This window comes from Schistocerca piceifrons, chromosome 1 (genome assembly GCF_021461385.2).
Source record: "Schistocerca piceifrons isolate TAMUIC-IGC-003096 chromosome 1, iqSchPice1.1, whole genome shotgun sequence".
In the NCBI taxonomy this organism is placed as follows: Eukaryota; Metazoa; Arthropoda; class Insecta; order Orthoptera; family Acrididae; genus Schistocerca; species Schistocerca piceifrons.
The window spans coordinates 905,970,872-906,042,960 of record NC_060138.1 but is presented as its reverse complement, the minus strand read 5'-3'; the positions used below and the strand labels follow the sequence as shown (position 1 = coordinate 906,042,960).

General features: G+C 43.2%; 1 pseudogene; it reads right to left on the bottom strand.

Moving 5' to 3' along the window:
* Positions 1-13,972: 13,972 nt before the first annotated feature.
* LOC124776472 lies at positions 13,973-50,522 on the bottom strand (annotated as a pseudogene).
* Between the last annotated feature and the right edge of the window lie 21,567 nt (positions 50,523-72,089).

The following is a 72,089-nucleotide window of genomic DNA, read 5'->3' as shown; positions in this document are numbered from 1 at the left end:
AATGCAAAGCAGCCACAGACTGCACACAGCACAGCCAGTGATTTTCATATTGAGCGCTAGGTAACGTTGCCAATAAGAAAACATAAACAGCCTACTTACATAGAGAAAACATAAACAGCCTACTTACATAGCCCCCATGCTCCCCACAAAAAAATTTACAAATTGGGTTGGGCAGTGGCCAATACAGATTTGAAAAAATTTTTCATAATTGCAATAACAAAGATATCAAATGCACACACTTATTGATACAATGTTGGTCAAAAGCTCAAATTTTCTCACAGTCCATAAAGACAGTCCTCATCATTCGTCACAGTAAAATTGCAGTGTTTTTCCCAAAGTCTGAGCAGTAAAGGAAAATGCACACAGAAGTAGTGGATTTCCATGCAATCTTGAAGAAGTAGTGTTGTTCTTCCAACGGAACGACAGTGCTGACTCTTGACACGCTGACAGGTAATGGGCCACAATGGAGCAAACCCACAGCAGAGTCAGTCGACGTTTTGAAGAATATTGGTAGTTAGGTCATCACAGAGCAGACCCACTGTAGTCCCGGTAGAAATTACGGTACTGGTGGGCCACCAGAGGTGCAGACCCACTGCAGTCCTTGTAGCAATTGGTGGGTCATCAAAGATGCAGACCCACTGTAGTCCTGGTAGAGACAGCCAGCAGCCATCTGTTGCAAATGTGCAGGTGCACAATCACCATCGAAGAGTCTTGTGGACAATATAGCAAGTCCATAAACCACCACTTGTGCACTCACAAAGTTTCTGGAATAGTCCTTAGACCCAGCAATGCTGTTATCCAGTCCCTTGCTGAATCATTAACACACGTGCAAACACTATCAGTCCCTACTTCTCACATATTGTCCATGTACTATGACCAACAGAAACGTGTGCAGTGAAATGTTACTTAATTTGAAGAACTGGTAACAATTACAATTTGGTAACATAAAAATACAATAACAAAGGTACAAAATACATCATTAAAGAACATAATAATACAGATAACATTTGTAGTACAGGCTTTACAAAAGAATAGAAATAGACATATACATCAGTGTTACAGGAATTATGACATGAGTACAAAAATAAAAGATCAGAATCACTTTCGAAACATCAACTTCACACATGAGCATTAAAACAAAACAGAATAAATAATGTGTAAGCATATTTATAAGGTAAATAACATATTATTAATGCCAATTATATTCGAGGATAACAGTATTCCTCATCATAGTGAATGCAGCTTAATATTAAAAGAAAAAAAAATTCTCTTTAAACTACACAGAGACAGGAAGAAAACAAATACACAATGGTACACAAACATATAGTGGGATAATACAAAAGGAAAGGACAGGGTTTGTTGTACTGCAGTACTTTGCAAACAAAACTTTCTTTACTTCTTGGAGATCTCCCTTCATTCAACATTATTCCCAAAAAGTCCTATCTATACCTGCTTTCTGTATTCTATTCATATTTTTTTCAATATAATTATTTCTCAGTGCACAATACTCATTTTGGCCCAAGTCTGTTTCATATAACTTCGCAATGCATTCTTTACCTACTCTCCATAGTCAGTTTCTTATATAGTCTACCCCTCTTAAGCTAACTTAAATCTACTGAGCTCAGATGCTAAACTAAGGGACGAGGCAATGCAGCAGCACATAAAACAATTAATATAAACAGCAATGAAAAAAAAAGGAAAATCGCAAAGCAAGCTACAGTAAATCTAAATTACCAAGCAATTCAACATTACAACTAATATGAGCCAATGTGCAGCAACAAGAAAAGCTTAACAGAGTAATACAAAGTTAAATTTAGCAGCACTATGCCTGGCATACAGCAGTAACTTATACCTAAACATGACATAGCTCAAGCAGAAAAAATATTACAGTAAAGATAACAATGCAGGTAAGGGAAATGTATAATCACATCTTAATGTCTAAGTAACTAAAGTGGTGCACCACAACAACTTATTGTAAAAGAAAAGAATATTATGTATGCAGTTACTGTTACTAGTCCCTTCTTATTGTTCTCTCCTTTCCAAGTGCACCTTTTTTGAAGAATGTGGATCACAAAATTATTATTTAATAGATCTGTTGACAGAAAGTGTTCACATTAGCAAATGCATTTCATTTTATAAAAGCAATGCTGCAACACAGCTGGAAACCAGATATCAAATGAAATAAGCAACTATGAAAAGCAAAGCATAAAAATATCATTCAGTAGTCATGTGACATTTCATAAGTTAGTAGAAACTCTCTCAACTCTCGTAGAAAGACGCTTGTCGTAATCAGGTGTGCAGATGTAAAAATATTTCTCGTCATTTCATTAGGCATTTCAGTAAATATCGTAAATTAAGAGCTAGTGTAATCATATGTTTTCAAGTTCGACCGTGTCGTTTTTGCGATGCTTTCTACAAAGGAATGTCAGAAGCGAGGTTAATGGCGTCCCCTTTTTTTTTTTTTTTTTTTACCTGTGCCACTGAAAGGCTAATGGCTTTTTTTCGGGCGGCTGTCGCCCAGGTGGGTGCCCGCGACGCATTACGTGCAGGTGGTCACTTAACTTTCTTACAGAAATATTTACGACAGCAGTTTCCGCTACAGTGACAGTCTCACATAAAAATATTTCACAGGTCCAGAATTAGCGTTGCAAATCTGTAGAAAGAAAATCCTATAAACATAAGTGTCCAAAAAATTTTCGTCGGCATTGTGATACATTCACGCACATACACACATTTCAGAACTCTTAAAGTACGATTCTTGGTTTCAAACAACCTTTTTCACAAACCAGAGGCCCTAAACACTACTCATTATTCCTTACCTTATTCGTCGACACTTCTTCAATATTTCATAATAACAGCTACGTGGCTTAATCAAATAACTCATATAGCATCAGCCTTTTAATCATAAACATACCTCAGCAGCATAATACACATCGTTGTCGTAATAATAACATCATAACACCTCAGTCAAATCTCAAAATCGTCGTAGCTTCCTCCAATAATTTCAAAACCTAAAAAAATTCTCTGCTCATGTCAAAAGTGTCATCTGCCTCAAACGTACTTTAAAAATCATGATCCCATACCAGATACATCATTCAAAGCTCTCATAGTATCACAATGGTTCCGAAAAAATATGAACAGATCACACAGTACAGACAAAATACAATTTCGTAAGTGTGAAGTAATCCAACTCTGTAATTGCGTAAACATATGTCACTGATGTAGTAAAAAAATGTTTATCTCTCAGTTAAATGATCAGATAGCTGTGTAATTTGTGTGTTAGAGAAATATGGTACCGATGTGTAAAGTTGTATAAGCAAATACCACATTAGCTAGGGTTCCTTGTGGTTGCCACACACATGGTACACAAAGTAAGTGTGTACCCCCCTGAGGATTAATGTAATTATACCCTCAGGTGTTACAGATTACAGCAATGAAATGAAATGTATCACTGAAAACCTTTGTATCATTGTACTTCAAATATCTTTAAAAATAAATGTTTTAAGTACAAAATTAATCACTCAAATGCGTGTCCTGTAGCGCTAAATGTGGGTCTTGCTGTAAGATAATTCTGTGGAAGTGTCGTACTTATCGTCCTCCGAAAGCTAAGTTCTGCAGAAGTCAATGTACTTACCTCATGATAAACAAAAGTGAAATGCTTTATGTATAGATATCTTAGCTATTACGCTTATTGCCATGATGAAGAAAGTACTGTGCTGTAACGTATTGTTGTGCTACGGAAAAGGCAATCTCATTGTAGCTATACCACAAAAGTTACTACTAAAACATGTTTTACTTTGCAGAATAAAACAGAAAAATTGTGCAGAAATAAAACAGAAACACTACAAAAGCAACATTGTATATTGTCACTCATTAGTAGCATCGTGATAAAATCGTGTAGCTGTCACATAAACTAACCACTGTGTCATCTGGTATCTCTCATAAAGTACTTTAATTCAGAATGTATATTCAAGTAAACCAAAATGTTGCATTAAAATCTCATTAGCAGTACCAGATATAATGTTATTTTTCTCGGAGCCAGCCGGCGCACGTGTATGCCTGCCGTGCGAGTCATTGTCTGTTCCTTTGTTGGCGCGCGTCGTCATTGGGATTTGGAGACCTAACTTCTACAAATTCCCCGTGACGAGAGGGCCCAGCCCTGTTTAAATCCCGCCAGTTCTGATGCAATTCAGGTCTGTCGTTTTGTCGGTAGTTTACACAGTTTCTTTCGTGTCGGTCATGTGGTGGAGAATTTCTCCCTGAATCGTAACTGCGCGCTGAACTGTTGCGTCTGAAATTATTCTGTCTCCCTTGATAATAATAGTTCTGTTTACCATATTGTCTGTTTCTCTGATTGTCTCTGTGATAGTCACTACCGCGGAGAGGTGATCTTTCCCTGTAATTATTACTACTCTGCCAACGGTTGTCATACGGGTGTTGTCTATTTTGGTCACGATTTGCGTTGTAAGAATAGACCTGTCGTGTCCACTTATTGTTTCTGTCATCACGGAATTGTGACGGAAGTGACCTGTAGTGATTGTTTTCCTGTTTTCGCATCCCGCGACTGTCTGTGTCAATTTCCAGTTCTTGTAACAGTCCCTGAAAAGCCTCAATGTCTTCTTTACAACGTCCTGCTAAAATAATATGTCGTAAATGTTCAGGCAATTTGAGTAAGCAAATGCGGATGAGTTCTGAGGGGCTGTATGGGTTTGAAAGATACTGATTCTTATGCAACATGTCTTCAAAATATTTCACAAGACTGGAAAATTCAGATTGTTCGAAATGTTTCATCATTATGATGCCATGTTTTACTCGGTCTTGTGTGGCTTGAGACCAATATGCTGAGAGGAAGGCATGGTAAAACTCTCCTTCACTGTGGCAATCGTGAATTACCGATCGCATTCTTACAGCTGGTTCATTCTCCAAGTAGCCACACATAAATTCTAATCTGTGTTCTAAAGACCAGTTGGGAGGAAAACAATGAGAGAATTGATGGAGCCATGCTTGTGGATGAATGTCGTTGCCAGAATTCTTAAATGTTTTGAATTTACGTGTAGTAATGAACAGCTTATAGTCAAAATCGTCATGTCGGCGAGTCGCATGTCGGTCATTGTTACTTCGTTTCGGCGGTTCCATCTCAAAATCCAATGCGCCTTGCCAATTTCTTTCATAATTTCCGAAGTGTCCTGTGTTATTATATTGAGGTTGTTCCGTATTTCTATGTCCTTCTTCCCGTATTGGAGCGCGAGTGTCCTCTGAAATACGTAATTCTTGTATTACCTGCATCAACTGATCTTGTACTTCCCGGATTTCTCTTTTGTACTGTGTATTGATTTGATTTTGATTTTGTTTGAATTTCCTTATTTGTTCATACTCTTCTGTGTCAGTGAAGGCTACGGGTCTTGTGTCATTCAGATCATCATCTACCTTTGTAGATAAGTTAGTGACCTGATCCGAAAGTTCGGCTACTTTCTCCGATAGTGTACTTATTTCCTCCATGTGTCTTTCTGAACCAATTTTCAGGGTATCTACTGTGTCCTTTAAGTTTTCCTGAGTTCTTGCAAGTTGCGTAACCGAATCGGTAGATGTAACTGAGTCAATTTTAGCTTGCAAGGTCTCATGATTTTCATGAACAATAGTTTGCAGTTCTTTTATGGCTGCTTCATGATTCTGCAATACATTTTCATGACGCGAAAAAATAGGTTGGAAATGCTCACAAATTTGTGTTTTTACGTCATTACAGACCTTTTGACATTTCGATTCGATGTTATGTAACTCAGTGGTTAAATCTTCACGTGTTTGTTCAAGTGTAGTGTCTAACTTTTGAAGATTTTGTTCCATTGTGTCTAATTATTTGAGATTTTGTTCCACTGTGTCTAACTTTTTGAGATTTTGTTCCACTGTGTCTAACTTTTTGAGATTTTGTTCCACTGTGTCTAACTTTTTAAGATTTTGTCCCATTTGTCTCTGATTTTGTTCCATTTGTTGCATTAATTGCAATAATAATGTATTAGTGTCTGGAATCTGTTTCTCTACGCTTTTCGGCAGTGCATTTGCACCGGCAACATTCACATTTTGACAAGCAGAAAATGCGTCTTGACTTATTTGAGAAAACGGTGATAACCCAAAACCTGAATCTACAGTATTTGCGAAATTGTGTCCTGTCATTTCGGATTCCTGAGGCGAGCTGTTGCCGACCGATCGATCGATAATGCTTCCCTGTTCACTACCTGTTTCACTGTCTACACCATTGTTCGCAGCCCGCTCCATTTCCCTATGCACAGTTACCAAATTACTACTTTGAACATTAGTTAATTCATTACTCTGCGGCGCTAACACACTGCTTTCGTCTTCACTGTCATTTCTCAGTTTACTTTGGAGCCTAGTATTACGTTTTTCACACGCCATTATTGTCACAATATTTCACACGACAACACAGAAAAGCACGATTTGAAGAGCAAAAATAAGAGAACACATTAACATAACACTGAAAATAATATCTAGTTAATTGCAGCTGCGAAATACTTGGTGCAAATCTACATGCATGCCACAACTGTTTTACTGTACAACAATGAAAGACTGCAACTACAAAGGAGATTCTCTCTATAATTACGCGCTAGCAATAAACAAAATCTACACTAATTACACAAACTACACGAAAAAAATCAGAAGATTCCAGTGAGGTATCCTCGGCTAAGGGTCGACATATGAAACGTCCCCTTTTGAAGAATTATACATGACTGTGCTTAACCTGACACACAATATTTTTAGCGCAACGCAATCTCACTTTCAAGAATCCCTACAAAAGAATGGCCCTGACTAACATTATACTATACCTTTCACAAATCACTTACCTCACAAAAATCTTCGCTGCTCAAGCTACTGCAATACAGCGAGTGCCACTACTGCCAGCTAAATAAAAGATTCAAACTACTGATAGGGATAGTTAGCAAATGAAAGATATTAATAGAGAACAAACAATGTATTTACCTTGATATCATCATATATAAATATAGCAGTTCATGACAAATTTCAAAGCTCCGCCATCTCTCTCCCCACATCCACCACTGCTGGCGGCTCACCTCCAACTGCGCAACGCTACGCGCTGTTCACATCCAGCTGCCTAACACTACAATGGCGAGTATTACAACAATGCAAAGCAGCCACAGACTGCACACAGCACAGCCAGTGATTTTCATATTGAGTTCTACGTAACGTTGCCAATAAGAAAACATAAACAGCCTACTTACATAGAGAAAACATAAACAGCCTACTTACAACTGGACTCGCATTCGGGAGGACGACGGTTCAATCCCGCATCCGGCCATCCTGATTTAGGTTTTCCGTGATTTCCCTATATCGCTCCAGGCAAATGCTGGGATGGTTCCTTTGAAAGTGCACGGCCGACTTCCTTCCCCGTCCTTCCCCAATCCGATGAGACCGATGATCTCGCTGTTTGGTCTCTTCCCCCAAACAACCCAACCCAACCCCAGGCGTGCTCCGCGGTAGTGCGATAGGACCGTTATTAATTTTTATATACATAAATGTTCTGGTGTAGAGTGTTGCTAATGATGCTGTAGTGTACGGGAAGATGTTGAATATGAATGACTGTAGGATGATACAAGATGACTTAGGCGGAATTTCTAGTTGGTGCGATGAATGGTAGCTTGCTCTAAACGTAGAAAAATGTAAGTTAATTTAGATGAGTTGGAAAAACAAACTGGTGATGTTCATATACAGCTTTAGCAGTGTCCTGCTTGCAATAGTCACGTCATTTAAATATCTGGGCGTAACGTTCCAAAGTAACGTGAAATAGATGGAGCATGTGAGGATTGTGTTAGGGCAAATGAATGGTCGACTCGTGGTTATTGGGAGAGTTTTAGGGAAGTGTGGAGTATCTGTAAAAGAGACCGCATAAAGGATATAGTGCGACCTATTCTTGAGTACTGCTTGAGTGTTGGGATCTTCACCAGGTCAGATAAAGGAAGACATCGACGCAGTTCAAAGGCGTGCTGCTAGATTTGTTACCGGAAGGTTCGAACAACACTCAAGTGTTACGAAAATGCTTCGGAACTCAAATGGGAATCTCCTGAGGGAAGGCGACTTTCTTTTCGAGGAACGCTACTGAGAAAATTTAGAGAACCGGTATTTGAAGCTGACTGCCACATAACTACTGCCACCAGTATACATTGTGTATACACACCACGGAGATAAGATACGAGAAATTGGGCTCATTCGGAGGCATGAAGACAATCGTCACTCTGTCTGCGAGTGGAACAGGAAAGGAAACGCCTAGTACATGTACAGGGTACCCTCCGCCATGCACCGTACGGTGTCTGGCGGAGTACGTATGTAGTTGTAGATGAAGCGAAAGTAGTACATGAATGAAATGCACAGATTAGAAAAAAACATGGAACGGACTCGCACAGGAGTAAGAAGCAGCGTGCTGAAACCACAGGTGTGCGCTCTCGTCAGTAAACTACTAAAAAAAGCACCATAGCGGAACGACGTTGACTCAACCTGAAATTTTTTGACGATCAGTCTTGCTGGCTGCCGCGACGAGTATTACCGATGACACCTAGATTTGAGCAGAGGATGTCTTGAAAATTAAATGGAACAATACCCGTACATTGGAACACATGGATGGGAGACATCCGAAAGTGAAGATCTCTTCGCCATACGAAGATATTCAGTAATAATACAGAAATTGAATTTACACGTTCTGGCACATAATTTGTCTACTTTTCCTCATAATCGCCTTTGACATTAAGCGCTTGTCGTACGTCTGCACCTGTTTGTGTATACCGTCTTCATATCACGCGGTCGCGTAGCTGTTTAAACAAGTAACGATAACATCATTCAGGTCTTCATCATTTGGGAAGCGTTATCAGCAAGGTGCTCCTTCAGTTCTGGAAACAGCAAAAAGTCCGACGATGACAGGTCCGTAATGCTCCAAGATGTGCTACCGGAATTTCTCACACAAGGCTTGTGTCTGTCGGACAGTATGCGGACGTGCATTGTCGTCCAGAACAATAATTCCACTAGAGAGCTTACCTCGTCGACAGTTCTGGATAGCCTGACGAAGACGTTCAAGGGTCGCACAGTGAGCACCACTATTGACTAGTGTGTTTAAGGCATGAAATCGACTTTCCCAGTATACAGAAGCATTTGTTTAAGAGTTGATGCAGATTGAAGCAGCATGGCTTCTGCAGCGACTGCTTATCGTTCCACTCTATGGAATGTCGCTTCATTCTTTGGGATTTATGAGAAGCCCATGTTTTAACTCCTCCAACAACATGGTCAATGAACTTTTTCCCACCCATTTCGTAATGCTGTGAGGCTAAAGCAGAACCCATTCTCGCAGTTTTCTGGTCAACCATGAGCACGTGTGGCATCTACCTTGCGCAGATTCTGTGGTACCCTAAGTGATGAGCGACAATTTCGTGCAAAATTGAACGAGCCGCTTCTGTCGAATGATACAATCCACCTTCTGTATCAGCGCCTCTTTTATGACGGAAGAACGCTCTGATCTCTCTTTGTCACAGACATCTGTCATTGGTTTTTCGATGTAGAGATTGCACCGTAGCGGCGAAAGATTACAATTCTGTCATACACTTTTTTTAACCCGAGCACTTCCCTCTTGGTCTTCCAGTCTTACTGTTCCCTCTGGGTTCTTGAACATAATGTACATTACCCGTCTTCCCCTATGGCTTACCTATTTTTTTCTCAGAAGTTCGAACATCTTGCACCATTTGACACTGACGAATGCTTTTTCCAGGTCGACAAACGCTATGAACATGTCTTGATTTCCCTTCAGCCACTCTTCCATTACATACCGCAACGTCAGAACTGCATCTCTGGTGCCTTTACTTTCCTAAGGCCAAATTAATCGTCGTCTTACAGATCCTCAGTTTTCTTTTCCCTCCTTCTGTACATTATTCTTGGATGCATGAGCTACTAAGCTGATTGTGCGATAATTCTCGCAACCTTCGCCTCTTGCTATCTTCGGAATTGTGTGGATGATGTTTACCCGAAAGTCAGATGGTATATCGCCACTCTCATACGTTGTATACAACAGCGTGAATAGTCGTTTTGTTGTCACTTACCCCTTGAATTTAGAAGGGCCTAAGCAGAATTGAGAGGACGGAGTATACAGCAAGGGAATGCGCTCATCTCTTATGGAGAAGCTGTTCACATGATTATGCGGCTCTCCACAAACTTACAGCTGCGGCATCGGTCGATGTGAGCTGAGAGCGATAGTCTTACTTATCTCTCAACAACGAGACGCTAGAGGCTTTGTAGCTTCCCCATTCAGATTTGTCTACTGAGCTCCTGGCTCAAGATCTCAAGTGAGGATGACCTGAAAGAACAACCTCAGAGTGTCGAGTTGAGCGGTTGGCAAAACGAGGCCACATCCAGCCGACAGAAGCGGGCGACGCTTGTGTATCGTACTTCAGCTGGCGGTCTGTTGGGAAACCTCGTATCCTTAAGCGTAATTGCACGACATGCGACATTTTTCTCGCAATTGGAATTTTGCAGGAGCTTCTCTGCACATTTTTACAACGTAACTTTTGATTTAAAACAAATGTGCCATCTATGTCTCAGTACGGCGAAAGTAAAAATGAAGAAGAGTTTGGTTAGGTGGCCACCTGTTCTGTAAATTTACAGTTTTTCCGCTTAATTGGACAACTGAAGTCTGGTACTCGGAGGATCACATTTTAATTAACTATTTCACATGAATGGATTAGTTATATACCACAAATTATTACTCCAATTGACAGTATCGCACTGATTTTCGTATTTACTTGTTGTTGTTGTGATCTTCAGTCTGAAGACTGGGTTGAAGCAGCTCTCCATGCTGCTCCAATCTGTACAAGGCTCTTCATCTCCGAATGATGTGCAAGGCTCTTCATCTCCGAATAATTACTGCAACTTACATCCTTCTGAATATCCTTACTGTTTCATCTCTTGGTTTCTCTCTGCAATTTTTACTCCATACACTTGCCTGCTGATGCCTTGATTTCTCTTATGGTGTCCTGTCGACCGTCAGTCAGGTAGTGCCACGTATTTCTTTTGTCCCCACTTCTAATCAGTGCTACATCACCAATTACGTGATCTACCCATCTAATCTTCAGCATTCTTCTGTAGCACCACATTTCAAAACCTTCTACTTTCTTCTTGTCAAAATTGTCTATCGTCTATGAATTACTTCTACACCTGGCTACACTTCATAAAAATACTTTCGGAAAAGACTTCCTAACACTTGAATCTATATTCGATGTCTACCAATTTTTCTTCTTCAGAAACACTTTTCTTATCATTGCCAGTATATTTTATATCGTCTTTCCATCAGGCATCATCAGTTATTTTGCTGCCCAAATAATAAAATTCGTCTACTACTTTAAGTCTCTCTTTTCCTTTTCTAATTCCCTCAGCATCAAATGATTTTTCGAGTAGTTCCTTTATCTTTGTTTTGATTTTGTTGATGTTCATCTTATATCCCCCTTTCAAGGCACTGTCCAATCCGTTCAACTGCCTTTCCAGGTCTTTTTCTGTCTCAGGCAAAATTACAATGTCATTAGCGAACCTCAAAGTTTTTATTTCTTCTCCATGAACTTTAATTCCTACTCCAAATTTGTCTTTGGTCATGACCCTAGACTCTGATAACTGCCGTCTGGTTTCTGCACACGTTGTAAATAGATTTTCGCTGCCTGTGTTTTACCTGTGCTACCTTCAGAATTTCGAAAGGAGTATTCCAGTCACCTTGGTATAAAGTTTTCTCTAAGTCTACAAAAACTATAAATCTAAGTTTATCTTTCCTTAACCTGTCATCTATAAGCTGTAGGATTAGTATTGCCTCGCGTGTTCCTATATTTCTCCGGAATCCAAGCTGGTCTTTCCCGAGGTCAGCTTCTACCAGTATTTCCATTCTTCTGCAAAGAATTGGTGTTAATATTCTGCAATCACGATTTATTATACTGATAGTTTGGTAATTTCACACCTATTACACGTGTTTTCTTTGGAACTGGAATGAGGCTATTATAATGATTTCAAAGTCTTAGGGTATTTCGCCTTCTTATACATCTTGCACACCAGATGGAAGAGTTTTGTTACGGGTGGCTCTCCCAAGACGGTCAGTAGTTCAGATGGACTGTCGTCTACTCCCAGGGCCTTGTTCCGATTCAGAGCTTTTAGCGATCAGTCAAGTTCTTCTTGCAGTATTATATCTCCCGCCTCACATTCATCACCTCTTTCGTTTCTACTATTGCCCTCAAATTCATCTTCCTTCTATAGACCCTCTATGTACTCTTTCCACCTTCCAGCCTTCCGTTCCTTGTTTAGGACCGTTTCCCATCTGAGATCTTGAAATTCATACAGCTACTTCTCTTTTCTCCAAAGGCCTCTAATTTTCCTGAAGGCGGTGTGTATCTTTCTCCTAGTGATACATGCTTCTAAAACCATACCTGCTTAGCCGTTTTCCACTCATTTTTTATTCCCTTTCGCCAGCTTCATATGCGGAATTTTTAGGTTTTTTTTTCCTTTTATCAATCAAATTCACTATCTCCTGTGTCATCCAATATTATTTGCCCTACTTCCTTTCAAAGAGAAGGCAGTTGCAGCCTGACACGTTTTCAGACTGTCAATTCCTGTCAGTTATTGCTTGTGATGTGTGTCGTCTGAACGCCACCGATGTATTTAATGTTTGTATACTTTTGTGTGTAATTTATGCCCGTGACGCAGGTGTTAGGCTGTCGCTGCAGCCGCTGTTCTATCGGGTATGTAGTGTCGGGCAGGGCCCCGGCAGCCGATGACAGGTTGCGCGTGCCCGCTATCTGCCAATTTGGAGCGACATCCTCCCGCGACGCGGGTCCGCATTTCTCCTGTCATCTGGCGCGCCAGCTGCGTCCCATATAGCCGCCTGTCGATACATCGACAGCTGCATGTTCGAGCTTCGACCGCAGATCCGCTGCCGCTTGCCATTCTATAGCGCTGTCCTGCTTATCGAATGTACGGACATTTCAATCCCTGCACACGGCGCCGGCCTGAGTGGCCGAGCGGTTCTAGGCGCTACAGTCTGGAACCGCGCGACCGCTACAGTCGCAGGTTAGAATTCTGCCTCGGGAATGGATGTGTGTGATGTCCTTAGGTTAGTTAGGTTTAAGTAGTTCTAAGTTCTAGGGGACTGATGACCTCAGCTGTTAAGGCCCATAGTGCTCAGAGCCATTTGAATCAACCTGCAGACGGCAAACTTACACACTGTATTCCCTTACGTACGTGTGGGGCACTGGCACTTAATTTGCTTAACTTCGAGTACTGTCTCGGCCGTCTTATCCGAAGAGACACGCAGAGTTAAAATCCGTCAGTGAACACTGAGCCCACCCAAGTTAATGAAAGGAGCACTGATACTAGGAAGACAGATAGGCGTGTAATTTTAAGACTTTAAACATATTTCTCAAATACTGTTTCGTATAACTTCCCTATTTTTTTCTTAAAACATAATAGCCACAATGTTAGATCACGGTCTTTACAGTGTGAGGTCAAAATTCCAAGTAGACCTTTTATGAGATCAGCAGTGGTGTCACTTACTTTTTGCTTCGAAAATGTAATTTTCACTCTGTACTGGAGTGTAAGCTGATACAAAACTTCCTGGCTGATTAAAATTGTGTGCTAGGCAGGGACTCGAACGTGGGACTTGTGCATTTTACGGGCAGTGCTCTACGAACTTTTTTTTTTCCAAATGTCAGAACCCAGTACACTAAAGTTTTCTATCTTCAGCTTTTCTTTTTTACAAAATTCTCTCTACAGCTCATTATCAACAATGCAAGTCATGGGAGGTTCCATTTTGTCAAGATAATACCTGGTGATTTAAAAAAATACCACAACACTTACGTAATGTACCTATTTTATTTTCATTAATAAATTGATCACAATGAGCAAAAGTCATGGTCTTCTGACAAGTAATGACATTGGCTACAAGCTTAAGGATATTAACTATACTTGAGTAGATCTTCTGAAATAAATTAGCTACCTATTTACAGGTCCATTCTCACTCTTTCCATCTGCACTGTACCTCTACAATGTGCAATTACACACGCAGCCAGTACATTGATGACCTGATTCTGTTGTAGTCTGGGAGATTTTCAATTGGTCCAACAGCAGCCAGTGGTGGGCAGTGATCAAATATATACTTCATTCCAACATCTCTTACATGTTTTGCTGTTACAGATTCATTTCTAGCAATCAATTGATGAGTTGGGAACCTCCTGTTATAGAAAAGCATCTGTCTTCCTATGTCTTCACAAACAGGCGTTGACCCGCCAAGCTGTAAAAGCATATTTGTCTTCAACATGTTACGAGCACGTTCCACCTCAGACTCTGTTACTTCTGTACATACAGGGTGGTCCCGAATTCATGGTACAAACTTTAATGGTAGGTGCAGGACATTGTAACAAGGATATATTGTATAGGAATGTATAGTCCCAGGTGACGCGGTGAGGCGTAAACAGGGGAAATAACGGCCGAAAGGAAAACGAAAGATTTTATTGAAATCGTTGTTGACAAGTGTCATGTTTACAGTAAGTGTTCAAAATTGCGTCCACCATGAGCGATACATGCTTGACAGCGTCGGTGCAGCGATTGGCGTACACGTTCAAAGATGCCTGGTATTTCACGCACACCTGCAGCAGCTACAGATATGCGAGCAACGAGATCCTCATCTGAGTCAACTGGAGTCTCATAAACAAGACTCTTAAGATGTCCCCATAAAAAGTAATCGAGGCAAGAGAAATCAGGAGATCGGGGTGGCCAAGGGACTGGTCCACCACGCCCAATCCATCTAGCACCAAACGTGGCATTCAGGTAATTCCGTACAGCAGTGCTGAAGTGTGCTGGCGCTCCATCGTGCTGAAACCACATGCGGTTACGAATGGCGAGCGGAACATCTTGCAGCAGTTCTGGTAACACTTCTTGCAGAAAAATAAGATAGCTTTCGCCACAGAGTCGCGTGGGTAGTAAGTATGGCCCAATCAAAAAGTCGTTCACAATACCAGCCCACACATTAATACCGAAACGTTGTTGATACGCATGTGGACGCGTTGCATGTGGATTATCTGTTGCCCACACATGGGAATTGTGCGCATTAAAGACACCCTCGCGTGAAAATGTCGCTTCATCTGTAAATAGCACATGACCTACGAAATCCGGCTGCAACGCACATTGCTGCAACAACCACTGGCAGAAGTTCACGCGAAGAGGATAATCTGCCGGATTCAATGCTTGTACTTTTTGAAAATGGAAGGGGTGTAAGCGATTTTCATTTAACACTCTGCATACAGTCTGATGACTCACATGTACGTCACGCGCAACAGTTCTTGTGCTTGACTCGGGTCTATCAGCCACTATGTTCAAGATGCGTTCTTCCAGTCTTGGAGTGCGTACAGCTCTTAATCGACCAGCGTCATGTCTGTTGACGTCGAACGTACCTGTTTCACAAAGTTGAGGATGTAACCGTTGAAAAATTCTATGATCCGGCATTCGTCGATTAGGATACTCCGCGCGATACATTCGTAACGCAGCTCTGGCGTTACCATTTGCACGGCCGTACATGTAATGCATGTCTGCTTTTTCTGCATACGTAAAGTCACCCATCGTCTACGGCAGCACAATTGTGAATGGCGCTTGTCCCTACTGCGATACATCATGTTCATCTACTGCCCTCTACCGGCAGTGACACCAACCGATCACTCCATTTCTCTTTCCCCTGTTTACGCCTCACCGCGTCACCTGCGACTATACATTCCTATACAATAAATCCTTGTTACAATGTCCTGTACCTACCATTAAAGTTTGTACCATGAATTCGGGACCACCCTGTATACGCATTCATTCAGTTTCAATATTGTACATCATATCTTCACATTTCAGTGGGTCACACACAAAATATATGCCCCAAAGACCTGTGTCTTTGTAGCAAGTGTTAAATGACTGGAAACTATGTGCTAGGTTATCTTGTGCTGCAGCTGCTGCTAAGCGTGATGAATTGTTGACTCCAGCTCCCTGTGTTCTTGTCCATGCACCAGTTAAGGCATTAGCAACCATCAATGGAATGTTGTCTGCATCTGCCCATCCACAAGCCTCTACAGCAATTGCAACATGTGCATGTGGGATTGAATCATCCCTCACACGGATCTCCGATCCAGTAAACCTGCATGGGGTTGGAATGGGAATTTCGTCACTGTAAGAGCCACTAAGGCTGCTAAAATTTTTCTCGTGCTTTATTGCACCTGCACCATACATAACCATCCTTGGAGGCTTGTAATGGGTCTTTATAAAGTCTGATAAATCTTGACGAGATATAGATTAGATGTTTTTCGTAGGGCCCAGAATTGTTCTGCCCAGTGCTGTGCCCTGATACGCTGTTGCATGCAAGTGATCAAACACTACTTCCTGCAAATTAATTTCCACTTCTTGCATTTCACGGAGAATAACATCTCTCTCCCTCTCAATCTCTTGTTCTCCCAGCCGGGAATTCAATATGATATTAGAAAGTATTTCAACACATTTGGGAACTTCCTCTGCGAGGCACATTGCATAAAACACAGTTTGTTCACGGGACGTGTATGCGTTAAGGTGAGCACCCATATTCTCAATCTCAAGTTCTAAATCCGGCTGAGATCTTTTCAATGTGCCTTCAAATGCCATATGCTCCAAAAAGTGAGCTACACCATTCGTACTGTCTGTCTCATAACGCGATCCCGCATTAATCCACAAACCAACTGTAGCGGTTAAACCACCACTATCTTTTGTTGCAAACACGGAAGCCGTTATGAACGAACTGAGCTACCGAAGCACGCGCCACGACACGACCTCACAGCTTTACTTACGACATGACTTCGCATTCTCGTCCAGGGTTCGAGTTCCGGTATCTCACAGTTTCCATCTGCGAGGAAGTTTCGCTTTTTACCTGTCTGCACCTATTGTCAATATTCGTAAGACCCTAATCAATGATTGAGGGTTATGTAACATTTACAGCAAGATGGTTAAAAAACCGTAACGAGGTTGAGATATGTACTTATCAGTTGGATATTTCGTGCTATCACCATTATGCAACTTACACGTCTTCTATCAGTACTTCAAACGCGCAAAGGCAAACAAGATAACGCTGCGAAATATCTATACAAATAAGAGAGATTTTTCTTCTACGTCGATTTAAAAAGAAATTCCGGGTCTTCGGAAGCCCAGGCATGTTACACCAAATTATTTTTATCATCGAACTCTATAGCGTTACTAATAGACACGCAGAATTCCATGCAGTATACAATGCATGACCCATAGCAACATAAATAGACCTTTTATAATTTCACATAACGATTTTTTATGATAATGAACGTGTTCTTAATTTCTTGTAGATATTACAAATGACGCCCAGATGATGAGATAAAAATTCCCCTTCGGTACATCAATAATACATGTTTCTAAAGTAATCATTTCACTAGACTTCCTTCTCTTTGGACAAAAGAAACTAAATAGCACAAGCGAATTGCGGGTCACCTTTCATACACGTAGTCGACTCAGTCAATAGCGAATTTCAGAGGTTAAACAGTGCTGCTTGATGAATGTTCTGATCGAAGGAACTACTGATTTACAGTGTCTCATTACAGCCCGTACCATGAGACAATGGAAATATGTTCTTTACAAATACGACTTGTTTTTCGTATTACACACGTTTCGAGTCGTATGGGAGTATTGGCAACGCTATACACGCTGAAAAGAAAATATTAGTAACAAGCAGAACGAATTACCTTGTAAAGAGACCACGCGTTTCGCAATACACAGCATTCAATAGTTTTTAGATTTAGGGGTCTCCCTTGGTAAACTAACAAGTAAGAGGCCATGTAACGCTGTAACTTCCCAAGACCAGAAGCAACTTAACTTCACCATCATTGTCCTCGCACGAGAATACTGTTACCTTATGTACGGTTAAGGTTACAACACGAAGTCGATAGATTACGGAAGGAACCTAGCAAGAAAATTTGTGGCAAATGGTAATGCTTTATGTTTGACTATCGAAGTTATAGACAAACTTAAGGTAATGGTTGATTTAACATTGGATTACCACTTGAAAAATTACTTCAATCCGTTATGGATTTAATTTGGACAATTTTTGGTTTGTTTCCACTGAAAACTTATGTAGGTCTGTACAAAATCTGTACGCAAATGGTGGATAATATTACTGCAAATACCGGAATGGGTCATAAGGGATTAAAATATCAATGTATTCGTCAAACACGTAAGAAGTACTGTATGATGCAGTTAGGCATCTAAAATGTCGAAATAAAGTGAGCCGTAAGTGATCCTGGGAAAGCAATAATAAGGGGATGGACTCCCAAAAAATCTGGTCCACAAAATCACAAAGTCTGTATGATATCAATAATAGGAAATTGGTATATAGTTCTTCGACTTTCGCCATTAATTAATTTCAACTGTTGTTGGTAACATACAAAAAGCCACCTATCGGTTCGTATTTCTCTGCTATAGTCGTCAGTGATCCGTGTTGCGTTACCTCGGTAGCATTTTTGCTGCAACAATGCGTACGTGGAGTTTCGGAAATTGCTGAACTTTGTGGATGTTTAGCTTGCACGTCGGACTTTAATTACTGAAAATGGTTCTTCCAAACGTTGATTTAGGTCTGATTTCATTTCTGTCGTGTAAGGCGATCGATAACTTTTTTCAGCACTCTTCTTCAATACTGCTCCACTGATAAAATTTTTGCTATCGATTACACGTTCGCGAGACATGTGACGTCAAGAAAGACAGTTTAGGCATACATACACCTAGCCACTTGTAGCCTAATCTTGCTCCAATAAATCTCACAGAAATAATAAACCCTCTTTTATGGATACCAGAGAAGCCTTAAATTTATCGTCACCTACGACCCGCGTAACCGGCGATTGAATAACCACCTAGTCAACTGTGCATTGAATTGTTTCACGGCAGTAACAATCGGTAGTGACTGAGCACGGATATGTGCTGTTTCCGCTGGAAGAAGAAGGTGCCCTCAGACATAACAGGTGTTCATTTTTTTATTGTTAACTGTCGACATAAAGTACTTGATTGATCAAATGATGAAATGAAAACTAGCTGTTTATATATATATATGGCTACCATACCCGAAAATTATTTTTACTGGAATACATAGTAGGAGGAAATTTCACTGTACGAGGAGAAAATGAGATGACATTTTCTTGTATAGAAACTGACAACAGAAAGTAGCCCTCTAGGTGTGAAGTTCGTTGTGTGACAAGATTTTTTAGCTTTCACTATTGACACGTAGTTAGCTGAGCGTGGCCAATAGCGTGTCCTGTGCGCTACCTTGTGGTCTGTGCATAACGCCCTGTTAGGGTTAAGATAGCTGAAAACATGGTTGACTACTTTTCAAGCTACACTACTGGCAATTAAAATTGCTACGCCACGAAGATGACGTGCTACAGACGCGAAATATAACCAACAGGAAGAAGACGCTGTGATATGCAAATGATTAGGTTTTCAAAGCATTCACACAAGGTTGGCGCCGGTGGCAACACCTACAACGTGCTGACATGAGGAAAGTTTCCAACCGATTGCTCATACACAAACAGCAGTTGACCGGAGGTGCCTGGTGAAACGTTGTTGTGATGCCTCGTGTGAGGAGGAGAAATGCGTACCATCACGTTTTCGACTTTGATAAAGGTCGGATTGAAGCCTATCGCGACTGCGGTTTATCGTATCGCGACATTGCTGCTGCCGTTGGTCGAGATCCAATGACTGTTAGCACAATATGGAATCGGAGGGTTCAGGAGGGTAATACGGAACGCCGTGCTGGATCCCAGCGGCCTCGTATCACTAGCAGTCGAGAGGACAGGCATCTTATCTGCATGGCTGTAACGGATCGTGCAGCAACGTCTCCATCCCTGAGCCAACAGATGGGGACGTTTGCAAGACAACAACCATCTGCACGAACTGTTCGATGACGTTTGCAGCAGCATGGACTATTAGCTCGGAGACCATGGCTGCAGTTACCCTTGACGCTACATCACAGACAGGAGCGCCTGTGATGGTGCACTCAACGACGAACCTGGGTACACGAATGGCAAAACGTCATTTTTTTCGGATGAATCCAGGTTCTGGTTACAGCATCATGATGGTCGCATCCATGTTTGGCGACATCGCGGTGAACGCACGTTGAAAGCGTGTACTCGTCATGGCCATACTGGCGTATCACCCGGCGTAATGGTATGGGGTGCCATTGATTACACGTCTCGGTCACCTTTTGCTCGCATTGACGACACTTTGAACAGTGGGCGTTACATTTCAGATGTGTTACGACCCGTGGCTTTACCCTTCATTCGATCCCTACGAAACACTACATTTCAGCAGGATAATGCACGACCGCATGTTGCAGGTCCTGTTCGGGCCTTACTTGATACAGAAAATGTTCGAATGCTCCCCTCTACAGCACATTCTCCAGATCTCTCACCAATTGAAAACGTCTGGTCAATGGTGGCCGAGCAACTGGCTTGTCACAACACGCCAGTCACTACTCTTGATGAACTGTGGCATCGTGTTGAAGCTGCATGGGCAGCTGTACCTGTACACGGCATCCAAGCTCTGTTTGACTCAATGCCGAGGCGTATCAAGGCCGTTATTATGGCCAGAGGTGATTGTTCTGGGTACTGATTTCTCAGGATCTATGCACCCAAATTGCGTGATAATGTAATCACATGTCAGTTCTAGTATAATATATTTGTCCAATGAATACCCGTTTATCATCTGCATTTCCTCTTGGTGTAGCAATTTTAATGGCCGGTAGTGTACTACAAGTATTACCCGATGGTAACAGACGTTATCTCCTCGGAACAAGGACCTGTTAAGGAGGCCCTCGCTGCCTGTCTCGGACGTTTGCCTGTGCGCGGCAAACAGCGTGGCCTGTTTTTGGAAACCGGGTCAGCTGTGGCTCCGCTGTGATTACACAGCGGAAAGTGGGGCGGCCGCACCAACTCTGTGGGCGAGTTTAACGCCTCACAATGAGGGAGACGGCACCGGACGACGTGCCAAAAAGTCCCTGCAACACGACCTGTGTGGAACGCACACCGACATGCTTTGCTAGGCAGTAAAAGTACGCTACACAGGAACCCAAGTAGAGTGCCGTACTTGTTGTTATCTTGTTTGTGATTCAGTAAAATTATGCGAAAAGAGTACTTTCCCGTAATCTTTTGTATTGCCGACCGGTGTGGCTGAGCGGTTCTAGGCGCTACAGTCTGGAACCGCGCGATCGCTACGGTCGCAGGTTCGAATCCTGCCTCGGGCATGGATGTGTGTGATGTCCTTAGGTTAATTAGGTTTAAGTAGTTCTAAGTTCTAGGGGGACTGATGACCTCAGAAGTTAAGTCCAATAGTGCTCAGAGCCATTTTTTCTTTTGTATTATGCTAGACTATATCAATAACGTCTGGAATAACTTATGGTTATTCAGGCACACAAAAAAATATTTTTATGAATGCCAAAACATTTTCAGGCACAGTAGATACTCGTATTTTACTACATTTATAGAAAATGAAAACATGTGTTAAGTAATAATTATTGCAAATAAGATTGGGACTGAAACGTTTTTATGCCTATGTGTTTGTAAAAATAAAAACAAAGCTGGGCGCCCTATCTGTGATCGGGCCGATCGACTGCCGTGTCACCCTCTACCAATGACATCATTGCATGCGGTATGAAGGGGCGTGGGGTCAGCTCTATGGCTGTCTTGGTCGTTGCCGGCTTTCTCGACCTCGGAGACGTTACTTCTCACTCAAGTAGCTTCTCAGTTTATTTATTTATTAATTTATTTACTTTTGTCCTTCGACACCAAAGACCATACAGCTAACAGATGGTGCGACAGTGCCATATTAATTTCGTTCAATTTACACAGTAGAACAATGAAAAGAGTTCAACGTACAAACGAAAGTTATAAATGTAAAATAAAAACATTAAAAGGGGAACACCAGACAGACAGCAGCAGTTACAACAATGTTAACTAATCATTAATGCAATTTTGACAATACAACAATGACAAGAGTGTAAAGTGCAAAGAAACGTTCGTTATATAAATTAAAAAACACAAAATTACGACCGACGATTCGAACCGGGTCCGGTTTGATAGAAGAATGATATCCACAGCAACGTATAATTGAAAGCTGGATAACAACGTCGTTTACAATGATAATTTCTTAATGAAAAGTAAAAATACAAACAGACGTCCCTGTTTTCGAACAGGACTGGTTCCTTGGGAGGACAAGATTCACTTGCTGGTCGGAGCTGGTTACCGGCGTCTTTTAAATACAATGACTGATCATAAATGGTCACGGAGTGTAAAATAATAACCGTTACCTGTCACAATAGAAGGTAACACACGATCAGTATCCGGCTTGTGCCCATCTTCAGGTGCTTTACATTCATTCCCATGTTTCCATACTCAGTGTTGGAGATAACTGTTTAAATAAAAAAACAAATAATTTGATGATGACTAAATAGACACAAATGAAACTCTCGGAAATGGTAAGCGACATGTGATGCAAAATATTATGGTACTTACGTACAACCATGTATCCATATTATTTTCACACTGCATTTATCACATTTTTAATCACCATGCTGATTATCGATCATTCCATGTTATGTCTTTGATAAAGTAGTGGCGCTTTAGATGTTATGACTTCGAAAGCACATGCACTCACAACATTCAACGTGTTTACATTGGAAAACAGAGCTTATGGTCAAAGAGCTTAGGTCAAAGAAATATAAAGTTGTTACACATTCGGATATACAAAAATTTCACAAGAGAAAATATACATATTTGCTCGCAACCGTTTATAGGAAGAATTTCATGCCAAGTAGCTAATCTTTTTCGTAATAGTGGTAGTCAGATATCTTGCAGCATTAACAATAAGCCACAACAGCACATCATTCACTTCAACCAAGAAATAGCCCATGTCACAGCATATCAGGTATTTACAAGCTTTTATGTGACAACTGCCCACAATTCTGTGTAGATCAAACGGGAAGGAATTTCACTGTCAGCAAGGGAAAGACAATGAATCTTCTTGAAGAGCTCGAAATTTACATCCGTAGCTACAGATCAACACATCTGATTGTCAGTGAACAAGTAGACCTCGTAAACAAGTCACTTCTACAGATCTTTAATAAAATATTTTGAACATACAGAACTGTAACTCACGTGTCCGCCCGGCTAGCCGCGCGGTCTAACGCGCTGCTTCCCGAGCGGGAAAGCGTGCCGGTCCCCGGCACGAATCCGCCCGGCGGATTAGTGTCAAGGTCCGGTGCGCCGGCAAGCCTGTGGATGGTTTTTAAGGCGATCTTCCCTCTGCCTCGGCTAATGCGGGCTGGTTCGACTCAGTTGCACTACGTCGGCTATTGCTGCGCAAACACGGTCTCCATGTACGTGTACACCAGAATTACTCTACCACGCAAACATTTGGCGTTACACTCGTCTGGTATGAGACATTCCCGGCGGTGTGCACTGGGTCCGAACCTCACAATAATCCTGGGTTCGGTGCGGGGCGGCGGTGGGGTGCGTACACTGCTGTGACCTGTTGTGGGGCTGTGACCCACTGAGGGCTACTGCGGGACGAAGCCTCTCCGTCGTTTCTAGGTCTCCGGTTTAATACGTAATACACGAATTGTAACTCATGGTCCCCTCACATCTAGCATGTTTTTGAAAAAAAGAGAAAGAAAATGTTTATTTAACATCAAATAATTCTGTAAATTATAAGTGACGGTGTGGTTCCACAGTCATGTAAAAATTTCATTTTCATAATTTGTAATATCTTTCGTGTATCTGTAGGTTTAATATCTCTGTACTTCTCTGCCCTTAGCTCTTTGACCATAACCTCTGTTTCCCAATGTATAAACGTTGGACATTGCGAGTGCACGGACTTCTGAAGTTATTAACATCTAAAGCGCCACCACTTTATCAAAGACATAATACTGAAGCAGCGATAATTAGCAGGTTGACTAAGATACAGTTAACGTGTGAAAAAGGGAATACTTTGGCAAAAAATGTGACAAATGTAATATGAAAACGATATGGACATGTTAGCTATGGAAGTACTATAACATATTGCAACATATGTCACTTAGCCACCTTCAAAAGAGTCATATGTGTCTATTTAGTCACCATCACATTGTTTTTAATTTAAACAGTGATATCCAATACTGAGTGTGGGACTTGTACATGAATGAAAACCAGCTGAAGACAGCCTCAAGCCCTAAATCGGTCGTCTGTTAAATAAAATCACCTTTATTATGCTACACCGCATAAAGGAACAGTGACAGAATTCAACTGCATCCGTTATGGAAAAAAATATGCATTAAATAGTCATGGCAGACGTTATTCTCTTATTAGATAATTTTTTCTCCTCAGAATGTCATTTGAGCATGCTGTAGCGCACTCCAGTTTTATATGAGAAAAGTTTTTCTGATGACGCACTGTTTTGCAGTCCTGATCCGTAGACACATTCACCGTAAATTATTTTTGTGACTGCAAAATATCTTCTTTAGTTTCTTCCACAGCATGTCATTTGGATATGCTGTATTGCACTTTATTTTATATGGCATAGTAAAAAGTTAAGCTTATATTAACTAAATATGTAGCGATACATTAGGATATATTACATCACAAAAAAATTCGGCACATAGGTGTATCACTGTTGAGAAATAATGGTTATGGACTTAGTTCGTGATTGTTACATTTCTTGCCAGCATTTAATTCAGTACTACACCAACACTTATTAACGAAATTACGTTCGCACGGGGCACCAAACGAAATTTATAACTGGACTGAGGATTTCATGATAGAGAGAATGTAGCGTGTTCTCTTTGACTCAGAGTTATCGACAGATGCAGAAGTGGCTCAGGAAAGTGAGCGGGGACTGTTGCTGTTCCTTTTTCACAGGGTGGCAATTATTGAACAATATGAAAAAAAGCAAAAGTTAGTTACAAGCTACGGAGTGCACATACCTTATTAAACATGTAAACGTCACTACATATATTTGGATGTATGTTATGACGTGTTCGACATGCTTGACATTATTTACGATGATGTGCGCAGCCGAACAGCGAAATTCTGCATGGCCCGCTGGGCGTCGGAAAATCGAAGCTGTCGATGGCTTCCTGAATGGCTGTTTTCAGGTCAGTAAGGGTTTTGGGATTATTGCTGTACACCTTGCCTTTAATATATCCCCCCAAAAAAGGGGTCGCAGATGTTGAGATCTGGAGTGTATGGCGGCCAATTAAAGGTCATACCAATGGCCTCTGGGTACCCAGAGCCAGAATGCGGTCCCGAAAGTGCTCCTCCATGACATCAAACGCTCTCCTGCTTCAGTGGGGTCGAGATCCGTCTTGCATGAACCACATCTTGTCAAAATCAGCGCCACTTTGGATAATGGGGGTGAAATCGTCTTCCAAAACCTTCACGTACCGCTCGGTAGTTATCGTACCATCAAAGAAAATCTACCAATTATTCCGCGACTGGGCATTGCATACCACTCAGTCACCCGTTGAGGATGAAGAGGCTCCTCGACCACGAAATGCGAAATCTCAGTCCCTCAAATGCGCCAATTTTGCTTATCGACGAACCCATCCAAATGAAAGTGGGTTTCGTCGCTAAACCAAACCATACAATTCCCATCATGCCCTGCGGACAACCACTGCAGTTTGAACGTCCTTACGCAAACCCTTCAGGAGTTGCGACGATTTTATTCCATATAGTTCAATAATTGTAACCCTGTAAGTTAATGCCCTGGTAGCCTATATTAAAAACTCAGACTTGTCTCAGATTAAGTAATTATTTGATGAATGAGAAACACAAGAGACTGGCGTAATATTCTGTAAGGGCGACCAAATAATTTCCGTTCGAAAACCGTACAGTCCAGAATCGGTAAGCCAATCAGGTAAAATCGCCTTGAGCACTGGGGCAATCATCTAACCGGTGCAACAGATTGAAGTTACCCGTATGATAAAGCACCGTGTTCTGCTGCGTGACGAAATCTGTAATTGCCTCCTACTTCCTACAGGAATCGTCGCTCTTTCAAAGCCCTTTTTAAGGCATCGACAACGTGGTAATCGCATTAGGAGAGAGATCAGAACTACAGGGCGGGTGCTCGAGCATCTCCCACTTGAGTTGGCGTAACTTCTGCGTTACGATATTTGTGATGTCGTGTGTTATCATAAAACAAGAGCACTCCTTGTCGAGTCTGGTCCCTTCAATCTCACAAACCAACCAACCACTCCTTGTCGCGCACCTTTCCATAACGGTAGTTTTAGAGAGACGTGCTGCCTCATACACATTCTTCATTCTCCGATTAATGTGTACCGGTGTTTGACCTTCGGCAGCTAAAAACAGAATAACAGTCCATTTGGCTTGTTTGGATGTATCTGGTAATAATGTCGCCATAGTTCACGTTTCCGCATTTACCGCATTCACGTCAGAGTGACACGAATGCCTCATTAATCCTTTGTCAACATGACGATGCTTATATACCAGCATGGCAGTCGCGCTACGTTGCATATACGCTGCATCAGCACCCTCAAATAGAAATTTTTTATAACCTCTTATAGTATACTTCGCACGACAAACTCCTTCGGACCACCAGTTTTGAAGATCAGCTAGAACATCTCTAATACTAAATTATTCAGTAGTGTGGGCCTAGTGTTCGTAGTTGCTTTATAACTAATAAATATATTTTAAATCAGTCTGTGCAGCTTTATTGTAGTTGAAGAGAATATTTTGTAATACATTCAGCACTGAAACCCTGTTTTTTATTCTTCAACTTACGCTTTACGTTATTTCAAAAACATACTCTGTACTTATATTTTTAGTGTCCTTTGAAAATCACAGAATGCCGAAACGCTTAAGATTTTGTGACGTTAATAAAGAACTGCGGTCAAAAAGTGGTTCAAATTGTTATGAGCACTGTGGTACTTAACATCTGAGGTCTTCAGTCCCCTAGAACTTAGAACTACTTAAACCTAACTAACCTAAAGACATCACACACATCCATGCCAGAGGCAAGATTCGAACCTGCGACCGTAGTGGTCGCGCGGTTCCGGACTGAAGCGCCTAGAACCGCTCGGTCACCAAGGCCGGCAACTGCGGTCAAGACTAAAATGCAGTTATAGTTCAGGTCTGTTTATTACTATTAGATCTGTTGTAGTTCCGTCATGAGTAGTTTTCTCTAAGTAGTTTTCAGAAAAAGCGTTCGGTGTTGTTACGTGGGAAGTACACTCCTGGAAATGGAAAAAAGAACACATTGACACCGCTGTGTCAGACCCACCGTACTTGCTCCGGACACTGCGAGAGGGCTGTACAAGCAATGATCACACGCACGGCACAGCGGACACACCAGGAACCGCGGTGTTGGCCGTCGAATGGCGCTAGCTGCGCAGCATTTGTGCACCGCCGCCGTCAGTGTCAGCCAGTTTGCCGTGGCATACGGAGCTCCATCGCAGTCTTTAACACTGGTACCATGCCGCGACAGCGTGGACGTGAACCGTATGTGCAGTTGACGGACTTCGAGCGAGGACGTATAGTGGGCATGCGGGAGGCCGGGTGGACGTACCGCCGCATTGCTCAACACGTGGGGCGTGAGGTCTCCACAGTACATCGATGTTGTCGCCAGTGGTCGGCGGAAGGTGCACGTGGCCGTCGACCTGGGACCGGACCGCAGCGACGCACGGATGCACGCCAAGACCGTAGGATCCTACGCAGTGCCGTAGGGGACCGCACCGCCACTTCCCAGCAAATTAGGGACACTGTTGCTCCTGGGGTATCGGCGAGGACCATTCGCAACCGTCTCCATGAAGCTGGGCTACGGTCCCGCACACCGTTAGGCCGTCTTCCGCTCACGCCCCAACATCGTGCAGCCCGCCTCCAGTGGTGTCGCGACAGGCGTGAATGGAGGGACGAATGGAGACGTGTCGTCTTCAGCGATGAGAGTCGCTTCTGCCTTGGTGCCAATGATGGTCGTATGCGTGTTTGGCGCCGTGCAGGTGAGCGCCACAATCAGGACTGCATACGACCGAGGCACACAGGGCCAACACCCGGCATCATGGTGTGGGGAGCGATCTCCTACACTGGCCGTACACCACTGGTGATCGTCGAGGGGACACTGAATAGTGCACGGTACATCCAAACCGTCATCGAACCCATCGTTCTACCATTCCTAGACCGGCAAGGGAACTTGCTGTTCCAACAGGACATTGCACGTCCGCATGTATCCCGTGCCACCCATCATGCTCTAGAAGGTGTAAGTCAACTACCCTGGCCAGCAAGATCTCCGGATCTGTCCCCCATTGAGCATGTTTGGGACTGGATGAAGCGTCGTCTCACGCGGTCTGCACGTCCAGCACGAACGCTGGTCCAACTGAGGCGCCAGGTGGAAATGGCATGGCAAGCCGTTCCACAGGACTACATCCAGCATCTCTACGATCGTCTCCATGGGAGAATAGCAGCCTGCATTGCTGCGAAAGGTGGATATACACTGTACTAGTGCCGACATTGTGCATGCTCTGTTGCCTGTGCCTATGTGCCTGTGGTTCTGTCAGTGTGATCATGTGATGTATCTGACCCCAGGAATGTGTCAATAAAGTTTCCCCTTCCTGGGACAATGAATTCACGGTGTTCTTATTTCAATTTCCAGGAGTGTATATTCACGTCGACCGCTTAGAATGATAATCACATGGTACATTGAAGTGACCTGGGACTCTGCGGTCATGACGCTCCTAATAGGGAGCAGCATCTCCCTGATTTTCTTAAGTGACCCAAAAACGACTTAATGCCTTGCCTGTTCTCTATGTGATTGGTTTTAGTCGATGCTCCTCCATGAAACGTGGGCATCGCTGACTGATGCAGTATGTAGACCGACCGAATGAGTGGTGACCTGACTTTGTTTGTGCCCGTGGTCATTTTGCCTTAACAGAGATGCAAGCTGGTTTATTTCAGTACCGACATGGTTCTAGTAAGATGTCATTTCAGTTCTTTGAATTATGGTAATCAGTACAGCTCTCTTTTTTGCAAGTAAATAGGAACTGTACCTGTTAAGGTAGTGAGCTGCATCGACAATTTACGATGTACAAAGTGGCCAAGCCAACCATATTTCTGCTTCACTAAACGTTTAAACAGGAATGCTTTCCTCCCTTCTCCATACATTTTTTGTTAGTACATATGGTAGCCACCTGATCAATAAAACGTTCAACGTGCTCCTGCCATGGCGACGTATCAGAAAGTTATCATCAACATAACGACGAAATCAAGAAGAGAGTTGTTCAGATTTTCAATGAAAATATTGGCCATGGTGGGCGACAAAAGGAAATATAATTGTAATTTAATAATATTATTTAATTATATTACACTAATATTATTATTATTTTATCATTATATTATATTATTTTATGCTATTGATACATTATATGTATATTATTTTAAATATTATTTAAGTATATTATATTTTAGTTATATTAATATTATATCAATAATACTATTTAATGATATTAACACAGAAAGAGGTACAAGTATGGAAAAGAGGTAGTAATATGAAATACTACGGCTTCTTGCCATGTGAGTGCTGTACTCTGGTGAGCTACTTGAAAATGCTGCTTTGTGATGCATTCATATTGCATTGGCAGTCACTGCAAGTGAGTGAAGCTGTTTTAATAAATTCAATAGGAGGAACAATTATTATAGGTTGGTGGTTTTCAGTTTCATTCGTGTCATAATACGTAAATTATAAATGTGTTTCCTAAACAGAAGTTTAGCTAATACATTAAGCTATGAAATGGCGTGTGTGTTGCCTATTTAAATTTAATTTTCGATTTTATCTGCGTTTGTGAATTTTAAGATGTCTGTGTCACTACTAAGTAATACTAATATTCCATATTTGTACCGTACTTTCACAAACAGTTTCATTTACAGGTATTGTTTCAGAAATGACTTCACGAGCAAGAAAACAATGAGATCAGTCTGCCATGCAAACAGCAATTAAAAAGGTTAGAGAAAAGAAGATGGACTACTTGAAGGTGCAAAAACTTTCGAAGTTCCCAGGGTCACTCTATGCAGGGTGTTACAATCAGATTTACCGGCTGATTTAGTCACAAAGACCGAACTTGGGCGAAAAACTGTTCTGTCTAACGAACAGGAATAACAACTGATTGAATACAGCACGACAATGGAAACTAATTTTTTTGTACTTACCCGAAAGGATCTCTCAACTGACAGCGTTTCAGTTTGCCGAGGCCAATAATATCCAGAATTCATTTTTGGGGAACAGGCTGGGAGAGGGTGGTTACGCCATTTCTTGAAGTCGCGCAAAAAGGATATTACATTCCAAAATCCACAGCAACCTCATTCGCAGATCTCTAGTTTTCACAAGAGAAAATGTTAGCGTATTTAATAACTGAAAATGGTATAGTCCCTGTTTTTCTACTGTGTTATCATGTTTTGTAGTGTTTACTTTGACAATGAATTATTAGATTCTCCATTAGTTGCTTTAACTTTAACAAACTTTATTTTTACTCAAAAATCTGATGAGTCAAAAATGTCAAACTTCGTGTTAAGCATGATTTACAAATGTTCCTTATGTAGTATGTATTCGAAAAAAATAGGAAGCATTACAATACATCACACAGCATGAGCTACAGATATTTTGTTTGCTTAATGTGAAAATCTGCGACATTTGTGTACGAAAAACAAAATCGTATTCCATATTTCTATGACTTCCTCTAATATTATTTGATAATATTTATTTTCCACTATATGGAAAGTAAGTGGACCAGAACTAACTGGCGATTTTTGAGGTGCTTACGATGGAAAGCAAATTCGATGTGTGTAAAATGAAACGTCATAGTAGAGATAGCACATCGAAACTTATCATAAAATCGCCTGCGCCCATTCCCACTTTATTTGTAACGTCAATAAGTTTTCTAGAATTAGTGATATGATATTTACAGCGACGGGCAATAGACGCCAATAATTTAGACGAATACCTAGGTAGTCAGTGTTTCGATTATTGAGATAACGACGGGTTGCAAGTGTATTTTTAGCAGGCCGTACAGTGTGAGTAACTTCGAAGCCAGTGGCCACAATAACCCCATTATATCGCCTGAAAATATCTATTTCGTCGGTAACTCACATGTTTTTTCTCTATTCCACGTTTTTTCTATTGGTTATTCAGAACATCAACGGCATATAAAGTACAGAAGTTTAAAAAACGGGCGGGTGTCGCACCACAGTGTCTAATTAATAATTACAAAATATGTACCTAGCGGATATCTTCAGAAGCTACTTGAGGCTGCTCACAGACGATTCTGTCGCATATAGAAAAGTGTAACGCCAAGAAGTTGTAACAGAGTTCAGAAAGACGCTTAGTGGATCGAGGGTAGGTGCAGGGATTGCAAGTTGACCATCAACATAATACACTCCTGGAAATTGAAATAAGAACACCGTGAATTCATTGTCCCAGGAAGGGGAAACTTTATTGACACATTCCTGGGGTCAGATACATCACATGATCACACTGACAGAACCACAGGCACATAGACACAGGCAACAGAGCATGCACAATGTCGGCACTAGTACAGTGTATATCCACCTTTCGCAGCAATGCAGGCTGCTATTCTCCCATGGAGACGATCGTAGAGATGCTAGATGTAGTCCTGTGGAACGGCTTGCCATGCCATTTCCACCTGGCGCCTCAGTTGGACCAGCGTTCGTGCTGGACGTGCAGACCGCGTGAGACGACGCTTCATCCAGTCCCAAACATGCTCAATGGGGGACAGATCCGGAGATCTTGCTGGCCAGGGTAGTTGACTTACACCTTCTAGAGCACGATGGGTGGCACGGGATACATGCGGACGTGCAATGTCCTGTTGGAACAGCAAGTTCCCTTGCCGGTCTAGGAATGGTAGAACGATGGGTTCGATGACGGTTTGGATGTACCGTGCACTATTCAATGTCCCCTCGACGATCACCAGTGGTGTACGGCCAGTGTAGGAGATCGCTCCCCACACCATGATGCCGGGTGTTGGCCCTGTGTGCCTCGGTCGTATGCAGTCCTGATTGTGGCGCTCACCTGCACGGCGCCAAACACGCATACGACCATCATTGGCACCAGGGCAGAAGCGACTCTCATCGCTGAAGACGACACGTCTCCATTCGTCCCTCCATTCACGCCTGTCGCGACACCACTGGAGGCGGGCTGCACGATGTTGGGGCGTGAGCGGAAGACGGCCTAACGGTGTGCGGGACCGTAGCCCAGCTTCATGGAGACGGTTGCGAATGGTCCTCGCCGATACCCCAGGAGCAACAGTGTCCCTAATTTGCTGGGAAGTGGCGGTGCGGTCCCCTACGGCACTGCGTAGGATCCTACGGTCTTGGCGTGCATCCGTGCGTCGCTGCGGTCCGGTCCCAGGTCGACGGGCACGTGCACCTTCCGCCGACCACTGGCAACAACATCGATGTACTGCGGAGACCTCACGCCCCACGTGTTGAGCAATTCGGCGGTACGTCCACCCGGCCTCCCGCATGCCCACTACACGCCCTCGCTCAAAGTCCGTCAACTGCACATACGGTTCACGTCCACGCTGTCGCGGCATGGTACCAGTGTTAAAGACTGCGATGGAGCTCCGTATGCCACGGCAAACTGGCTGACACTGACGGCGGCGGTGCACAAATGCTGCGCAGCTAGCGCCATTCGACGGCCAACACCGCGGTTCCTGGTGTGTCAGCTGTGTCGTGCGTGTGATCATTGCTTGTACAGCCCTCTCGCAGTGTCCGGAGCAAGTATGGTGGGTCTGACACACCGGTGTCAATGTGTTCTTTTTTCCATTTCCAGGAGTGTAAATGGCTCTGAGCACTATGGGACTCAACTGCTGAGGTCGTTAGTCCCCTAGAACTTAGAACTAGTTAAACCTAACTAACCTAAGGACATCACAAACACCCATGCCCGAGGCAGGATTCGAACCTGCGACCGTAGCGGTCTTGCGGTTCCAGACTGCAGCGTCTTTAACCGCACGGCAACTTCGGCCGGCCAACATAATAAATATAACGTTCTGCGCATAAAGAGGTGGAAATGCAACATGATCGTCGGAAAATCACAGCCTGCAGTCCCATCCGTTAATTACCTGGTGGTATGTGTGTGGACTGATTTAAAGTGGATTACTGCTAAAATTTCGAGAGCGTATGGTCCCAGAAAAGTAAGCCACTATCCTGCTTCCTCCCGCTTCTACAAAGGTTGATGAAAGTAAAATTGAAAGGTTTAGCTCATACGTCGGCCTACCAGTAGTCCTTCGTGTGCGCTATCCGGCCGGCCGGAGTGGCCGAGCGGTTCTAGGCGCTACAGTCTGGAACCGCGCGACCGCTACGGTCGCAGGTTCAAATCCTGCCTCGGGCATGGATGTGTGTGATGTCCTTAGGTTGGTTAGGTTTAATTAGTTCTAAGTTCTAGGGGACTGGTGACCTCAGAAGTTAAGTCCCATAGTGCTCAGAGCCATTTGAACCATTTTTTGTTTTGCGCTATCCGTGACTGTAACAGGGAAGGGATAAGTAAGGTTAGTGCATAAAGCAACCTTCGCCAAACGCCATAAGATGGTTTGTGAGCTGTAGATGTAGAGAATCTAGTTAGAGTAGACACGTGTTCTAGCACACGCTTCAGACTGCTGGGACTCAGTGCCAAAAGCTTCGGAGCAATTAGAAAGCGTGTCAACAACCTTAATACGTATATGAGCGTGTAACGCAACACACTCCTTTATCGGCCGTTTTCTGGTTGACAAAATGCGGAATTTGTTGTGGGAGATCGTGGAATATTTCCTCTTCAGCTCATATAGTTTCATGAAGTTTCGATAAGTGGCGGCGCTACACGTAGCCTTCAAAATGGCGTCTGCAACGGAGGTGCTTTCCAAGCAGAGGGTTGTCGTTGAGTTTATTTTCGCGGAAATCCAGAACTCGCAGATATTCAAAGGAGCTTGCAGAATGTCTACGGAGACCTGGCAGTGAAATAAAGCACAGTGCGTGGTTTGGCGAGGCGATTGTCATCATCGTAACAAGATCGCTCAAACCCGTACAATCTCCCACGTGCCTGGCGGCCGAACCCAGCTGTGACTCCTGCACTGTTGGAACGTGCAGACACTCTCGTTCGAGGCGATCGACAGATCACAATCAAACACCTCGCCGCTCAACTGGACATCTCTCTTAGCCCTGCTGACACGCCAGTACACTAATTGGGATACGCAAAGGGATACATCCCGGATGTCACACCTTCCGGCTTCCATCTGCTTGGCCCAATGGAGGATGCACTCCGCGGAAAGCAGTAGGCGGGTGATGGGAAGGTTATTGACGCAGCAAAACGTTGACTCCGACATCGGCCGGTAGAGCACTACCATGCGGACAAACAAGCCTCACAGTAGTGTGGCGCAGGGACATCACATTGAAGGGAGATTATGTTGGCAAACAGAGTTTTATAGCCATAAGTGGGCGTAATAATATGGTGTATCGGAATCCGTAACAAAACCTACCGCTTTCATAAGAAAATGTGATGCATTACGTATTGAACGCGTTTCGAACGAGCCGCTTACTCAGCAACGCGTAGAAAATGTGGCCTGTTTACGGAGGAGTGTCTCCCATGTGATGGGAACAACGGCGGTGCTGACGACAGACCGCTTTTGGCGCTCACATAATCTGTTCTTATGAAGACACCTCTTTCTCATTCTTGGAACATGTCTCAACTCTTTGAAAGCCAATTGCTTTCCTGCCAGAGATAGGCAAGAGCTCGGTATTTTATAAATATCTGAGCCAACAAGTGCACCTAGAATAATTGGTACAATAAATCCATCGCGGAAAACGTCTTCGTTACATTAGTGATATATTTTTACATCTAGTGTGTGCTACGGGCCAACAGCCTTGGCAGAATGGTAACAACGGTTACCGTCAGGTCACAGATGTTAAGCGCTGTCGGGCTTGGCTAACACTTGGATGGGTGACTGTCCGGGTCTGCCAAGTGCTGTTGGCAAATGGGGTTCACTCAGCCCTTATAAGGTCAATTGTGGAGCTATTTGATAGAGAAGTACCGGCACTGGTCACATAAACTGACAACGGCCGGAAGATCGATGTGCTGACCACATGACCCTCCATATACGCGTCCTGTGATGCCTAAGGGCTGAGGATGACACGGCGACCGGTCAGTACCTCTGGGCCTGCAACGCCTGTTCGGAGGGTGTTTGCTTTTGCTTGTTACCATGCACTAAGGACCACTGCACCAAGTTGCTTGTAAAACTACTCTTTTTGCGACGTCAAGACAGATTTTGGTGCTGTAATGGCCAAAGTTAGAAGGAGTGAAAGATAGGCAGTGCAGAATATAGAGGAATCAGGATTCTCGAATGGTGTATTAGAAGCCACACATAACTAGACACCAGTAAAACTTTGCGCGGAGGTCCAAATTACTGCCCATTAAGAGAAATTCCCATGTGGTACGAGGTGGGTGGCAACTGAGTGGAAGTTCACCAGCTGATCCCAGTAGCCCAAGAAACGACACTAACCACTCATTTTGCACATACGGTGCAGCGTACTACAGAGGGTCGCAACCCCTCTCGGTTTCAGATTACATCTGGCCGGCTACTATTACTTTACGAACGGATGCTAACACTTCGTTCTACATCTACATCTACAGTGGACAGGCAGAATGATGTGAACAGTGGTGGTAATAGAATGGTTGTGTTTGACGGTCAATAACGCAGGTAAGGCACGTGTCGCGCTGGACTGTACATGTTCAGTGCCGACTAGGCATCAGTGCAGGTTGTTTACGGGCAGTGCACACTCCGTATCTGCATTCAGAGCCCGAGGTCGACGTGCAATGGAAGACCTAACAGAGTTCCAAAGAGGGCAGATTGTGGGGGCCCTATTAGCTGGAGCATCAGTAACCAAGACAGCCAACTTATTACATGTTTCAAGAGCAACTGTTTCAACGGTCATGACAGCCTACACAAAACGCGGAAAGACATCACCATGTAAACGTAATAGTGGGCGCAAATTAAAACTAAATGACAGGGACTGTCGTACGTTAACACGAATTAAGTCAAAACAACACAAAACTACAGTGGCTAAAGTGACTGCAGAACTCAGTAGCCGTCTCCGAAAACCCGTATCTATCGACACTGTCACCGGGAACTTCAAAAGCGAATATTCATGGACGAGCAACCATTAGTGACAACAACCAACGCAAAAAAGCGTAAAACTTGGTGTCAGGACCATAGATCCCATATGGATGATCAGTGGAAACACGTCATATGGTCCGAGGAGTCAACGTTTTCGTTATTTCCAATATCAGGCCAGGTTTACGTCTGGAGAACGCCAAAAGAAGTTTACAATCCTGATTGCTTGATTCCGACGCTATGTATGGAGGTGGAAGTGTGATGGTGTGTGTAGCCATATCATCGTATTCTGCTGCTACCATCATTACTCACAAAGGCAGTGTTAAAGTCAACGATTATGTGAACATTTTAGGTGACCAGGTGCACCCCATGATTCAAATGTTGTTCCCCAACAATGATGCCATATTTCAAGACTATAATGCACCCATTCACACAGCCAGGACAGTATAGTCATGGAATGAGGAGCATGTAGCTGAGCTGCAGCGTCTTCCCTGGTCAGCACAGTCCACGGAGTTGAACATTTTCGAACCCTTGTGGGTGGTATTGGAGCGCAGACTCCGGAGCGGATTTCCGCCTCCGTCGTCACTACAGAGGTTAGGAGAGGTTCTGATCGAAGAGTGGCTATAGGATCAATATATGCTAGTATTCCAAGAATAATCGCAACTGTATTACGGGCAAATGGGGTCCAGCCCATTCCCAAGTAAGAACAGGTATTCACATTGTGGCAGATTAAAACTGTGCGGAAGTAAAGCTGTGAGGACGGGGCGTGAGTCGTGCTTGGGTAGCTCAGATGGAACAGCACTTGCCGCGAAAGGCAAAGGTCCCGAGTTCGAGTCTCGGTCGTGCACACAGTTTTAATCTGCCAGGAAGTTTCATATCAGCGCACACTCCGCTGCAGAGTGAAAATCTCATTCAAGTGTTCACATTATTTGTCTATTCCCTGTACATCTACATGGCTACTCTGCAATTCACACTTTAGTGTTTGGCAGGGGGTCATTCAAACCGCCCTCAGACTCTTTCTCTTCCGTTCCACTCTGTAACAACACGTGGGGCAAATGAGCTGCACAAGCTCTGATTTCCCTTATTTTATCATGATAATCATTTCTGCCCGAGTAAATTGGTAACACTCGCGTTCAGAGGAGAAATTTCGTGTAAAGATCTCTCGCTTATCATACCCGTGCCACTCGCTCCTCTATTTCACGATAATATAATACTATCTGCCCTTCTATGAACTTTTTCGATGTCCTCCATCAATCCTATCCTTCAAGGATCCTACACAGTACAGCAGTACTCTAGCAGGGAACGAACGAGCGTAGTGTAGGCAGTCTCTTTAGTAGACCTGTTGAACCTTCTAAGTGTTCTGCAAATAAAAAATAGTCTTTGGTTTGCCTTCCCGACAACATTATCTATGTGAACGTTCCAGCTTAAGCTGTTTCTGACAGTAATTCTGTGAAACGAGTTGCATTGTCGCCCGGTGTCTTTAAGCATCAAAGTGATTACGGTGTCTGTGGTCAGGCCGACATTAGATCATTTCAAGAATAAGATGGTAAGATCAATAAGCCAAGTAAGATTTAAATTTTGTATATCAGAAGTTTTTAACACTTTGTTTCCCCTTTCCTGTTCTCGTATTCAATCCAACATTTATGATTGTTGCGTTATTAGTAAGAAGTGTTCTACAGTTCTACCAAAATTATAGGTTGTTACAAGCATTACGCAGTTCTCTAATCCGTCAACTCCGCTTGCGCATTTTGCAGCTTATTACCATAAGCCTCTACAGGTTTAAACCGTCACCAAGATACAATTTGGGACCGTTAGACAAGCATTTACACGCTGTGAGACGGTACTTTCTACAGTCTTAATTATCAGCGCATATTTAGAACCGTGTTTGGGCAAGTGACTCAGATTTGGATGTGACAGATCAGACTTATTCTCACGTCTTCGCGTTAGAATCGTGCTGGTGGCGGTGTCGAGTGTTCAGGTAGCCTGGCTGCCGTGGTAATCTCTCTGAGGATCAAAGATCACTGGTGTCTGTGAAGGTAAGCCACATGTGTAGATGAAGTGCTGGGAAGGTCAGCGTGTCCACTGTCGGCATTTCTTTGATGTGCATAATCGTTAGCGTGCGACCTTGTGCCTTGCTTGCGCGCAGTCTGCAGACGATGGCGATTATTGCAGTACTGTTACACCACCAATAAGAGGTTCTTCTATTAGAGTTTGTAGGTTTGTAGTGTAGCACGTTTCACGTACGTAAGCCCTGTGTACGCCGTTGTGCAGGAACTCATCCCGCGGAAGCAGGCTCGTATCGCCACATAAGCTGTGGGCCGTTCCTTTGGCTGTGGTAAGCAACGTATTGGATTTAACTAGACAGCTTTGGAGGGGCCTGGTAATCAATGTATCCGGTTTAACTAGACAGTTTTGGAGGGGACTTTGGAATAAGGCCGGAAAATCCCGTGACATTTAGTTATTAATAATGTCAGCAGCATCAGTTCACATATCTGTGTACTAACTCTAACTGAAAACTTAGGAAGTGTACAGGGTGTGCATATGCATGGTAAACTGGGGAGAACCAGAGGCCGTCGGCAGCTAGCAGAATCTCTATATTAATCTGTTACAAGTTCAGGCCCTCATCTGTCGGCTGCTGGAAGGTGGACCTCGACCCACGGACCGGGTGGCAGCGAAGCGTTGCAGTTGGACAACAGCCGCTGCTTCGAGTTTGCTTTGTGTGGCCTAGGCGCGGCGCCACCTTCCGTCGGAGACAGTCCCGGGTAGCGGCCGGGCTGCGTCGGGGCTGCCGCATCGGACAGACTTTGCCCGCTGACAGTCTGGTACTGAGTCCCGTCCTCTCTTGGCAAGTGACGAGCGAGCATGTCCGGGGCTTGTGGAATATGGACCGGCAGCCGGCTGGCGACGATTAGCGTTGGTCAACGCTCCATGCTCTAGTGGGTCGATCAGTGGCAAAGCCTGAGTTCGACCCCCGATCGTCGGGCAGTGGCTGGACGCCCTTGGCAGGCAGTCCTGCCAAGACGACGCCAGAGTGCCGGTGATTTCACAGCGGAGGCCGACGTTGTGATGGTGGATCACTTATTGACACGCTGCTTTGATACGTGCGCAGCCTGGCCGGATGGCCAGTGTTTATTTTTGCCAAAAAAGGGTCTGTCGTGTTTCGGGTGCAGAAGCCACGTATGCCAAAGTGTCCCCGGTTTCAATAATCATCCGGTGAAATTGGTTCTGCCTAATTAACTTAATAACAATGTACCTAGTTAGACACCTCAAGTTTAAAACATTTGGCTCTCAAAAGAACTGATATTTGGCTACGATGACTAATAAGTTTGACAATTCAGATACTACAGCTCGGCCTCAGTACTATAGCTCGACCTCAGTGTAGTTACTGGCTATTGCACTCGCCTCTGATAGTACACTCAAGCGCCAAAGAACTGATGTAAACATATGTATTCAGGTACAGAGATACGTAAACAGGCAGAATACGGCACTGTAGTCGCCAAAGCCAATATAAGAAAGCAAGTGCCTGGCGCAGTTGTTAGATCGGTTACTGCTGCTACAATGGCACGAGCGACAGGACACAACATCTGCGAGGCAGATTTTCCCTTACGACCGTTTCACGAGTGTACCGTGAATATCAGGAACCCGGTAAAACATCAACTCTCAGACTTTGCTGTTGCCGGAAACAGATCCTGCAAAAACGGGACCAACAACGGCGGAAGAGAATCGTTCAACGCGACAGAAGCGCAAGCCTTCAGCAATTTGCTGCAGATTTCAATGCTGGGCCACCAATAAGCGTCAACGTGCGAACCATTCAACCAAACATCATCGATATGGGGTTCCGGAGCCGAAGGCCCTCTCGTATACCCTTGATGACTGCCCGACACAAAGCTTTACGCCTCGCCTGGGCCCGTCAGTACCGACATTGGACTGTTGATGACTGGAAACATGTTGCCTGGTCGGACGAGTCTCGTTTCAATTTGAATCGAGCGGACGGACGAGTACGGATATAGAGACAACCTCATGAATCCATGGTGCCTGCATGTCAGCAAGGGACTGCTCAAGCTTGTGGAGGCTCTGTAATGGCGTGGGGTGCGTGCAGTTGGAGTAACATGGGACCCCTGTTACGAATACATACGAGTCTAACGGATTCATGGACAGCCCTGAAGGGTTCATTGTGTCATTTCCGTCCAGCAGTACTTCAGACATTAGTCGAGTCCATGCCACGCCGCGTTGCGGCACCTCTGTGTGCTGGCGAGGACCCTACACGAGATTAGGTAGGTGTACCAGTGCCTTTGGATGTTCAGTGTAGCTCGAATTGCAAATGCCGTCAGAGGAAAAGTACACGGTGAGAGAATGGTAGTTGTTAACTAGCCATGAGAGCTCTAGATATTCGTCGCAAGGGGCGGCATTTGCCATAGCGCTTACCAGCTTAGCGACAGCACTTGTGTGGCCGGCAGCTCGTAGTATTGACCCCAGGCTTGAGTCGTTTCTAGCGTCCACCCGTACTATCATTTCGCGACACGACTGAATTAAGAGCATGGCTGGAGTTTGCCAGTAAGACTTCAAAGTTTTGAAGGTCAGAGGGTGATGTTATCTACGTAGGGACTTTAGAAAGGAAGTGACAAACGTCGTCACACGCTAAGACTTTCGCGCAACAGGAGTGGTGCAGTCTCAGAAGAGAGTACACGTTCCGGGTTTCCTGCCGTCACAGTTCCGCTGAGGTAGGGAATAACAGGCGCATCCACAATGTGCGATTCAAATAGTGCGGGAAACTGAAACGCACTACAACGCTAAAGTATGCGGGACACTATGCTTCTTATGGCAGAAAAGTCAAAATTGCACGAAGACTCATAGTGAAATTCTGGAGGTATATGCACCAAATTCTCTGTCGCGTCCAGCCGTACTGAAATGTTGCCAATAAATTAACCACGGCCGCTAGGACATGCGTGATGGTGATGGGGAAGTCGAGGTCTTCCAACATGCAGTTTTAATTTTTTCGGTCAGCTGAAAGAACGTGTGGGAAGGGGGAGGAGGCGAGGAAAGAGATCTTCCAACGATGGGAACATTCATACAGCGGTTCTGGAATGGCTTCGTGTTCCAGGACCGGCTTTTCGTTGTCGATTTCCATTGGTAGAATGTTCCGACTATTGTTTACACAGACTTGGTGACAATGTTGAAAGTCGTGTCATTTATCTGTGTCACTTTCAAGCCAGACTGACGGCTTCGCGATGGGAAGCCCATTAGTTCCAGTTATAGCCAACCTCTTCATGGAGTACTTTGAGAATGCCGCCCTGGACACGGCTCCTGCAAAGCCTAGTTGCTTTTATCGTTACGTTGCGACACATTCGTTGTCTGGCCTCATGGGCGTGAATAGGTGGGAGAATTTTTAAACCAAATCAACAGCATCCATGATAACATCAGATTCACGATGGAATTAGAGACAGATGGTGCCTTAGCTTTTCTAGACGTCCTAGTCCGCCGGAAAGAAAATGGGTGTCTCAGCCTCAGCGGACACCCACACACACAGACCGTTATTTGCTTGCTACCCGCTATCATCACCCTTTGCAGAAAAGTTCTGTTTTGAGGACATTGGTGCATCGAGCGAAAACCGTTTCAGACGCTGAAAGTCTTCCAAAGGAACTGAGCCACTTACGGAAAGAAAATGGCTACAACAACCGCCAGATTTCGCAAGCCATCTTGCCTAAAAACATAAGCAGAAGACCTCCGAGGAGGGCACGAAGAAGCTTGCGTTCTTTCCGTTCTGTGGCTCGCCAACAGGAAAGATTAGCCGGCTTCAAAAGAAGCATAAAATCGAGTCGGTTTTTAGGGCACCGGCTAAAATTCGACAGCTAATGAGGCCTTTGAAAGACGATGTTGGACCCAGAACGCCACGAGTGTATAAAATACCGTGTGGGTGTGGACTGTTCTTTATCGGACAGACTGTATGTACTACTGAACAGTCCCGTGTGGAACACGAGAGATGTTTTCCCCTACGGTATCCTGAGAAATCAGCGGTAGCGCAACATGCTTTAGAAAACGGACACTGTATTGCGTTTTCCGAGGCATCTGTTATTACGCTAACTACTAGTTTTTGGGACAGTGTTATAAAAGAACCGATCGAGTAACAAATTTCTGACAACACCCTTAATAAAGATGGCGGCCTGCAGCTAAGCACAGCTTGGAACCCAGCCATCGGAAAGCTGAAGCGGGCGTGGCAAGCGCGCAATGAAAACATTACCATATATAGCGCTGGACCGAGCACCAGTGACGTCACTGAAGACAGCGTGGCTATATAAGGACGGCAGCAGCAATCATTCAATAGCCACCACTTGACAATTACCGAGGAGAACTCGACGGAAAGCTCATGGATTTTAACCACCGGAGGCGGCTGGAAGCACGAGAAAATTTCATCAGTATATATCGCCGCGAAACTATGCATTCGTACATTACGTAGTGCATAATTCAGTAAAAATTACTTGGACTGCCATAATAACATATAACTTACTTTTCGACTTCCCCTTGCAGCAAGACGAAAGACCTCTGTGCCAATATTCACGTCGACGAAGAACTGTGGCAAAACAAGCGCTGTATCGTTTGAGGGATACAGAGGCGAGCCAGTGTGCCGGGACGCACCCCATTTCACTGCTACTAGCGCCCCGTCATCATAATGCGCCTGTGCGTAGCATACAAAGTATTGCGCCGTAATCTAAAGATAAAACTGAAAATTAAAGTAGCTTTTCCAAACTTGGGTCGGAACTATATTTCGGTCAAGATCAGCGTTTTTACGAAAAACTGAAGCCTCTAAATATTAGACTTAGAAAGATAAATATTGGTATGAAGCTTCAGTTTGATATAAAAACATTAACTGCGTGCCTCCATTCGGCTACCTCTAATAATTTTCAAGTAATTGACTAAAAACTAAACCTGGAAGAAAAACGTGCTTATTTTTAATAGATTAAATACCATTCATATTAATGATAGAAAGTTCTGATTACAGCACTTGATTACATCCATTAAATAAGAAATGTATAACAAGTTCCAAAACTTTGACGTAAATACCAATCAATCCAAGGGCTCTTAAAGTTGTAGTTTAACGGTAATGATCTAATGTCGGTTCCGTTCTAAAAATCCTAGTCGGCGAATTTTAAATGCAGTCGAGCTAAATCATTTTCTGTAATTAAAGCCAAATTAAATCCATTTATATAAAAATGACAAAGATTGTAAATTGATTCATGACCGAGTTATTAAATAAGAGATGTCCGAGAAAGCGGCCATTTAGACGCTGCTACTTGCCCATAGAGCAGATGACAGCAGGTGTTCCCTTCGGCCGTCCGCTGCCCCCATGTATAAATAAGGCGTGAGAGGCAATACCACACACTTCACGCGGAGCTATCACTCCGTTCGCGTCAGCCAAACTCGGACTTACTACGCTCCGCCTCGGACGATGACACAACGAGGCTGCTACCAAACCCATGTTTTCGGTACAAATGGGAAGTGAACTCGCGAGAACTGTACTCCGTCCTGGATCGCTTAGATTTCACGGAAGTAACCGTCTATGGGCCGCCCGTATTGTTAAAAAAACCGCGTGGCAAGTGGTGAGATTATTTTCCATTTTTGTGGCGAGCAATTAACATTGACGATTAGAAGTCAGTGCAAATGATTATTTAATTATAACCTAACGTAGAGGACGCCTCTGAAGTACTTATAATGCTGTTTATGATAGGGACATTGTTATTGTTATTATTATCAGGAGTATAACTATCTTTGTGCGTGTGAACTTTAATTGAATATATGAATTACTTAGAACTCAAAATTTTTATTCCTGATCCCGATGAGTAAATAGAAAGTAGAAACATTTCTTTCAGTGAGCACAAGAATAATGTGGACTTGCAGCTTGGAAACTGTGGTCAGTATGTTCTCCATCGCTTACTGGCTGAACACAAAAATAGTTTTCAGGCTCTTGTAAAAGATGGCAACGAACAAATTAATATTTCAAATTAATATTTCTTATTAAAAACAAACCCGCCGCCCGACAGAACGAATAATCCACAGTATACCAACGTGGAATGAGACATAGCTGCGCAGAGAATAACTGTGAGTGCGGTATATCTGGCTGCTTTGTAAGCTGGGTAGAGTGTCGTCGTGGCTAAAAACACATTCGACTTGTTAATTATCCAAGGAAGCTGCACTGACATAACCTTGTTACGTCTTTATGGCGAGGGCGAGGCCTTTGTCAGCTCTAGGGCTGCCGTCTCCAAGTGGCGAATATTCGAAGAGGCGGTGGTAAACATCTTGAAACGTCCCCTTAGAAAAATTAAGAATGACAGTGCTGATGAACCTCTTACGTTATTTGATTTTCAAACAGCCGAGCAAAACTGAACGTACTCAGACATTTCTCTCTTTACTTATTCTGATCAACAGTAAACAGATAACAATATTTTTTTTAGCGCAACGCAGTCTGACTTTCAATAATCCCTACAAAAGAATGGGCCTGACTAACATTACCTCACAAAAATCTTCGTTACTCGAACTACTGCAATACAGCGAGCGCCACTACTGCCAGCTAAATAAAAGATTCTAACTACTGAAGGCACTAACTACTGATAGGCATAGTTAGCAAATAAAAGTTTTTGATGGAGAACAAACAATGTATTTACCTTAATAGTGTTCAAAAGTCATAATACATATCAGTTCATGACATCCAGTCTTACATTTTTTTTTTTTTTTATGGGCGGACACGCGTTCAGATCGTCCTCTCTCAAAACTCTGACATCTCCCTCCCCACATCCACCACTGCTCCAACTGCACAACGCTACCCGCTGTCCACATCCAGCTGCCCAACACTACAATAGTGAATATTACAACAATGCAAACCAGCGCTACGGTCGCAGGTTCGAATCCTGCCTCCGGCATGGATGTGTGTGATGTCCTTAGGTTAGTTAGGTTTATTAGTTCTAAGTTCTAGGGGAGTGATGAGCTCAGATGTCAAGTCCCATAGTGCTCAGAGCCATTTGAACCATTTGAACCTGTCCGATCCCCCACATGCCGGCAGGCCGCACACAGCTGCGACTTCTGCATGTTGGAACGAACGTGCGGGCACTCTCTTCCGACTGCACAATTAAAAAACTCGCTACTCAACTGAGGGAGTTACCGAAGATATATGCCCGTTGGGTTCTTCGCCGCGTAACAGAAGACAGAAGAACCATCTGTGCGGAATTTCTTGCGCGTTACGGCACTGATCGTGACAGTTCTTTGTTGGACTTCGTCACAGGCGATGAAACATGGAATCATCACGTGTAACTGGAAACGAAACGGCAATCCATGGAGGGGCGTCATACCACCTCTACTCCGAAGAAAAAATTCAGCCGGTCTTCTGGAACTCCGAAGAGGTTATTCTCTTTGATGTCCTCTCTCATGGTGCAGCGATCAACTCTGACGTCTATTGCACTACCGCCAGGAAATTGAAGAAACGACAGCAACGTGTTCGTCGACACAAGAATTAAAACGAACACCTCCTTCTCCGTAACAACACAAGGATCCACCCAAGTCAGCGCACGCAGGGGGAGCTCACAAAACGTCATCGGAATGTTCTTCGTCATCCGCCCTACAGCCCGGACCTCGCAACTTCTGACTTTCATCTGTTTGGCGCAATGAAGGATGCACTCGCAGGAAGCAGTACGTGGATGATGGAGAGGTTATTCATCCAGCAAGACGCTAGATCTGACATCGCCCATAAAAGCAACTGTTTTCAGGAAAAATTGTTGCATTAGTTATTGAACACCCCTCGTACTTTGAACCGCTTAGCTGTAAGTTAGATTATTCAAACTGTAATACCAGTAAATTTTTCTAAACAGCCTTCATTCACTGAATAAAATATCACTAATCTGCTTAGTTATTTCAGGAATATTACAATTTAATGAAGCGAATTTATGCCATTTTAAAGTATTGAGCAATGTTGTCACAGTTCCATTGGGCTGTGCTATGATACGCTGATGTGCGCAATATGCTTCCATATTACGCAGCAGCATAGAAATAGTCGTTTTTCTAAGCTATTCCTCTTGGTTAAGCGGTACAAATGGCTATCACAAACCATTCTTTTGCCCATTTCTTAAATGCGCGTTCTGTTATTGTGGGAAGTGTGATGTGCTCTCGACCTATCCTTTTATTACTGTTGGTCTGGATTTAAGGCGATTTTCCACATTCATCTACATAAATTCAAAAATGGCTCTGAGCACTATGGGACTTAACATCCGAGGTCTTCAGTCCCTTAGACCTACTTAAACCCAACTAACCTAAGACCTAACTAACCTAAGGACATAACACACATCCATGCCCGAGGCCGGATTCGAACGTGCGACCGCAGCAGCAGCGCGGTTCCGAACTGAAGCGCCTAGAACCGCTAGTCCACAACGGCCGGCGCTAGATAAGTACCAGAGTGGTATGTTCACGTCGCAGATACATGTCACGCAAACATTCGGTAAACGTTCTCGCACTTGAAATACACTGAGGTGACTAAAAACATAGGCTAGCGATATGCACATATGCAGGTGGCAGTAGTGTCGCGCACACAAGGTATAAAAGGGCAGTGCACTGGCGAAGCTGTCATTTGTGTTCATGTGATCGATCCATGTGAAAACATTTCCACCTTATTATGGCCACACGACGGGAATTCACTTTGAACGCGGAATGGTAGTTGGAACTAGATACATGGGACATTTCAATTCGCAAGCAACTAGGAAATTCTATATTCCAAGATCCACTATGTTGAGAGTGTGTCTGGAAAACCAAACTTTACGCTTTTACCTCCTACCACGGACAATGCCGTGGCCGACAGCCAGTGGTCAATGCTAATAGGAAAACACTACTACATATAATAACCGCAGAAATCAATGTAGGACGTACGACAAATGTATCGGTTAGGACAGCAACGTGAAATTTAGCGTTAATATGCTATGGTGGCAGACGACCGACGCGAGTGCCTTTGCAAACAGCACAACATCGTCCTGGCCTCCTGACCATTCTGACTGGATCCTAGACCACTGGAAAACCTTGGCCTCGTTAGATGAGTACCGATTTCAGTTGGTAAGAACTGATGATAGTGGTCGACTGTGGCGCTGACCCCACGAAGCCATGGGCCCAAGTTGTCAACAAGGTACTGTGCAAGCTGGTAGTAGTTTCATAATGATGTGGGCTGTGTTTACGTGGAATGGACTGGGTTCTCTGGTCCGTATTAACCAATTATTGACTTTAAATGGTTATGTTACACTACCTGGGGACCATTTGCAGCCATTCATGTACTTTATGTTCCCAAACAACGCTGGAATTTTTATGGATGATAGTGTACAATGTCACCGGACCTTAATTGTCCGTGATCGGTCTGAAGAATATTCTGGACAAGCGAAAGAATGATTAGGCCACCCAGATCGCCCGACATGATTCTCAGCGAACATTTATGGGACATAATCGGTTCGTGCGCAAAATCCTGCACCGGCAACAAATTCGCAGTTATGGACGGCTATAAAGGTAGCATGGCTCAATATTTCTGTAGGGGACTTCCAACGACATGCCGGATCCACACCATGTCGAGTTACTGCACTATGCCTGCAAAAGGAGGTCCGACACGATATTAGGAGGTCACCCATGTGTATAAATGTGGTACACGACTTTAGTACCGAAAGGATTTCTTTACGTTAAATGTATGTTGGTGGTGGCATAACAGTCAATTTAAGATGCCGTTTGTCTAAAATTTCTCAGCAGTACTCCGGAGATATCCATGTCAGATCCGGAATTATCTCTGCAACGCTTATGTGTTGTTCAAACCAACCTTTAATTCGAGGGTCACTCCAAAAGAAATGCGCACTATTTTTTTTAATCCATCTTTTATTCTACATGTTTGAAAGTTTTACAGTGTGTAGATACATACTTTAGGAACAATATTTTCATTTCTCCACATAATTTCCATCCCTCTCAACTGCCTTACGCCATCTTGGAACCAGCGCCTGTATACCAGCACGCTAAAATTCTGGACCAACCTGTTGGAGCCACTGTTTGGCAGCTTGCACAAGGGAGTCATCATCTTCAAACCTTGTTCCACGAAGAGTCTTTCAGGTTCCCAAAGAGATGATAGTCACAAGGAGCCAGGACAGCGTGATCGCTTGCATGGTTTTGTGACTGACATGTGGCCGTGCACTGTCGTGCAACGGCAAAACATCCTGGTTTTGCCGATGTGGTCGAACACGATTCAGTGGAGCTTGAAGTTTCTTCAGTGTCGTCACATATGCATCAGAATTTATGGTGGTTCCACTTGGCATGATGTCCACAAGCAAGAGTCCTTCGGAATTGAAAAACACCGTAGCCATGACTTTTCCAACAGAAGGTGTGCTTTTGAATTTTTTTTCTTGGGTGAATTTGAATGATGCCACTCCATTTATTGCCTCTTCGTCTCTGGTGAAAAATGATGGAGCCATGTTTCATCACCTGTCACAATTCTTCCAAGAAACTCATCTCCACCATTGCCGTACTGTTCAAAACTTCGCTGCATACCGTTTTTCTTGTTTCTTTGTGAGCCACTGTTAACATCCTGGGAACCCACCTGGCACAAACCTTTTTTAACGCCAACACTTTCACTATTCCGCAAACACATCCTTCCCCTACCCCAACGTAGAGTGACAATTCGTTCACTGTGATGCGTCTGTCAGCAGTCACCAATTCGTCAACTCTCTGCACATTGTCTGGAGTGTGTGCAGTGCTAGGCCTGCCGCTGCGAGGACAATCCTCAATATTGCCGTGCCCGCTTTCATCACGTAACCTGCTTGCCCACCGACTAACTGTACTGCGATCGACAGCAGCATCTCCATACACCTTTTTCAACGTCTTGTGTATGTTTCTCACTGTCTCGTTTTCACAGCATAGGAATTCTATGACAGCACGTTGCTTCCGACGAACGTCAAGTATAGCAGCCATCTTGGAGACATGCTGTGACGTCGCCACTCACGGGAACAGGTTGAACTAAGCTTGAAAACAAGCGGGAAGGATGTATCTACACACTGTAAAACTTTCACACAAGTAGAATGAAAACTGTATTTTTGCAAAAATAGTGTGCATTTCTTTTGGAGTGACCCTCGTAAATCTAGCAGTTCGTCTCTGAATTGCTTCGATGTCTACCTTTAATCCTATCTGGTATGGATCCCAGGCTCTCGAACTGTACTCAAGAATACTATGTCTCAGTAGAGTCTTCTATGCAGTCTACTTTACGGATGAACCATACTTTCCCAAAATTCTGTGAATAATCCGAAGTCGATCATTCACCTCCCTTACCACAATCCTCACTTGCTCGTTCGGTTTCATATCGCTTTTGAGCGTTATACCCAGATATTTAAATGACATGACCTTGTCAAGCAGGGCAGTACTAATGCTGTGTCCGAAAGAAAAAGAAATTGTCTGAAATCTTATCGGACTTAACTGCTAAGGTCATCAGTACCTAAGCTTACACACTACTTAACCTAAATTATCCTAAGGTCAAACACACACACCCATGCCCGAAAGAGGACTCGAACCTCCGCCGGGACCTGTGTCCGAAAATTACTCGTTTATTTTTCGCTACTCATCCACATTAACTTACACGTTTCTACATTTAGAGCTAGCTGCCTTTTCAACTAGAGATTTCGTATATACTGTATCCTTCTGCAGTTACTCCGACGCCTTACTCTACACCACAGCATCATCAACAAACAGTCACAGAGACTGCTGTCCATCCTGTCCATGAGATCGTTTATGCATATAGAAAATAGTAGCGGTCCTGTCACACTTCCCTGGAGCACTCCTTCTCTGTGATGAACCCTTGCCATCGAGGACAACATACTGGGTTCTACTGCTTAACAAGTCTTTGAGCCACTCGACTGCTTGTGCCAAGCTGTGTTGCACATGTAGAAGGAGAAATTCGCTGGGATGAAGAGTACCGATGGTAGAGGCGGCATGCTGTGCGTTATCACCTTGGGTGGGTGAGGTGGCGGGGGCGGCAGACGCTACCCACGGTGCGTGGCTCCGCGACAAGTTGCGTAAGACGCGGTGGCGGCGGCGGCGGCGGCGGATCGACCGGCGCGTGACGAATCGGGGTCACGGGGCTTCGGGGGCGGCGGCGGCCTCGCGTGGCGCACTTTTAGCGCCGCCGCCCGTCTTGCGCTACTTCGCACGCGTGGCGTGGCACGCTAACCGGGGCGGCGTTGCGCCCAATTACTTGCGCCATGCGCCTTCCCCACATGTCAGCCGCACTCGCTGCAGCCCACATCCGGTTGACGGCCCAGACGGTCACCGCTGCACCACCAGCAGCTGAGCCTCTCTGCTTCACACTTCTTTCAGATGAATTAGGTGCACATGTTTGTTGTTATTAGGAGGTGAATCCAGAAAGTTCACTACTGGCCATTAAAGTTGCTACACCAAGAAGAAATGCGGGATGATAAACGGATGGATATTCATTGGACAAATATATTATACTAGAACTGACATGTGATTACATTTTCACGCAATTTGGGTGCATAGTTCCTGCGAAATCAGTACCCACAACAACCACCTCTGGCCATAATAACGGCCTTGATACGCCTGGCCATTGAGTCAACCAGAGCTTGGATGGCGTGTACAGGTACAGCTGCCCATGCAGCATCAACACGATACCACAGTTCATCAAGAGTAGTGACTGGCGTATTGTGACGAGCCAGTTGCTCGGCCACCATTGACCAGATGTTTTCAGTTGGCGAGAGATCTGGAGAATGTGCTGGCCAGAGCAGCAGTCGAATATTATCTGTATCCAGAAAGGCCCGTACAGGACCTGCAATATTCGGTCGTGCATTATCCTGCTGAAATGTAGGGTTTCGCAAGGATCGAATGAAGGGTAGAGCCACGGGTTGTAACACATCTGAAATGTAACCTCCACTGTTCAAAGTGCCGTCAATGATAACAAGAGGTGATCGAGACGTGTAACCAGTGGCACCCCGTACCATCAGGCCGGGTGACTAGCCAGTATGGCGATGACGAATACACGCTTCCAATGTGCCTTCATCGCGATGTCGCCAAACGCGGATGCGACTATCGTGATGCTGTATACAGAACCTGGATTCATCCGAAAAAAATGACGTTTTGCCATTCGTGCACCCAGGTTCATCGTTGAGTACACCATCGCAGGTACTCCTGTCTGTGATGCAGCGTCAAGGGTAACCGCAGCCATGGTCTCCGAACTGATAGTCCACGCTGCTGCAAACGTCGTCGAACTGTTCGTGCAGATGGTTTTTGTCTTGCAAACGTCCCCATCTGTTGACTCAGGGATCGAGACGTGGCTGCACGATCCGTTACAGCCAGGCGGATAAAATGCCTGTCATCTCGACTGCTAGTGATACGAGGCCGTTGGGATTCAGCACGGCATTCCATATTACCCTCCTAAACCGCAATCGCGATAGGCTACAATCCGACCTTTATCAAAGTCGGAAAGGTAATGGTACTCATTTCTCCTCCTTACACGAGGCATCACAACAACTTTTCACCAGACAATGACGGTCAACTGCTGTTTGTGTCTGACAAATAGGTTGCAAATTTTCCTCATCTCAGCACGTTTTAGGTGTCGCCTTCAGCGCCAACCTTGTGTGAATGCTCTGAAAAGCTAATCATTTGCATATCACAGCATCTTCTTCCCGTCGGTTAAACTTCCCGTCTGTAGCACGTCATCTTCGTGATGTAGCAATTTTAATGGCCAGTAGTGTAAGTTCCGACTCGTAGATCGAGTCGGGGCGTGGGATGTCAGAAGCTTGAATGTGGTAGGGAAACTAGAAAATCTGAAAAGGGAAATGCAAAGGCTCAATCTAGATATAGTAGGGGTCAGTGAAGTGAAGTGGAAGGAAGACAAGGATTTCTGGTCAGATGAGTATCGGGTAATATCAACAGCAGCAGAAAATGGTATAACAGGTGTAGGATTCGTTATGAATAGGAAGGTAGGGCAGAGGGTGTGTTATTGTGAACAGTTCAGTGACAGGGTTGTTCTAATCAGAATCGACAGCAGACCAACACCGACAACGATAGTTCAGGTATACATGCCGACGTCGCAAGCTGAAGATGAACAGATAGAGAAAGTGTATGAGGATATTGAAAGGGTAATACAGTATGTAAAGGGGGACGAAAATCTAATAGTCATGGGCGACTGGAATGCAGTTGTAGGGGAAGGAGTAGAAGAAATGGTTACAGGAAAATATGGGCTTGGAACAAGGAATGAAAGAGGAGAAAGACTAATTGAGTTCTGTAACAAGTTTCAGCTAGTAATAGCGAATACCCTGTTCAAGAATCACAAGAGGAGGAGGTATACTTGGAAAAGGCCGGGAGATACGGAAAGATTTCAATTAGATTACATCATGGTCAGACAGAGATTCCGAAATCAGATACTGGATTGTAAGGCGTACCCAGGAGCAGATATAGACTCAGAAAACAATATAGTAGTGATGAAGAGCAGGCTGAAGCTCAAGACATTAGTCAGGAAGAATCAATACGCAAAGAAGTGGGATACGGAAATACTAAGGAATGACGAGATACGTTTGAAGTTCTCTAACGCTATAGATACAGCAATAAGGAATAGCGCAGTAGGCAGTACAGTCGAAGGGGAATGGACATCTCTAAAAAGGGCCATCACAGAAGTTGGGAAGGAAAACATAGGTACAAAGAAGGTAGCTGCGAAGAAACCATGGGTAACAGAAGAAATACTTCAGTTGATTGATGAAAGGAGGAAGTACAAACATGATCCGGGAAAATCAGGAATACAGAAGTACAAGTCGCTGAGGAATGAAATAAATAGGAAGTGCAGGGAAGCTAAGAGGAAATGGCTGCAGGAAAAATGTTAAGACATCGAAAAAGATATGATTGTCGGAAGGACAGACTCAGCATACAGGAAAGTCAAAACAATCTTTGGTGACATTAAAAGCAACGGTGGTAACATTAAGAGTGCAGCGGGAATTCCACTGTTAAATGCAGAGGAGAGAGCAGATAGGTGGAAAGAATACATTGAAAGCCTCTATGAGAGTGAAGATTTGTCTGATGTGATAGAAGAAGAAACAGGAGTCGATTTAGAAGAGATAGAGGATCCAGTATTAGAATCGGAATTTAAAAGAGCTTTGGAGGACTTACGGTCAAATAAGGCAGAAGGGATGGATAACATTCCATCAGAATTTCTAAAATCATTGGGGGAAGTGGCAACAAAACGACTATTCACGTTGGTGTGTAGAATATATGAGTCTGGCGATATACCATCTGACTTTCGGAAAAGCATCATCCACACAATTCCGAAGACGGCAAGAGCTGACAAGTGCGAGAATTATCGCACAATCAGCTTAACAGCTCATGCATCGAAGCTGCTTACAAGAATAATATACAGAAGAATGGAAAAGAAAATTGAGAATGCGCTAGGTGACGATCAGTTTGGCTTTAGGAAAAGTAAAGAGACGAGAGAGGAAATTCTGACGTTACGGCTAATAATGGAAGCAAGGCTAAAGAAAAATCAAGACACTTTCATAGGATTTGTCGACCTGGAAAAAGCGTTCGACAATATAAAATGGTGCAAGCTGTTCGATATTCTGAAAAAAGTAGGGGTAAGCTGTAGGGAGAGACGGGTCATATACAATATGTACAACAACCAAGAGGGAATAATAAGAGTGGACGATCAAGAACGAAGTGCTCGTATTAAAAAGGGTGTAAGACAAGGCTGTAGCCTTTCGCCCCTACTCTTCAATCTGTACAGCGAGGAAGCAATGACGGAAATAAAAGAAAGGTTCAGGAGCGGAATTACAATACCAGGTGAAAGGATATCAATGATACGATTCGCTGATGACATTGCTATCCTGAGTGAAAGTGAAGAAGAATTAAATGATCTGCTGAACGGAATGAACAGTCTAATGAGTACACAGTATGGTTTGAGAGTAAATCGGAGAAAGACGAAGGTAATGAGAAGTAGTAGAAATGAGAACAGTGAGAAACGTAACATCAGAATTGATGATCACGAAGTCAATGAAGTTAAGGAATTCTGCTACCTAGGCAGTAAAATAACCAATGACGGACGGAGCAAGGAGGACATCAAAAGCAGACTCGCTGTGGCAAAAAAGGCATTTCTGGCCTAGAGAAGTCTACTAATATCAAATACCGGCCTTAATTTGAGGAAGAAATTTCTGAGGATGTACGTCTGGAGTACAGCATTGTATGGTAGTGAAACATGGACTGTGGGAAAACCGGAACAGAAGAGAATCGAAGCATTTGAGATGTGATGCTATAGACGAATGTTGAAAATTAGGTGGACTGATAAGGTAAGGAATGAGGAGGTTCTACGCAGAATCGGAGAGGGAAGGAATATGTGGAAAACACTGATAAGGAGAATTGACAGGATGATAGGACATCTGCTAAGACATGAGGGAATGACTTCCATGGTACTAGAGCGAGCTGTAGAGGGCAAAAACTATAGAGGAAGACAGAGATTAGAATACGTCAAGCAAATAATTGAGGACGTAGGTTGCAAGTGCTACTCTGAGATGAAGAGGTTAGCACAGGAATGGAATTCGTGGCGGGCCATATCAAACCAGTCAGTAGACTGATGACCAAATCCAAAAAAAAAATGTGTAAGTTCCGATCGCGTCCAGAGACGCCATGAGTAAGCGGTATGAATCAACATGCTCTGCACCAGAGAAGAGTTTTGTAGGAGTAATGCAGTGCACTTTCGGTCTTCTGACAGTATGGTTACCGCACTGTGCTGGGATAAAATGGCTGCCTGATAGTCTCCCGCCAAATGCGAGGTTCGTGCACTTTGCACGATCAGAAGTAATTACCAGCAGAGATCCTTTGCCAAGTGTGCCACGTTTATGCACAACACATTACGACCCACTGTATGGTTAGACAATAGTGTACGGAATTCGCTGAAGGACGAACCAGTATTCACGACGAAGAACGTAGAGGTCGACCTATCCGATCCGACCTCATATTACGAGTACTTGGCGATCACAGCCAGACGAGTATAAAACCAGTATACCGGTTGTTCCACTACCTTTTTCGTGAGGTACATTCTTGTCTGGGACAGAAGGATTTGGGGATCTTGAAAAACTGGAAAAAGGTGAAAGAAGAATTCTAAGAAAAATACTGGGACCTAGAAGTAATACTAATGCTGGATAAAATGAAGACCAAACAGAGAGCTCTATTTGAAAATGGAAAAGCTAACTGGTGTAATGAGGACAAGAAGGCTACAGTTTTATGGCCACTTATACCGAATGGATAGTAACAGACTAACCAACCAGATCTTCAATCTCCTAAACAGCTTCAAATCCAAAACCCACATGGTTCACCGTAATTGACAAAAATGTGATAAACACTGCAATCAGAATGGACTTTGCTTCCGCCGTTTTTTCTGGAAGTTCGGAGATTTATTGTGAAAAACTTACAAAAAAGTTATGATTCATAGTATTGCCCATTGCTGGCCACTACATTCTCCCGTCTTTCGGATAGCATACGAATCCCGTGGCGGAAGAACCGGGCGTCTTTTGTGGGGATCCATGAACCGATTCAATTTTGCACTTGTTCATATGATCGGAAGTACTGGTCAGCCAGACTGTATGCCACTGGTCGAAAAAGGTGGTACTCAGAGAAAGCAACGTATGGAGAATACGGTGGGAGGGATAGGACTTCTCACTTCAACGTTTCCATGTATATTTTGACGGGTTTTGCGACATGGGGTCGAGCACTGACCTGCTGCAAATTTACCTTTACGTGTCTATCGCTGTATTGTGGCCGTTTGTGTTTCAGTTCTGGGCTCGAACGCATCAACTGCTTTCGATTATGATGTCCTGTGACTGTCTTCGTCTGTTTCAGTAGCTACGGAAAGTTCCTGTCTTCCAACTCTATGTCGGTCTTCGACATCAAAATCACCGTTCTAAAGGTGTTGAAAACATTCTCTGTACGTTCTCCCACTAATAGTTCCCTCATCATTGGTCTTACCCAGAATTTTAGGAGCCACAGCCGCAGATTTCTTCATGTTAAAGCAGAAAATCAAGAGTTCCCGCAAATGGAGAGAAATGGATACGTAAGCTGACGTACTTAATCGAGAATAATCTTATGATGCAATCACAAATCGACTAATATTTTTATGGCATTATGATTGCTTATGCCTAAGCTTATTATATTACACCTATGACCAACCACCTGAACCCCATTTGCCGCTATTGCCGTCTATTGCAAAACGGAGGAAGCAAAGTTGTAGACCTAACAGATAACAGAATATTTTTTTAGAAAAGCAACACAAAATGCAGGATTTCAGGAAAGAAATTCGTCTGCAACAATAAGAAACTGGGATCAAGAAGAAAAGGATCAGCACTCTCAGAAGACGTAGGAAGGCTGGGAGCAACGAAAATTAAACACAAAGAAGCAAAACCAAGGTCGATTTATCGTACCATCCAAAAGGATGATTTGAATAAATAAACCATGTGCAGTAACTCACGGAGATCCAGAGTGGACTGTAATTATCGTGTGGCAACGACACTTGGTAAATATGCTAATGAGGAACCGATTTACGCAGGAAAAAATTTGTTCGAATTTTGGCCTCCAGATGAAAATCTGGCGCTGTCTGGCATCTCGTCGACGTCTCCGGTGCTCATACTGAACATACTGTTGTAACGTTGTTGCATTAATTTGTTCTTGTTTGTGTGTAAAAGCAACACGTTCCACTGCTCAGTCTCCTCCCAGATGGTCAGAAACACCACAGTAAATTTTGAAGAGGAATTTATCCCGTAAATGACAACAGATTTAAGAAATTAACATGAAAGGAATACAACAGAGACCTTTCATAGCCCCAACGCTCCGGGAAAAGACTGTGCAGGGAATTTTCTGGCCATGCTAGGACATTCCCAAGCAGGCTTCTCACACCCAACTTAAACCAAAATTGTAAAGAAAAGGCAAAAGGTCACCAGCTACTTGCTAAAACACAATAATTTCAACACATCTTTAGAATCTACCAATTTCAAAGAGAAAAAAACAACCTGTGACACCTATTTAAAAGAGAGTGTAGACCTTATTCGGTCAGCAAGTAAAAACAATGGTTCCTGTGTCATTAATATGAAAACAATTTCTGGTTGTTACCCTTATGGAGTTCACCAGTATTTGCTCATTGCGAGAGCCAACTGATCACAGGAAAATTATGACTGTTTATAAACAAGTAAAATTTATGAAAATAGCAAAGGTGCCACAGCAATTAAAAAATATGAAAATAACATCAGTATTATAAAGGGGAAAGTTATAATGCACAATCCGCAAAAGCAAAAAAATGATAAGAGAAAAAAAAACATGTTTTACAAAGTGGTTATCACAAAATAATTCTATATCTTATAAAACTAATAATTTGTAGAATTAAAATAACTTTGTGGCACGAATTTAATCACTCTACTATATTTCAGTTAATTAGCAAACAATGATCACTGTGTCATTATACTGAAACTACAATTAATTGTGTGATTGTTACCCATAAGGGGTTCCTCACTATAAATATGCCCCAAGCAAAGGCTAATCGATCTCAGTCCAGTGAGCATGAATAGCTATCTGACTGATAAACGAAGTAATGCCACAGGAATCAATTTACGAAACAAAATATCACAAATCTAATACAACACACGGAAACAAACATTGAGAAATAAAACAGCTCTGAAAGAACAGTAGTCAACATTTAAAAAAAAAAACAATAAATAAAACACCTGCAAAATACAAGAGTCAGTCTAATAAAAAAAAAACACCAATAAATCGAACCCCTGCAAAACACATGATCAAAGTTTCTCTGAAAGAACACACGTATATGCATTGGACTAAGAACCGTATAATCACTGTTCACTGGCACACTCAGTAGTTCCACTTTTCCGAGGCACAATATAAGAGGGGGGGGGAGGGGGGGGGGTTCGTCGCCGCAGCTGTCAGTAGGGATTTTTGTCCATCTGTTGCGTGCAATCTCGCCGTCTCTGCCCTCTCATAAAGTTTCTCTTGGTGGCCCGTGTCACGTACATCTCGATTTGGTTCCATGTTTGTGTTGTCAAATTTGTGCGGTATCCTCGTTTGACACGTCAGGTTGATATTCCCAGGCAAGGATGACACTTAATGGCTCTTCTTTGTGCCACCCTTAGCTATCAGAGAACATCGAACCATGATTTACTGTCTCTTGACAGTGGGCATCCGCCAGGAAATGTTGATAGGCGTCCTTGAAGTCTGCCAGTTTCTCTGGACAGTACGTGTCAAAAGGCTCCACGCCCCTCGTGTTGTCAAATTCTTGAGTTATCCTCAATTGGCTCGCCGGTTTGATATTCCTGGGCAAGGATGACACTTAGTGGCTCTTCTTTGTGCCACCCTTAGCAACCACAGAACACCGAACCATGATTTACTGTCGCTTGACAAATGGACTTCCGCCAGGAAATGTTGATAGGCGTCATTGACAGTACCTGTCAAAAGGCTCCACGCCCCTTTATCCCCTGTCTTCTGTCGTTTCACCGCGGCCGTCTCGTCACGGTCGCGTGCGTGTGGTGCGTTGCCAGCAGATGGATTTCCGCGCGGTGGACCGCTCGGCCATCTCAGGTCATCGCCACCACGAAGGGTCGCACTGGTGCAGCCGGCCATTAGCTCCGGGTGGAAGGGAAAGTGTTTGCCCCGCAGCCCTTCTTTTGTTGGCGAGCGTGCTCCAGAAGTGGCCCGGCTGACAGTGTGTCCTGCTGGGAAACCCGCCTGTTTACAACTAGTCCTCCTCCTCGCTGCTCCCGCTGTCTCGTAAGAGTTTAGCCGGTTCGTTTTCAACTGCATTCACAGAAATTGTTCATCATAGTTATGTGATTACAAAATGTCATACATAATACCACTTAGTATTGTCTTTCACAACTTTTTAAGAACAAAAGTGAGACTTATTTTTTTCAATAAAAAAGTTAGATGAATCGACAATATAAAAATAAAAGTTAAATGACTTGACAATATAAAAAACTAAAAGTGAAATGACTTGACAATATAAAAAACTAAAAGTGAAATGACTTGACAGTATAAAAATAAATATTAAATGAACTGACAATATAATACCTAAATCCACATCACTAATGTGGTTCACTTGCGTTTTAGTAAATCAAATGCTACTTATTAATTCACTAAAATGAATAGGATTATGCCTTGTGCAAGTATAGGTCAGGGCAGCATAGGGTTCACATGTTATTTACACACATACACATGCACACCTGTTGTCTATATTACAAACTAACTGCCCATAAACATGTATTACTCAAAATTCTACTTCAATCCACTGCTAGTTAATCGAACAAGCTACTTCAATGCTACTTCAACACAGTGTTTATACCACTACAACAGTGTTCTAATTCCGCCTCTTCTTGACGCTCACGGCACATATCTTGTCACATGATAAATATGGAGAAACTTTCCTTAAACAAACATAGTAAAAAGAACAATGGTTATTTCCACGCCAAAACATTTATACCAGTTGACACACCTGATAAGAGACTGGCAATTACACATTTATCATACTCATATGTTTATACATAAAACAGTAAGACAATTTCATCTAAAATTACGTTATCACAAGAACTAATCACGCAGATGACTCTGAGAAGGGTAAAAATATTTTCATCCTACATTTTCTTACCCATTTTGCTGCAATTTCATTCCTTCTTTAAGTTACCTTTCGCTTCCAAATCAGTTATTTCGCCTGTGGTGGTTATTCTGGATTCATTTCTCATGAATGGCAAAATTGTGGTCTTCTCCATTCTGTAAAACAGTTTCATCTTAACATATTGAACTTACAACAGACACAAAAGATCCGAATCCTCCTGTAGTTTAAATGACAAATGTTTTGCTGCATCCTTATTACATTAAACCAAGCTTTCCTTCGGTCCCATAATCAAAATTATTTAATCTTCCTCTATCTCAAGAGGGACATTTCTTCAGTTCAACTCATATAGGCTGCAGTGCATCCCGCACCAGCGAAAACAGTAAGCTGTAATGCTCACAGCATCAGCAAAACACATAAACATCTCTTTTCTAGGGCAAGTATTAACGCAGAATAATTTTTAGGCTCTGGCTCAACATCAATCAAGACTACAGAAAGGATCCATATTTCTGTTCCATTCTCCATTTGCTGAAAAACTGCTCGTATTTGACTACCACAATAATATTTCAGGGCCACGTAAATTACACAAACCACAATTCTTCTTTCACCTTGAAGGGAATCAATCTACTTACGAAATCCACAGACAGCACTTTATGTATTCAGCTATAAAGAACAAAAAAGATGTATCATCAGTATAAACATATTAGCGCATATTGGGAAGCCATTGGTTAAACAATCGTATTATCGCATCCTGTTTTCAAGATTCCAAACTTACTCATTCCTTTCTCAGAGTTCTCCTATCTTAAAATATTCATGCATCACACATACTATAGTAAGAGATCCTCATTTATACTGACAGATATAGACTAGTAATAGATAGACAGTAGCACTGAAAGCAGAAAATCGGAAACAAAGCTACTAACAGCTGGGGACCTGGGTTTGCCAGACCCATAATACCCACAGATCGGATATTCCCCTGAGTTTTGCATTAATTCAACACAGATCTTGCTTCTCTCAGGAGCGACTCTTTTCAATTTACACAAAAAAACTATAAACAGCACTTCACTCGTTCACAAAGAAGCCTTTTATCTTCGCGTTTGAACCAACCTAAATCCTAATTGCACAAGGAAAGAAAAAAAAACCGCAAACGTCACTTCAATCAATCACACAGAAACATCTTTATCATTATTTTTACAAACATATTATTCAAAATGCATATGTCACAAATTTAAACTAATCAATTCTTTCTCCTCACCGTCCTCTCTACTCCTCACTGTCCTCTCTATATACCATATGTACTCATTTGCCACGTCTCTCATTTGTTCTGATTGGGCGCCTTCTGCGCTGATCATTTGTCATTGCCGGTTTTGTTCATTTCCATTTGCTGGATTATGTCTAGAGTTGGCCGGCCGAATTTCAACATCATGTGGTGCTCCGCCTACAATCCTATTCCCACCGTGTTCATCGTAGTATCGATTCTGGTTGCCGTACCTGTTGCGTTCACGATCTTGTGCACGTCCTCGATCATTTCCGTTGTTCCACCTGTGTTCGCGACTGTTACCCCAGTTTCTATACGGCCGGTCCCGATTATTGTTCCGTTAGCGTCGAGACGACCAGTCACGCCGTTGATTAGTACTACGGCCACGACTGCGATCGCGGTGCTGTGCCCCGTAATTTTGTGCCTGATTAGGCGGGCATTCTCCTGTATTATATTCCAACTCTTGGAGAAGTGTCTTAAACGTTTCCACGTCCTCTTTGCATCGTACCGCAAGAATGACGTGGCGCAAGTGCATCGGCAGTTTGGTGGCGCATATCCTAATTAGTTCCGCAGGTCCGTATGGATCGTATAGAAATTGATTCGCCTGCAGCATTTGGTCGAATAGGCGTGCTGGGCTGCCGAAACCAGACTGGTTCAAATTTTGCAGCATAATTATGCCATGCTTGACCCTATCTTTTGCCGCTTCCAACCAACAGACGGACAGAAAGGCTTGTCGAAACTCCCGAGTGGAGTTGCAGTGACGCGCTGCCGACCTCATGCGAATCGCCAATTCGCCTTCCAAATAGTCACACATATATTCTATCTTATGTGAACTTGCCCAGTCGGGAGGAAGACAGAACTCAAATTGCTCGAGCCATGCTCGTGGATGTATTCCTTTTTGCGAATTTCGGAATATCTCAAACTTTCTCACCGTAAGGAATGTTCAAAATCAAATCCCCGTATTTCCTCCCGGCGAGGCCCTTGAATGTTTTTATTTTTCTCATGTCTGCCCCTCAAAATACATTCTTCCCTGTCGTCAAAATCTCCTTCGTGGCCAGAGTCCCTCTCTGCTCTGTTCGTACAGCTATTTTTAGTGCTATTGGCGAGTTTGGAATCACACCCCATGCGGCTTTCCATATGCGCCACGCGTTCTTGTAATTCGCCTGTTACAGCTTTGTGCCGCCTGTTCACTTCGAACTGTCCCTTCTGAAATTTAAGAAGCGAACGCACTTCTTCAGACTCTACGACTGCTACCGGTGTAGTATTGTTATCGCTCTCCGTCACCTTCATCGTGCCTACGATGTCCGCTAATGCCGCAATCTTATCATGTATTTGTCTGTTGTCCTCCGCCCCAGTCTGCTTCAATTGTTCTACTTGCTGTTCGAGTATGTGAATCGCTTGACTGTTGTCCGCTACTGTGTTGCTAACGGACGCGGGACAATGCGTTTCCACCTTCTGGACCCTGGAGAGTACCTGCTGGTATTCCCTTTGGCATTCTTCTCTCAGCGCCTGGAAATTCCTAACAAGGGAACCTCCCCATCGCACCCCACTCAGATTTAGTTATAAGTTCACACAGTGCATAGGCCGTGAAAAACTGAACACAGATTAATCGAGAAAACAGGAAGAAGTTGTGTGAAACTATGAAAAAAAAATAAGCAAAATATACAAACTGAGTAGTCCATGGGCCACATAGGCAACATCATGGACGATATTGGATCAGGAGCGCCGTGGTCCCGTGGTAGTGTGAGCAAGTGTAGAACGAGAGGTCCTTGGTTCAAGTCTTCCCTGAAGTGAAAATTTTACTTTCTTTATTTTTGCATAGTTATTATCTGTCCGTTCGTTCATTGACGTCTCTGTTCACTGTAATAAGTTTAGTGTCTGTGTTTTGCGACCGCATCGCAAAACCGTGCGATTAGTAGACGAAAGGATGTGCCTCTCCAATGGGAACCGAAAACATTTGATCGCAAGGTCATAGGTCAACCGATTCCTCCACAGGAAAACAGATCTGATATATTCTATACGACACTGGTGACGGCATGTGCGTCACATGACAGGAATATGTTGTCGACCCACCTAACTTGTACACTTGGCGAATGGGTAAAAAGATTCTCTACCTTGCCCGATTTAGGTTTTCTTGTGGATGTGATAATCACTCCCAGAAAAGTGATGAAAACATAAGAGTTTGTCACATAAACTGAAAATAAAAAATTAAATTTTTCGCGCGACGGAAGATTTGAACCACGGACCTTTCGTACCGCAGCTGCTCACGTTACCACGAGACCACAGCTTTCCCGAGTTGCCAGCGTCCTTGAGGTTGCATATCTTCCCATGAACTACTCAGTTTGTATATTTTGCTTATTTTTTCACAGTGCGACACAACTTCTTCCTGTTTTCTCAATTGATCTGTGTTCAGTTTTTCTAGGCCTATCCACTGTGCCAACTTATAACTAAATCTGAGGGGGGTGCGATGGGGAGGTTCCCTTGTAAGTAGCTGCTCCTCGCTCTCTTTCGATACCGCATCGCGATTCCGCTTGCCCTGTTCTAAGGCTTGCAGACGATCATCGATTTGTTCAAATGTACGGCCTAATTCTTTCATAATATCACTTTTTATTTCACTTGCCAGATTGTTTATTCTTTGTGAGATATCATCGGACACTCTCTGCATCGACTTGTCGACTTTATTTGTCTTCTGGATTACTTTTTCGTCTATTTGTTCGCCTAGCTCGTGGATCGATTTTTCGGATGATACTTTTTGTTCTCAGAACGATTTTTCTGATTTCTCTACGTTTTCTTTATTTTGATGCAATAAGGCTTTTATGAGTTCTGGCAAATCAATTTCGTTAGTTGGAGGCAAATTAATTTCTGGCTCTGCTGTGAGCCCGTTCGTCCTGTTTTGCATTTCCTCTGAAGCATTCTCCATTGCATTTTCGGAACCGTCCGACGTGTTAATATTCGAAATAAAATTATCCCCTTGGTCCATGTTGCTTAAGTTGTTGGACCACCTACTTTTAGCTTGATTATGTGTCTGCATTAGTTCAATTTATACCCGGTACGGAACACACTAATCAAAATAAATGTATCCCCCAAAAATTACGACAGTCACACGAAAGGTACCCAACCTAATACGCACTTTTTCACATGCAAAACAAATTTATGTCTTTGATAGAAGTCAGTGCAATGTACAAGCGAGAGAAAAAACACATACATATAAAACACACAAATATAAAAAAACAAAACAAGACAAACAACACAACGCCGCTCAACAACGCCGTGAATATTTTGAAAGTCTGCTCAGAAACAACACAGAAGTTGTTTGAGCGATGCAGGGAAAAAAATTAAGATTATACAACGCTCGCAATCTAACGTTTCAGAGATTCCAGAGACTAGCGGAATCACAGAACAGGGTCGCCATGTGTAATGTTGTTGCATTAATTTGTTCTTGTTTATGTGTAAAAGTAACACGTTCCACTGCTCAGTCTCCTCCCAGATAGTCAGAAACACCACAGTAAATTTAGAAGAGGAATTTATCCCGTAAATGACAACAGATTTAAGAAATTAACATGAAAGGAATCCAACAGAGACCTTTCACTGTGTAAGCGTCGGTTAATAATAAAATCAGCATCATGCCTTCCTCAATTATTTGGACATTCCTGCTAACGTCTAGTTCCTTATCCACTACGTATGGGAACATTTCTTTTCACCTTCCCTTATTCACAGCGCCATATTGGCGTCTGGTGGCCAAAACTAGAATTAATTTTTGTCCACGTAAATCGGTTCCACATTAACGCATTAGACTGTCTACCAAATTTCGTTGCCATACGGTAGTTACAGATCACCACTAGACCTCTGTGAGTAGCTGCACTTTCATTATAGCTACCTGGCATGTGAATGGCTCGAAGACTTCATAAATAACAGAACCAAGCATTCTGTCCTCGACGGCGAGTGTTCATCAGTGACAAGGGAATCTTCACGAGCGCACCAGGGAAATGAGATAAAACCACTCTCGTGGTCGATATGCGTAAGTGATCTGACTGACAGGGTGGAGTGTGAGACTGTTTGTTAATGACGCTGTAGCACGAGGAAGTGTCGTAAGATATTAATTTCTCTTTGCTGCGAAGAGTGGCACCTCACTCTAAACGTAGAAAAAATGTAAGCTAATGCAGAGGACTAGGAAAAACAAGCCACGTTCGAATACAGTGTCAATGGTACGCTGTTTGACACAATCAAGTCGATTAAATATCTACTCCCAACGCTGAAAGGTAAAATGAAGTGGAACGAGCACATAAGGTCAGTAATTTGGAGAATTATAGGATTGTGTAGCTATTCCGTAAACGAGACTGCAAATTCTCGTGGAACTGCTCGATGTGTTCGGGATGCCTACCAGTTCGGATTAACGAAATAAATAAAAAAAAACGCCTGAAGAGGCCATGAAGGCCCAACGATATCGACCGGCCGCCGTGTCATCCTCAGCCCACAGGCGTCATTGGGCGCGGTTATATGGGGGCATGTAGTCAGCAAACCTCTCTCCCGGTCGTATGTCGGTTTCCGAGACCTGGATTAACGAATTACATCGAAATAATTTAGAGGCGTGCTGCTAGATTTGTTACCAGTAGATCCGAGCAACATTCGAGTATTACGATCATGTTTCGTGAGCTCAGATGGGACTCCCTGGGCGGAAGACCACGTTGTTTTCGCGAAGCACTACTGGGAAAATATAGAGAACCAGCATTTGCGGCTGACTGCAGAACGGTTCTACTGCCACCAACGTATATTTCGCACATAAGAAGAAATAAGATCCGTATGGAAGTATATAAAAGGCAGATTTTCCCTGCCATCATTTCGAGTGGAACAGGAAAGGAACTGACTAGCAGTGGTAAATGTCCTGTGTCGTGCATGGAGTAGTGGCTTCCGGAGTACGTCATTTCCACACCACATTTCCCTCAAGTTCCTCCACGTAGGTTTTTCCATTGTAACACAATTCCTCTTTTCCTCGAACAGTGATATTCCTTGATAATTATCTGTTTCCCAGTTGGACAGTCAATGACAGATGTTTCTTCTCCTTCCTTCTTTCAAGTAGTTGGAAATTCGCTTGTTCTGGTCTCAGAAGAACTTGTAGCCAACATTTCCTCGGTCTTTCAATTTCTCTTTTACAGGCCAGTTTATATGATAAAACCTCTTTTGGAATTATCCCTTGTTGCATTCAGTTCAGCTGTAGGAACATATAACACTCCTGTCTGCTACTGCTATACCATAACCTTAAAGTTGAAGGCAGGTAGTGAAACAAAACGATCTTGCTAAAGGAATTATGGTATAAAGCAACAGAGCAGTGTTACCCTCTGAGAGGAATTTTGTTATGTTGACCGTGTTGTGCCTAACGGAGGTGGCTTATCGGAAGTGAAAGTCAGAATTACGTAAATAATTGAACAGTAACAAACAAAATTTTTGCCTATCTGCACTGTTTAACGGATAAAGAAAACGGTCGCCAGCCTAATTAGGCAAGAGAATGATTAACATTCTCGTTTAAAAAAGTAAGTATGCGTAACTTCAACGGACAAACACAACCTAGACTTGGCCACACGCGAGTGCAATGAACTCTGACACCTGCGTATGTTAACGTTAAGGTTGGGACGAACAGCTAGAGCAGCACAAAGTATTTGCAAACATATAACAGATACCGAAGCACTCTATGACTTTCAGTACTTGTTCAAACTGACTGGTCTTTATATCATTACTATTAACATTCACTGCAGGATCATAAATTGTACAAAGGTTAAGTCTCTCTCAGTTAAATACTTTACTATTTAAAATGCAAGTTAACTGGAATCCACTAACAGGTTGCTTCTCACTATCATTTGAATAAAGAAATTATGGTTTTCATAATTAGTGGTCTTTCCGTTACTTGTTACCGAGCATTAACACAATAGACAAACTGTGGATCCTGTTATACTATTAATATGCACTTCCAATACACAAGAGAGACAAACACTTAGCAAACGAGTATATAACCTTCAATAAATGCAATTCACGACTTTTACTACAGTGAGACACAATGTTGACAAATTTGCGCAATGTGGTGCAACTGCATGTTGGTAGGTGGAATTGCAGGTAGAATTGCTGGACTCTGTCAGTTCTTGGTGGCGAACTATTTATCCATCCATCCGAGGCATTGGAAAGTAGCAGAAAAAGCGTCTCTCGGAACCAGCACAATATGTATCTTTTACATGGCAGAGCACAGTTTGGTAGCTCATCCCCGACTCGTACCTCGTCCCCGACTGACTCTTGTTCCACCTTTTCTACCTAGGCCAACCACAATTTGCGCGCGCTACACAGTTCCGTTCCCAACCACAACAACTTTTACGTACTGAATAACTAAGAACCCTAAGTGAAGGTCAGCAGTTTACATAACAGAAAACAAACACATTAAATAAAACAGAACATTTGCACATATTGACATTTCTACAAAAAATTATTCACACAGAAATTACGATTATATACAGTAGGATTTGTTCCCTCCAATTGAGACAAAGAATTTAAATGACAGATACACTACACAGCATAGAATCAAATCATGACATCAAAGTTTTAACAAAGAAAGGAGTATACAATTTTGTGTTATCTATTCTATCAAACACATTTACAGAAGCTCAACGATGTAACATTAAAAAGCAAAAGGCAAAATAAATCAGTATAGCACTAGAGTTATGGTGTTACAAACCATCTGTCTTTACTTTCATCTCTAGTAAATAACTTAAATTTTGTGTCCGTATTTGCAGTCAAACATGTTTCGAAAAATGATTATACGACGAGCAAACACAAATTCCTTCTCTTTTCACATTTGCAACTACGGGGAAATCCGATACAAGGCGTTTTCTTACAATCAATTAATTTGCTTGTGGTTATAGAATCAGTGCGCTACTGACGTCTCTGAGTTATCACAGATAGCGCGTTACCGTCGCCATTTGTTCTGGGGTACCAGAACGTATAAGGGGCCTACTTACATCTAGCCACACAATATTCAGACACTGAAGTCTTAAGAGTTTGTCAACGTGGCTGCTTGATGCGATGTCCTTGTCTCAGCGCAAAAGGAGCGCTTAGACCTCGAGTTTGTTGCCTTTGATGAGGGGCTGTAGAGAAATGCAGTCAACTGACACATGCTCTTATCTCATCGAGTAGTTTATTCAGGATCGGCAACTATTTTATTATAAATATATTCCATAGAAATATAGCAAACTGAGTTCTATATTGTTGCTCAATGATTAGTACGCCTGGCAAGTTCACACAATAAATCATCATTCAGTCTCACGAGTGGAAATTCAGTCCTTCATCGTTTTCTAACTGAAGAACGCATATTACTAAAAAGTCAAAAAATTAGACATTCGGAAGCTCATAATACAATTTGGTTTGTTCGAAGGTTACTGTAAGCCCCAACATACACACACACACACACACACACACACACACACACACACACATACACACACACAGCTTCTGCCATTAGTCCTAGCACTGCCTCGTTTGGAGCAAATCATTTCGTTGGGCGGTCATACGTTACACTGACAACAACTCAAGAAGTGATTCATCTCTCAGTAATAGATTTATTATTTACCTAACAGTAAAATGACGTTCTAATTACATCATAACAGTACATTACGGAGAGTATCTCCAATGCTGTTTCGGACTGTATCAGAAGATTAATTTAGTTACCACTTTTTTTTGAGTCATCCGACTGGTTTCACGCGGCCCGCCACGAATTCCTCTCCTGTGCCAACCTCTTCATCTCAGAGTAGCAATTGCAACCTATGTCCTCAGTTATTTGGATGTATTCCAATCTCTGTCTTCCTCTACAGTTTGTGCCCTCTACAGCATCCACTGGTACCATGGAAGTCATTCCCTGATGCCGTAACAGATGTCCTGTCATCCTGTCACTTCTCATTGTCAGAGTTTTCCGTATATTCATTTCATCTCCGACTCTGTGCAGAACCTCCTCATTCCTCACCTTACCAACCCACCTAATTTTCAACATTTGTCTGTAGCACCACATCTCAAATCTTCGATTCTCTTCTGTTCCGGTTTTCCCGCAGTCCATGTTTCACTAACATTCAATGCTGTGCTCCAAACGTACATTTTCAGAAATTTATTCCACAAACTAAAACCTTTTGTCTGATATTAATAGACTTCTCATGGCCAATAATGCCCTTTCTGCTTGTGCTAGTCTGCTTTTCATGTCCTCCTTCTTCCATCTGTCACTGGTAATTTTGCTGCCTTGGTAGCAGAATTCCTTAACTTCAACTACTTCGTGATCATCAGTCCTGATGATAAGTTTCCCGCTGTTTTCATTTCTCCTACTTCTCATTACTTTCGTCGGGGTCGTGAGACAAATTCAGTTGTTCACATTTTAAGTTGCTATTGCACATATGCAACTCGCGCGACGTAATTGCCTTACGGGTCAAATACATACGGATTTGATGAAGAACGTTCACGGTTCACGATGTGCACAGCTAACCCCTGCCAGTCAACCAGAAGTTTACGTCAGTGCCACCAGGTGGTAGCACACTGCGGCAGACTTTTATCCCTGTTCGCTCGGCATAAATCCTGCTAGATGATAGCACACTCATCAGGTAAGCTAATTCACTCACTATATACTGTAGGAAAATTAGATCGGATGTCAGCATACGTTAAAGTTGTACTGACAGTAAACCTATTTTGTGGGTTTCTTAATGAGTTATAGTATATTAAGTTATGAATTTTATCATACAGTGAAACGTCCCCTTTGAACAATTATACATGACTGTCCTTAAACTGACACACAATATTTTTTTTTTGCGCAACGCAATCTGACTTTCAGAAATCCCTACAAAAGAATGGCCCTGACTAACATTAACCTATACGTTTCACAAATCACTTACCTCACAAAAATCTTCGTTACTCGAAGTACTGCAGTACAGCGAGTGCCACTACTGCCAGCTAAATAAAAGATTCAAACTACGGAAGGCACTAACTACTAATAGGCATAGTTAGCAAATGAAAGATATTAATTGAGAACAAACTATGTATTTACCTTAATATCATCAAAAGTCATAATATATATAGGAGTTCATAACATCCATTTTTACAAATATCAAAACTCCGCCATTTCTCTCTCCACATCCACCACTGCTGGCGGCTCACCTCCAACTGCGCAACGCTACGCGCTGTTCACATCCAGCTGCCGCTGCCCAACACTACAATGGCAGACAACAATGCAAACTAGCCACAGACTGCACACAGCACAGCCAGTGATTCTCACGCAGAGCGCTACGTGGCGTTACCAATACAAAAACCTAAACAGCCTACTTACAACAGTAATCCATTTGAGGCGCTGGCAAAGGTAACTCCCCAACGCATCCCCCCCCCCCCCCATACCCTCTACATTTAACGGTAAGATGGCCCAGTGGACAACCGGTCAAAAACTGAGGACTGATGAAGCATGAAAACAGGAAGAAGGTGTACCGAAATTTGAAAAAAAAAAAAAAAAATGCGAAATAGAAACAGTGAACGGTAGAAGCTTGAAAAGTACGGAACACGGAGCAAAACAGTGATGGTGTCATGGTTAAGTGCTCATGATATGGAACTGCAACACGCACAATGTGGGTTCAAATCTCCCTGTACACTTCCTTGTTAAATGATCGCTTGTAGTCACGCTAATTTGATTTCGTCACTCTCACAATTAAAGGGTCTGTTGTCAGACGCCCTAGTTCCTTTGCGACTAACTTTCCCTGTAATTTACTTTTCTCTTCCCAGAATGAGATTGGTACCCTGCAGCAGAGTGTATGCTGATGTGAAACTTCCTGGCAGATTAAAGCTGTGTGCCGGACCGAGACTCGAACTCGGTACCTTTGCGTTTCGCGGGCAATTGTCTATCGACTGAGCTACACGAGCACCACGTCCGATCCGTCCACACGCTTTACTTTTCTGTCAGGATTTAAAATAGATTCAATACAGTTCGTGTTTATATTGCACACGAAATCCGATTCTCGAACAGTGAAAACCAACTCCAAACACAAAAGCGCTGCTTGTGGAAATGATTAAACTCAAGTAGTAATGTCTACCGACACGGTCATTTGATGGGAATGCAAATGAGGCGCTGAGACCCATAAGGACTTAAAGCGCACCACTGGAGGTCCCACATTTAAGTGAATATAATAGAAGCCAGTGATACAGCTTTTCGTGAATTTTCATATATACAGTGAGGGCCTACAGCACAGATAAACTTGACTCGCCATAAGATCAACATATTTCAAAAGCACTAATACGTAATACAATCTCAGAATCGATGATGATGTGCTTTAGGCCCTTACGATTCTCACATCCCCCTTAGCTTTAGTGGTAGGAGGGCCAAGTGGACAGCCTGTCAAAAATGGAGCACAGATCAAGCATGGTAACAATAAAAATAAGCAAAATAGAAACGGTCCAAGTTTAACAGATGCCACATGGAGCCACATAGAAAAGCCACGACATCGTGATAAAATCGTCACGGTGTTGGACTGAAAAGTGGGCGAGCTATGTTCAAATTTCCCTCGTGCCACCTTTTTCTTTTTTTCGCTGTTCGCTGCACTCAAATTTGTGTCTGTGTTGTAATTTAACGTCCGTTTGCAATAGCTAGGTGTAAGGAAGGGACCTATGTTGAAAGTTGATTCTGCACAAGTACTCTATTAGTGTCGAAACGAAGTGGCTTTCCAATAACAACCGCAAGCGTTTGATGACAGGGCGACAAGTCAGCCGAATCCTCCTCCTGGAAATATGTCTGGTGTGTGATGCACGCCGTTAGTGACAGTACGTGCGTCATATGATACGAACCCCTTACCGACGCACCCAATTAGTACACCTGGTGAGTGAGTGAGATACGCCTTCCTGCCCGATTTACGTGTTCGTACTAATGTGACTGTGATCACTCCCAAGGAACTGACGAAGACATAATA